The 70,992-nt window shown below is 48.8% G+C and overlaps 1 protein-coding gene across 10 annotated transcripts; it reads left to right on the forward strand.

Moving 5' to 3' along the window:
- Positions 1-6,484: 6,484 nt before the first annotated feature.
- STK35 (serine/threonine kinase 35) lies at positions 6,485-47,232 on the forward strand. Of its 10 annotated transcripts, none has more exons than XR_004984546.2 (5): positions 6,485-7,000; positions 7,594-8,212; positions 19,558-20,307; positions 42,841-43,794; positions 47,029-47,232. XR_004984546.2 is itself a non-coding variant. In XM_036419630.2 (4 exons), exons 1-3 carry the CDS (start codon positions 6,653-6,655, stop codon positions 20,268-20,270), a joined length of 1,680 nt encoding a protein of 559 aa, XP_036275523.1. In that variant the 5' UTR covers positions 6,485-6,652; the 3' UTR covers positions 20,271-20,307; positions 42,841-47,232. The 10 variants fall into 10 exon arrangements, 7 of the variants coding, with proteins under 7 accessions (XP_036275523.1, XP_036275524.1, XP_036275526.1 ...); XR_004984545.2 differs by having other exon boundaries at positions 42,841-43,701; XR_004984544.2 differs by having other exon boundaries at positions 42,841-42,931; positions 43,176-47,232.
- Positions 47,233-70,992: the final 23,760 nt, after the last annotated feature.

Raw genomic sequence — 70,992 nt, forward strand, 5'->3', positions numbered from 1 at the left:
CAGGAGGATCTCTCTGTGGAGTCACACTGGAGGCAGTGTCTCCAGCGCGGTGTTCCCGGGGTGTGATATGGGCACCGGCTACTGGTAACCCTCCAGAAGCTCATAGGTAATGCAGGACAACAGGTGACCGTCATGGCCAGAAGCTGAACAGCGCCACCAAGCTGACAGGCTGGTCCAGTGGTGGCCAAAGCCCACACCCACTGTTAATTTTAACCCTAGTAACAAATGTACGTGATGTTTAAGATTAGTTGCTCTTCAAGTTAAATATCACTGCAGGCTTATAACAGAAATCCTATCCTGTCCCTGAGTCTTATCCCATGAAGCAATTCCTAAATCTGTGATTGCTTCTTCAATCCTGCTTACAGGTGTCACCTCAAGATACTCTAATTTTACACGTTCCCATTAACGACAGCTAAAGAAAAAAAAAGAAGTTCTTTTCTTTTCTTTATTATCTACACACATACACACTCTCCAAGTTTCCACAAATAATTACACCATAATTTTTGGTTAAAACAATGTGTTGATTTTACATTTGTAATGACAATCTATGATTTCCAGCTGGGCACTATGGTTTATGATGATTGTTTTTCTTATATTTTTATTGTGTTGCCTGTAATTATCACCTCGTGTCTTATTTGCTCAGTTTTCTATGTAATAGCTCCACTTCCTCCCTAAGTTCTCTGCAGTCACCTCAGCTTTGTGCGCACTCTAAGGACAGTGTAGTGTAACGTTAATCTTGTCCGAGTGCAGCCCCTGGTCCAGCGACATCAGCACCTGGGACCTTGTGAGAAATGTGGATTATGGAGCGCTACCCATGCCTCCCCGATGAGCCGTTCTGGGGATGGGGCCCAGCAATCTGGGGAGGCCGATGGGCTCTCAAGCTTGTGAGCATCTGTATAATGGTTAAGAGCTTGGATACAAAACCCTAAGGCTGCCAGGATTCAAATCCCAGCCATTCCACTCACTTGTGGCTCAATCGTGCCATTCATAAAATGCAGACAAACCATCTCTCCCACATAGTAGTAAGCTGCATGGTGCTAGGCAGCATGACAAGCTCGTTGTTTTTTTTTCAGAGATGGCCTCAAGGCAGCCAGCTCCAGCTTCTGTCCTTTAGTACCCACAAGGCCCTCTGAAGCCCCCCTCCTAGACCCGTGTCAGCTTCTCTTCCCTTAACCCCCTCTGATCCTTGCCTCCCTCTGCTATACCTGCCATAAGCCCATGCCACCTCCAGCCCCCAGCTCTCCGCACTTCCTGCTAACCTTTCACTGCCCATGAGAGCAGTCAGCCCCCTCCCAGTTTCCATCCTCCCACAGTCTTCCCTTCCACCCAAACTTCCCTTCCCAGGCCAGGGCCCCCTGCTTTCCCATGGAACCACCCCCAAGGCTGGTTCTCACCCCCTGAAGTACAAGGATGGGAAGGGAGTCACCATTCTGCCTTCTCACTCTGGGACAGTCCTTAGCATAACGTCCTACCTGAGTGTCAACTCTCTCCAATGGCACTGTTGACCACGTGCTTGAAATACTGAGAATGCTTGACCAACCCAAAGTCTTCACCATGGTCCTCAGGTCCCTGCCTCATGACAGGCCCCCACTGCGGCTCCCTTCTCTCTCTCTGTCTCTCTGTCTCTCTCTCTCTCCCTCTCCCTCTCCCTCTCCCTTTCCATCTCCCTCTCCCTCATTTTCCATAGCTCCTCCCAGCGCCCACCATGCTCTCTTTCCTCTGACACGGAATGCTCTTCTAGTAAATCTGCATCTGGCTGATTCCTTTACTGCAGGCAGGTCTCTCTGCTCAAAGGTCACCTCCTTAGAGAGGTGTCCCAAACCATCCATCCTAAAGCAGCACCTATCCTGCAAACCCTTTCCCTGCTTTATTGTCCTCTGTAAAACTAAGGTGACTTGGAGTCTTGTAATTCCATTGTGCCTTATTTTCTGTCAGTCCCTCAAAGGCAGGGAGGGGCCTACTAAAAGGGCCTAAAACCTCACTGTTGCCTTTCCCTTCCTCCTCCATTTCTTCTGTCACTAAATATGGCGCTCCAGCCATGGTCTGACACGTCTAAGGCTCCAGGGGTACGGAGGTAGGCATGTTTGTTGAAAATGCTTAGCAGGGAGAGTTGAGCAGGGTCAGGTGGCGTGAAAAGCCTGGGGTCTCAGCTCAAATCCCAGCTGTGTGACTGCCTCCCTCAGTCTCTTCTGCAACATGGAGCTGATGACAGTAACCACATCACAGGATTGGCATGAGAATTCTTTGTTCATTCCTGTGCCTGACAGATAAAAAAAAACTTTAGTGAGAGTTGGCTATTAGCCATCCTAAGAATAGGTTACTGCTGGAACTCAAGAAAAATGAAGACAGAAGTGCTCAAGCCAGCAACCATTTTGCAAGTAGCTGGTTCTTCTCGCAGCATACAAAAGGATTTCACACCTTGTGTGCATCCTAGATCTTCAGACCCCGTCTCCCTTAAAAATCAGGTCAGCCCTGGCTGGTTTGGCTCAATGGATAGAGCATCAGTCTGTGAACTGATAGGTCCCAGGTACAATTCCAACCAAGGGCACATGCCTGGGTTGCAAGCCTGATGATCCCCAGTGGGGGATGTGCAAGAGGCAGCTGATCAATGATTCTCTCTCATCACTGATGTTTCTATCTCCCTCTCCCTTCCTCTCTAAAATCAATAAAATATATTTTTTTAAAAATCAGGTCAGCAAACTAACCAGAAGAGAGACTCCACTAGCCCACTCAACATACAGGGCTGGTGACTGCAGCAATGGGCAGCCTTTGGTCTTTCCAAGCTCTAAGTGAAGATATGGGTGTCCCTGGTGGCAGGGTTTTGTTTGTTCACCTTTTACATCAACTTTATTGCAGTATAATATGCACACAATAAAATGCTGTCACCCAGAAAATTGCCTTGTGGCCCTTAGTGGTCAATTCTCACCCCAAAGGTAACCACTGGTATAATTCCTGCCACCATCATTCAGCGTTGCTTGGCTTTACAATAACAGAATCATATATTTTCCCCCTCCATTTTTAGTAGCTTTATTAAGGTGGAGCTGTAAAATTAATGTACACAAACAGCACTTCTTAAAAGTATTGAAGTGTTTTAGCGTGTTTCCCTTGAAACTCTTAGCACACAAGAATTTCAAGATAACTAATCCATCACCCTGAAGTTTCCTACATCTCTGTATTCCACCCCTTCCTTCCCACCCCAACTACCGATGTGCTTTATGCCACTACAAACTAGTTTTGCATTTTCAAGAATTTTTTATTAGAATCATCCAGTATGTTCACTTTTGTGTCTGGCTTCTTTTTTCTCGGTGTAATTATTTTGATTCATTCATGATATTGTATCAATACTTCATTCCTTTCCCCCCCCCAAGCATCATTTCATAGGGTATTTTCCCAATGATTTTTAGAAAGGGTGGGAGGGCCGAAACCGATTTGGCTCAGCAGTAGTGCGTCGGTCTGTGGACTGAAAGGTCCCAGGTTTGATTCTGATCAAGGGCATGTACGTTGGTTGTGGGCACATCCCCAGTAGGGGGTGTGCAACAGGCAGCTGGTCGATGTTCTCTCATCCACCATTTCTAGCTCTCTCTCTCTCTCTCCCTTCCTCTCTGTAAAAAATCAATAAAATATTTATTTTTTAAAATTGTTTAAAAAATTAAAAAAAAAAAGGGTGGGAGGGAGGGGGAGAGCCAGACAGAAACATTGATGTGAGAGAGACACATCCATTGGTTGCTTCCCACATGCGCCCTAACTACCGTGTTTCCCCGAAAATAAGACCTAGCACATGGAAAGATAAGACATCCTCTGTAAATAAGACTTAGCACAACTTTGGGAGAAAAAATTAATATAAGACACTGTCTTATTTTCGGGGAAACAGGGTAGGACCAGAGATCAAGCCTGCAACCTGGGTACGTGCCCTTGATCAGAATTGAACCCAGGAACTTCCAGTCTACAGGCTGACACTATCCACACCCAGCTAGGGCTCCATTCATTTCTTGATAAACATCAGAGTCCAGTCTGGGATTTTTTGGGAAAAGCCACTATAAACATTCTTATACAGATGTTTTGTAAACATACATTTTCATTTCTCTTGGAATTGAAATAGGCATAGATTGCTGGGTCATAGGTAGACGAATAAAAAAACTGCCAGATTATTTTTCCCAAAGTGATTGTACAATTTTTACATTCTCACCAATTGGCTGAAGTTTAACATCAATTTTGTTCCTGTGTCATGGCTTCTGTACTTGTTCCCTCTTTCCTTAAATGCCTTTCCACTAGTTTTAGCATGGCTGGCTTCAGGTCTCAGCTCAGAGGTCATATTCCAAGGAGACTGTCATAGATTGAATTGTCTCACACCCAACTTCAACGCTACCCAACTTTGCATGTTAAATTCACAAGTCCCCGGTACCTCAGCATGTAACATAGTACTTGGAGATAAAGTAAAAATGAGCTCATTGGGCCCCTAATCCAATATAATTTATGTCCTAGAGCAGTGTTTCCCAAACCTCTCTCATGATGAGAATCACCTGGTGGAGTTGTTAAACTACAGATTCCTGAATCCCAACTAAGAAGTGCTAAACCTTTATGTTCCCAAAAATTCTAGTTTAGCACTTCTTAGTTGGGATTCAGGAATCTGTAGTTTAACAACTCCACCAGGTGGTTCTCATCATGAGAGGTTTGGGAAACACTGTCCTAGAGGAAAAGATATCCCAGAAAAGATTTTGTAAAGACACGGTCAGAAGGCAGGCCACCCCTGTAAACCAAGTAGAGATCTCAGGAGGAACCAAACCTACCAACACTTTGACCTTGAACTGCTAGCCCCCAGAACTGTGAGAAAACAAATTTCTGTTAAGCCACCAGTCTGTGGAATTTTATTATGGGCAGCCCTAACAGACCAATACAGAGGCCTTTCCACCCGCATCTTGCAACAACAACAACAACAATAAATCCACGTAAGAATCATCAATAAATGCTGAAAGTCTGGTGAAGAACAGGATCATCTCAAAATATCTTCCCATAAGATGCTTGATAGTTACAAAGGGAAAAATAGTTAACTTTTCTGTGGAGTATCTTGGCAGACATCACCTTAATCAAATGATCAAGTTAACATCACCAGCATTGGAACAAATCAATATCATGTGCCTCCCATTGTGATACATCGAGAACCCAACTTTCTGCGGTATTCCTGACAAAGTGCATAACCTGAATCTAATCATGAGAGAATGTCAGACAAATCTAAAGTTAGGGACATCTACAAAATAACTCTCCAATATTTAAAAAGCCAAGGTCATGGGAGATGAAGGGCTAAGTGATTGTCTTTCCAGATTAAAGGAAAGTAAAGAGACAGGACAACTAAATGCAATAAGTGATCCTCATTTGGATCCTTGGGAATACCTTAAAGGACATTATTGGGACAATTAGCAAAATTTAAATATGGAAGGTGTATTAAGTAAAAGAATCATATTATTAAAATCGCTGCTTTTGATAACTGTACTGAGATTATGCATGAGAATGTCCTTGTTCTCAGGAAATACACACAGAGCATGTGGTGATAAAAGCACATGATGTCTGAAACGTACTCTAAAATGATTAGGTCCTAAATTTTAGGAGAAAAACAAAATTCATGTTTTACACACATATATACACAAGAGAAATGCGATAGTGAGAACATAGCAAAATATAACAATGTTATTCTGATTGAAAAGTATGAGAATTCTTTACTAGTCTTGCAATTTACACATAATGTTGAAATTTTATATACAAAAGTCTTTAAGTGATCACACTATCACAATGGCCTGTCCCCAATCCTCAGGTACTCTTTAGCTTATTCTTTTTCTCCATTACACTTCTTGTCCAAAGCTATACTGTGTCTTTATTTTTTTATACTGTGTCTTTAATAGCTATTTTTGTGTGTGTGTGCAAGACCCTGTCCTGTTCTAAGTGCTTTACTAGGATAAGCTCAGTGAATCCTACCACTACTGTTCTTATCTTACAGATGAGGAATGGAGACACAAGAAAGCTATTAACTTGCCCAAGGTAACCTACTTGATTTGTCTCACATGGCACAGGACCTCAATTAAGGTACAAACTGTGGTTCGCTGCTCTTTAGCGACTGAGGAGGGAGCCTAGTACATTACAGAATTTGGTTAAGTATCTGCAGGTTCAGTTAACAAATATGGGGCATTTACTAAGGCATTGGGGTACAAAGCGGTGAACACAATATTTAAAAATCCATGCAACCCTGGAGGTAAGTCTCAGTCTACCCAATGTTGCAGGAAAGGAAAGTGAGGCTCCAATCCGAGAAAAGATTTACTCAAGATAAAGGGATTATTGGGAGGCCCGGTGTGAATCCCAACCCAGTCCGGGCGGTCCCCAGGAAGAAGCTATTATAAATCCAAAATCAAACCGAATAATCTCGTCAACCAATTAGCATTTATTACGCGCCTTCTAAGTGCAGACCATCCTCGCTCCGCACGGGCGAAGAGAGCGGAGGCGGCTGCGGGGACCAGGGGGCCGCGGCGGGTCGGGTCGCGGGAGTTTGGCGCCGACGTTTGGAGGCCGGCGGCGCTCGCCTGTGATTGGGCCGCGTCTGCGGCTGCTCCGTCGACCCCGGCGAGACACCGCTCGGCTCGCAGCTCGGCCGGCCGGGCTCCGGGGAATGGGCCACCAGGAGCCCCCGCCGGCCCGGGCGCCCGCCGGAGGAGGGGCTTCGGCCGCGAAGAGGTTATGTAAAGGGCTCAGCTGGCGCGAGCACGTGCAGCAGAGCCGCGGCGGCCCGGACGCCGGCGGTCTCTCCCCGCCGCGCGCCGCCGTCGTCTCCGGGGCAGCGCCCGGCTCCGGCGCACGCCCGGCGCGCTCCATCGGCTCCCGCGTGGCCCAGTACCGAAGGCAGCCCCGGCCGGGAGCGGACCATCCTCCCCAGCCCGAGACCCCCGGGGGGAAGCCGGCCGTGCGGAAGTGGAGGGGCTCCGGCCAGGTAAGGGCGGGCGCCGGGTGCGGAGGGAAAGGGAGCGCTAAGGCTGGCGCCGTCCCCGCCGCCTCGGGGGCTTGGGAAGGGCGCTGGGCCCTGGGCCTGGCGCAGTCGGGCGGCCGAAGTTTTTTTAAGCCGACGCCCGCCACCCTCTTGCCCTGGAGACGTGAGTTTGTGTGCGCCGCTCCGCTCGGACTTAATTCAATGGACGGTTTACATGCCGGAGAACACTGGGCGGGAAACGGGGGTTGGGGGGATCCCACAGGGAGGCGCGCAGGAAAAAAAGATTTCCGCAGTCTGAATTGCTTCTAAGGCGTTTGTAATAGCGTGTAAAGTCTGTGAGGACTTGTTTCTCCTACTCCTAGGCGATAAGTTAGCTGGGAAGGTGGTGGGGGTGCTCCTTTCCTCTCCGGTTCCCCTCCGCGCCTTGGCTTGTGGTTTCGTCTTTCCCGCTTTCCCCGCCCCTCCCTGGTCCCAGCAGCCGCGGCGGCTTCCGTCTTAAAGGGGCCGCAGCAGCGGCCGGAGGAGGGAGGTGGAGGAGGAGGAGGAGGTGGGGCGCCTTCTGGCCTGCGCTCCCAGCCTCCCTCCCCGCCTCGGCCTGGTCGTTGAACCGATTCTTTCGCCCACAGGTCCCAAGCCAAGCACCCGCTCCTCCGCGTCCCGGGGCCAGACGGAGGAGGGATGAGGCAGGGGGGGCCCGGGCAGCGCCGTTGCTGCTCCCCCCGCCGCCCGCAGCAGCCATGGAAACGGGGACGGCGGACGGCGCCCGCCGAGGTACACAAAGCCCCGAGAGGAAAAGGCGAAGCCCAGTGCCGCGGGCGCCCAGCGCGAAGCTGAGGCCAGCGGCTGCGGCCCAGGCCATGGATCCGGTGGCGGCCGAGACGCCCGGCGAGGCCTACCTGGCCCGGCGGCGGCGGCGGCGGCCGGAGGAGGGAGGCGGCGGGTCCGCGCAGCCGCGCTACAGCCTGTTGACCGAGATCGGGCGCGGCAGCTACGGCGTGGTGTACGAGGCAGTGGCCGGGCGCAGCGGGGCCCGGGTGGCGGTCAAGAAGATCCGCTGCGACGCCCCGGAGAACGTGGAGCTGGCGCTGGCCGAGTTCTGGGCCCTGACCAGCCTCAAGCGGCGCCACCAGAACGTGGTGCAGTTTGAGGAGTGCGTCCTGCAGCGCAACGGCCTGGCCCAGCGCATGAGCCACGGCAACAAGAACTCGCAGCTCTACCTGCGCCTGGTGGAGACCTCGCTCAAAGGTAGGAGCCCGGCAGGGCGGGGCGGGGCCCGGACCCGCTGCTGTGGGCGCCTGGGCCAGAAGTGACCCGGGGACCACTCACTAGGTGCTGTCACCCTGGACCCAGACACACCCTCCTCTCCGGGCCCTGCCATGGGGGCCCACGTCTGGGCCGTGGACCTAGAATAGTTAGTCCCTGGGACGGACGTTAACTGGTATTTTCATAACAAGCGCTCGCTAAGTTCTAATCATTGTCCTAATAAGTGCTCGGTATGTGCGAGCCATTCTTAGGAAACTTAAGATCAGGCGGGGAGTGGAGAGGGTTGGGCTCAGAGTTGGTGGAAGAAGTGTAGAAACCTCCCTCCCCCCTCATTCTCTAGGACCTCTCTTTTCCCCTCCCTGTCTGGTTCCACATAGCCTCACAGCCCTCTCCCCCAACTCCACCCCCCAAGCTCTTGCTTCCTAGTCTTCCTTTTCCTGTGAGACCACCAGCCCTCCTTCGTCCCAGGGCAGTCAAGCAAGCTGTCGGTTTCCTGGCCAAGTCCTCTGGGGCCAGTGGAATCATAACCCCCCAGGTGGGCCCAGAGCTCTCGCACAACAATATCTAACATCTTTCTCGCCTACTTTACAATATTAAAAGACTTCTTAATCCTCTGAGGCTGGCAGGGAAGTGGTTTTATTTATAGAAAAGACTGGGCTCAGTGAGGCAGAGGGCTTTGCCCTCCTAGGGAGGTAGATCACCCGGGTTCTCAGTGCTCACATGTCTTGCTGGTGCTAAGGGAAGTCAAGGGCCTGTTCAGAGAGGAGAGGGAGGGTCTGAGGTATAATCCAAGTACCAACTATGTCCTAATGGTCTTCCAGAAGGGACTTTAGGTAATAGTTCTAAAAGTCCTCCCTCTTTCTATAAATGTTGAAATTAATGATTAGACATGAACAATGATGGTTAATCAGTTTATAAGGGAAGTCACTATATTGTTGCTGGTTTCTTTACAAGCTTTTTCATAGTTCAAGTGTTGTGAATCCAGATTTGCCTTGATTCAAGGCCTAGATCCTTTCAAATTGGTGATGGTGCCCTCCATACCCCAGGATGAACCTTTAAGAATGGGAAGGATTTGGGGTGGGTGTGGATAGGGTATTTTGTTTGAAATTTTTGCCTGACTTTAAGATCTTACAAACTCATCCCAAGAGAACTCCTTGTCCCATTTCAAGTCATTGTTTGACTGTGGGTTGAGGGACATGATGAATATCACCAGGGGTCCTTTTTCATAATAGGCTTCGCTTTATATGCCCATCCATCCTGAAAAGCACACCTTTCCCCCAGGGTGAATATATTTATTTTGAAAGATTTTTCAGTAGATTCTTTTAGCTCACCTATATTTTATAAGCTCTTTACTTTCAGACCCCTTTCTCTGAAATGAGTGGTCTGGTCATTAGTCTCCGTTAACCAGAAGCCTTACTGATGTATTCTTTTCACTGGTGCGGTAGGTCAAACTCCCAGGTCAAGGGGGCAATTTGCATATTATGCTTTTATTATATAGGATGCTTACAATAGAGTAAACTAGGGGAAAAATGTTAAAATCATAAGGAAGAAAACGTTTACAGTATTAGTTGAAAAAAAATCAGCATATACAGTTCAAGCCCTTGTTCAAGAGTCAGCTGTACACTATTAAAAGTTTCTCCACCTGGATAATTTGTCACAGCTCCAGAGTAAACAGTGGTTGATGCCGTAGGCTTTGGAGTTAAACTCACTTTTACCATGGCTGTCTGAACTGATTGCATGGGACTTGGGACAAGTTGTTTCAAAGCTGTGGGGAGCATGCCTTCATCCCTAAGATGACATAGGGCTGCTGTGCAGCCTGAGAGTGTCACTAAATGTTCCGGATGAGGAGGATTTCATGGCCTCAATAAGTTTAGGCTATATTTTGAATCATCTGCCATCATCCCCTTTAAGATTGCCAGCGTTCTTGTTCAAGTCTCCCAAACTTGTTTGACCATGAACATACCCTATTTCCAAGTTGGCAGAAACACTGCTGTTTTCTTTTGCGAACTAAACAGCTATGGAAATGAAGTATTGTTTTAGGTCACTTACTACTGTGTTCCTTTCAGCATTTGGAGTGTTGATATAGGAGCTTCTATCATGGGTCAGGTAATGTTCTTGACTCAGACATGGAGCACTGAAGTTAACATTGCCTCGACTTAATGAAGCTCACATTGAAATTTAGATGTCAAGTGTTAATTTAGAAAGCAGTAAATAGGCACCCAGGGTTTTTTGTTTATTTGTCCTTTGCTATTAATATTAAAGTGGAGAACAATTTTTTGCTATAAATATTTAAAGTGGAAAACAAATACTCAGATTACTCCCTTTTCCTGGCTTCAGCTTCCAAAGTTTAGCAGTCTTACAGTGCCTTACTCTGCCAGTGGTGCAGACTTTACAACATCCTGATATTCAGGAATGTTAGAGCTGGAAGGAATCTTAGAGATAATCTGGTTCAGCTGTCATTTAAGTAGAAAATCCTTTGTAGCCACCTTTTCCCAGTCTTTAGCAATTTAGGATAATTTTGAAACAGAACAAAAAGGGTTAATCTGCCTTAAGGTCTCAATTGAACCAAATCTGCTTCCAGGCATACCTCCTCCAATAGGTGTGGTTCCACATCCTCACAATGTGACCACTCATAATCTATTTGCTGGTGGAAGGTCTTCAGTTGGTTAAAAAAACAAAAAACAAAGGAGGGGTGAGGGGAGAGACACACACACAATAAACGGGGTACGCCTTAAATTTATACTTTTAATCTCTCTAGTTATTTAGTTCACTGTATTTTACAAGCTCTTCACTTCATTTTCAGACTGTCTTCTCCTTCACTATGGTTAAGGAAGGCCTGAACTTGTCCTAGAGGAGCTTAATTTGGGAAGTTTGAGTACCTGTAGAAGACCTCAATTCTAATCAGGTCACAGGAGGAAAAAGCAGGCTGGCTCATTAACAAGGGCTTCCTACAAATTGTAAAGCATCAACAGGAACGAGAATCAGAAGTTGCTAGAGCCGGGACCGGTTTGGCTCAATGGATAGAGCGTCGGCTTGGGGACTGAAGGGTCCCGGGTTCGATTCTGGTCAAGGGCATGTACCTTGGTTGCGGGCATATCCCCAGTAGGGGGTGTGCAAGAGGCAGCTGATCAATGACTCTCTCTCATCGATGTTTCTGGCTCTCTCTCTCCCTTCCTCTCTGTACAAAATCAATAAAATATATTTAAAAAAAAAAAAAGTTGCTAGAGAAGGTGGGCTTGAAAGGAGGGAGCCTAGGACCATGTGGGTAGGTAGTGAAGAGAAGGGGAATCCTTTTTTTCACGGTTGGGCCAAAGAGAATAGTGTTTCCCCAGCATTAGGATCAGCTCTCTAGTGAATGCTCTGAGGCATTTCTGTAGTCTGAACCAATTATTTTGCCATATAAATAACCCAGTATCCAAAAGGAGAGGGCAACTTTTAAATTCACTTCTTGGTCTTTTCCAGTCTTGTTTAATAAACTTCTGTGCCTGTCCTTTTCTCTCTGATCACACGGAACAAGTCCTACCCAGAACATTACTTAGATAACAGGCCCGCAGTCCATCGTGGTTTTAGGTGTCCACTGGCCTCTGTTTCACAGGGAGGGAAACTGAAGCCCATAAAAGCACAGGATTCACCCCAAAGGAGTTAGTGGTGACATTTGGGCCAGCCTCCAGGCTTTTAAACACCAGATTAGCAATCCTGTAAATTATTTGGTTAATGAATTGGTATCTTTATTTAACTTTTAAATACTTTTTACAAAAAGGAGTTAAGGCATCAACGGTTCATTTTTATGTCCTTGTTTCCTTTGCTAAAGCACCTAAAGCTAAATTCACGATTACTGCCATTTGGAAGACAGCAGGCAAGCCTCGAGAGTGTAAAACTCGGAAATTTCTCTTAAAGTGCACATTGATCCTAAGAGCAAAACGAACAAACAAAAATACAGGACAAACTCTCAAGGCTCATAAACCAAATTAGAAAGCTAGGAACCCAGCTTATCCAAACTTGGTAAACAGTAGCTCTGCTTTTCCAGTTATTTGATGTTTGTTGCTCTTGGGATACCTTTAGGTCCATGGTCGGCAAACCGTAGCTCGCGAGCCACATGCGGCTCTTTGGCCCCTTGAGTGTGGCTCTTCCACAAAATACCACAGCCTGGGTGAGTCTATTTTGAAGAAGTGATGTTAGGAGAAATTTAAGTTTAAAAAATTTGGCTCTCAAAAGAAATGTCAATCGTTGTACTGTTGATATTTGGCTCTGTGGACTAATGAGTTTGCCGACCACTGCTTTAGGTGGCTTGACATGGGTGGGAATCTCAGCCCTTGGGAGACAGCCTTGTCTGTGCACTGATGCCCCGTGAGAGCTGTGAGCCAGGCACTGTATTAGTAGAGGCAACACAGTTTCCTCTTTTGGACAGAAGACATATGCCCACATGATCCCAGCGGAAGGTCTGGTGATGGGTATCCCAGAAAACAGTAGAGGTCCCCTATGGGAGTATAGAGGCAAGGGGAAACGGGGAAGGGAGTGGGCTTTAGTAAGCTGTGGGGGAGGGGGGTGCAGCGAGGGGAGGGAGACCAGGGTCTTAGCAGTGGATTGGTTGTCAGCCTGCAAACTCCCCCCAGCCTGTTGATTGGGGAAACCTTAGGCTCAGTACCAGGCACCAGTGCCCAGGCCTCTAGAACAGTGGTGGCTAACCTCAAGGAGTGGTCCGTGGACCACTGGCTGGGGACCACTGCTCTAGAAAGCAGCTCTGAATTCTCTCCTGTGCTTGGGGTCTCAGAGTTTAGAAAGTCCTCCAGGGAAGGCAGAGAGCTGAATGGTGGTCTTTGGCTTTCATGACAGTGACTTTATGACAGTGACATAGATAAAAGGCAGCATTAGGGGCCTTGGAAATTAATGGGATACAGTAGAACACTAGTGTTTACTTGGAGTCAGGAGGTGTTGGTCCCAGTTTCACACTGTTAACAAGAGCTAAAACTTACTGATTGCAGTGTGCCAGGTCTGTTCTAAAGGTTTTACACCTGTTAACTGATTCATTCCTCAACACCACCCTTTGAAGTCAATACTATGATTATCCCTGCTTCACAGGTGAGACAACTGAGGTTTTAACAGCTGTGTTGCACTCTTGGGACAGGTGGCTTGAGTTCTTAGTGGTTCTGTTCTGGATCGTTAAAATGGGCATAAGCATATTTCACACAGAAACCAATGGCTACTATTTGTTTTTAATTATATATTAGTATTTCTGGCACTGCGGATTTCTGTGCCTTCTCTAAATGTCTCAGCTGCCAGGCACCCTTTACCTCCTTTCTGGTCTATTCTTGAATATCTTGGGACAACCAGGCAGACTTCTCTCCTGCTACCAACCAGCTGCCTTCCTTTTGTGTGCATTGGGGATTTTAGATCCCAGCCCCAGGAGATAGAAACAACACTTACTTGGGAGCTTTGGTTAATTGGGGTTGCATTGGGTAGGGCTTTTTATAGTATGTAAAAACTCAAGGAGAGCTTAGCTTCCTAATAGAACATCAGTTTATTTTTACTCCAATACGATATGGCCTTTGGGGTCCTTATTGCCAGGAGCCCTAGTTAGTGATTCTCAAATTCTGGATGTCTTTTAAGTTACATAGCTGCATACCCTATTCATAGGCTCTTAGACATTTGCCCAGGGTCACATGGCCATGGAGGTGGAAGAGTGGGGATGGTGCTGACTGCAGACCTAGCTGTCTCTTTGATTTTTCAGATTCTGTGGGTTCATGAATTGCTTCTGTGAAACACTGTTTGTCCAGCAGCCACCCTACGGGGTCCATTCTCTAGTGCACAATGACATTTGGCTAATCTTAAAAAGTATTTTGAACACACCCTGCTGTGTTGACACTGGATCTCCCCACCCTCAATGTCTTACAGTAACAGTAACAGCCCAAGGTCATTGACACTGGGACTAGAGGTTGGTCTATATGCTCATCTTTTCCTTGGGAAGACGTGCTGAACTGGGTCCTTGTCTTCAGCAGCTTCTCAGAACGAGGTCTTTAGCTCTGCCACTTCTGTAACATGTTAATGTGTAATTCTTAACTAATCAAGAACAGGGATAGCTGTAGTCAACAAATTCAAACTACATTTTTCTAGTGTCCTTTCTAATCCTTTTTCTTCAATATTATAATTTTACATATTTTTTTAACTTGGCATTAAACTTATGACAATTTTTTATTTAAGTAAATCTTGTTGAAATATAACTGGCCTTTTAAAGCATTCAAGGAAGTGATAATCACAAAATTAGCTGTTAATTACTCTTGGATAGTTATTTCCAATGCTTCCCTTTTACTGTGCTGTATGGAATACCAGTTCTGGTTGTTTTTGGTACTTGGTGTATCTTTTTTGTTACTGTTGATGGTAGGGGATTTTGTTTTTTTGTCTTTTTGGTACTCTTCACTTAGAATAAATTGCTTGAATGGGATTTTTATGTCAAATGGATTGAGCATTTTTAAGATCTGTGACACATATTCTGATCTAGCATCTCAGCATACTTGGTGTATCTTTTTTGTTACTGTTGATGGTAGGGGATTTTGTTTTTTTGTCTTTTTGGTACTCTTCACTTAGAATAAATTGCTTGAATGGGATTTTTATGTCAAATGGATTGAGCATTTTTAAGATCTGTGACACATATTCTGATCTAGCATCTCAGCATATTTAAAATCATAATTAGCTTTTTATTGAAAAATGAACCTGGATCGGATTGGATGAATAATCCTTAAACTCCTTGGCAGCATCCTGTACATAAGAGTCTACTTAACAAGGAGCTTGGGTCAAAGTGGAAATAAAACATGTAGGTGTTAAATTGTGCTACTGGCACTAAGAGGCATAGTGGAGCTCACAATTAGAATACAGGCTAGCTGGCTATGAAACCATAGGCAAGTTATTTAATCTTTTAAGGCTTAATTTCCTCATCTGTTACAGGGGATGTAATTATCTTCTAAGTAGGTAGGGGTTTGGAGTAAGAAGTAGAGGATTGGCTAGAGTCCTCTCTGAATTCTTCCTGTCCATCAAAAAACCTTCAAGACCTCATTCTCCCATCCCGTTTTCAACCCTCCCTTGGCAGTCATCACTTCTTTGGCTTTCAAAACCTCCTGATGAGTATTTCAACTCTTAACTCCTTATACTTCCAGAGGGAACTGTTTCATCAATTCTCAGACATGCTCTTTCACGTGTTAACATCTCTGAAGTCAGAACTCAGCTTTGTCAATGGCCTACCATGATGTTGTCAGCAGCCTGTCGATCTTACTTAAATGGCATGTCTTAAAATCAATGATTTCTTAGGTTCAATAAGCAGTATCTTTTCTAAAATCAAGAACTTTTAGTTACTTCCCATGTCTTCCAGTTGAACTTCTAATCCTTTTGTCTGCCAGATACCATTTCTCTGACCTGACTCCAGCTTCATCTCCAGGCTCATTTGTGACTACTGGTATCTCCTACTGCAGCTCTCCTGATTACCCCAGATTTCTTGGGTCCTTCTGCAAACTCACACCCCACTGTGCTCTGCTCACTCTCTTCATCCTGGGAGACACAGCTCAAGGACTCTGCAATGATTCTCATCCTGCCTCTCCTCCCACCTTTCCCTGCTCCTTGGGCAGAATGACACCCTATTTCATGTTCTCAGGCTTACTACCTCTAAACAGTGTCCAATGAGATGAGACAACTTACATAATGAACCTTTAAAATAGTGCCTGCAACCCAGTGGACTCTCAAAGGTTAACTTATCTTGAATCCTTACAGCCTCCAAATAACACTCTTGCTATTTTCTTTCCCTCTGGGAAGCTAAATTTTTTTTAACTCTCATTCATCTTATAGAACTGTCTGATTATACCAAACAAGGGAATTATAAAACTTAAGTCAAGTTCATTTTCTTTCTATCAGTTCAAAAAAACCTAAATTTCGTTTGGGGATTCTGCTAGTTGCTGCATGTGCTATTCCAATTACACATCCTGAAACTGGGGAAATCACCACAGGCTGGCTCGGGGACCCACTGGGACCACTGTGAGATGGACCTGTGCTAAAAGCTCCATGGATCACCTGACCTCTGTAAGCCCGACTGGTGAACCCCAGTGACATTTTGGGGCCCAGGAATTTCAGAACAAGTGTTTGGTAATTCCACAAAAGATTCCCTTCTTCCAAATCAATCACTTTGGTAAATTAAAAGACTAGGGCCTTGGCTGCTCAGAAGAGGAAAGTTACTTGGGAGATCAAGCAAGTGTAAGGTTGGTATTCAGGCTAGTCCCATAAAGTACATGCAGATTTAGGGAGAGGATGCTTTTTAAATAGAGATCACTTAACAAAAATTGTGGTCTGGTCTAGCTCTGGGTTTGGCCATAGGCCTGTGAAGTGTGATATGGAATCATGGACTTTCATTTTCTGATCTGTTTCATCTTTTGCCTAACACATGGCCTGCAGCACCAGGATTGTTGAAATCAGTGACTTCCTAGGATTAGGCTGAGATCTGGTAGGAATAGTGATGCTAGTGGTAGGCAGGATGTGATGCCCCAAAGTATCTTACACTTGGAAAAATGTATTTCATGCCTGTGACTAAACTCACAGTAATATGTGGAGCAGGTGTCATTTCCATTTGGTAGATTACAAGATTGAGGCTCAGAGAGGTTCAGGGACTTGCCCAGAGTTGTAGCCATCATGCCTCAGTCTCTCCATGTTTTCCTTTGAACCAAGAAACCACTCAGTAAACCCATGGGACTCCTTGCCTTCTGGTCTGTGCTCTTCCTGCTACTTTAGCTTGGCCTGCTTCTGGAGAGAAATAAATGAATGGAGTGCCACCTCCCCTCCCTCCACCTTGCTGTGAGGTAACAGAGAGGCACAGGTAGGCAATCTGCCTGAAGGAAAGGACTGGAAGTCTGACCAGTCTCTTCATTTTTATTTATTTTTTAGTGGGCTGCTGGGGACTCCACCTGAAAACATCTTCAGCTTCTCCTGTGAAATAAGCCTGTGCAAAGAAGTACTTTTTGTCTCTAGGACAAGTAGTTGCGTTCCCCAGTTTTCCATTCTGTCATGCTCATGGATGCTGTGTCTGATTCTAAAAATGTTTCTTCCTCTCCAGTGCTTTCCTCTCAATAAACAGTCCCCACCCCCACCCCGAAGCCTCTCCTAAGCTTAGCTCACTTCCGAGTCTCTTCAGTCCTGGGTCCCATCTGCCCCACCCATTCACTCACTTAGGGTACTTTTTTCTTTCCCTGGATTCTCATAACTTGGACTTACATTGTAGTCTGTTTTGCAGACTTGTTTTCTTTTTACTTCAGTTGCCATAGTTCCCAGCTTTGTATATAAAATAATCACTCCCCACCCTTTCTTTCCCCACTGTTTCATTGAAAAAATTGCACTATTTTCTGCAATTTGATGGTTTTTAAAATATTTTCCTTTCTGGCTCTACCACCAGCAGACATTTCTTGCCCCTCGTTATGAGTTTTTATTCTGGAGTCTAGTTTGATTCAGGATTCAGAGCACCACTTTATTATAGTGTTTCTAGATAAAGAACCTCAGCCCACTATAGCCGATGACCTAGAAAGAGGATTATGTGATGGGAAAGAACTGATTAAAAAAAAAAGAAGAAAAACCCATCTGCCCTACACAGGTTCTACCTGTATTACTTTGATTGCGAGTGATTAAACAAACAAATTATATAATTACAGGGGAAATAAGTCCTGTCAGATCATGGTCAGAAACCTAAGGGTTTTGCCTTTTCAATTTTATTGCTTTAACCTAGAACTCCTAAACCATTGGCTTTGGTAAACTGTGCTCTGGTACTTTGGGTGCCATTTGGATTAGAAGGGGGCAGGATATCCTGGATCACTATTTCTCTTTATAATGAAGCAGAGTAAATAACTAGTAAAAAGAAACCTTGCAGGAGAGGCTGTGTATAGCCCTCGTTTTTAGTAGAATGGAGATACCATACTGGGGATCATGGGACTTGTCCTCAGGCCCTGACATAGTCATGAATGACCCATGTGGCCACCTTGGGCAGGCCCAGCCTCATCAGCTAGGTAAGACATCTGTCTACTTGAGGCTTAACTTCTGGGGCACTAGTAGTTACCATATAACTTCACATAAGGGCACCGTGGGTGGAGGTGGAAGACTACAGAGGGAGTAAATGATGATGGAAAAAATAAAAAGATAGTAACTTAAAAAAAAAAAGAATATTAGGATTTGTGTGGAGATGCCAGTCACCAGCTTTTATGGTTCAAAAGGAAAGATGGAAAGAAAAGAGCTGGAGTTTAAAGCTAACACACTCCACCTATACATCTACTTCAGTCTCCACTGTTTCCACCAGACTTCCTATTTATACCTCTAGTTCATTTGTTTTTGTTCTGTTAATCCATTCCATCTCTCAGCCTAGAATTCCCTTCTTTCTTCTCCCTGCTGATGTACAGCCTGTCCTTTAGGGATAACTTAAGTCTTGTCCCTTCTCATTTCTTTAGATCTGGCAACTCCTACCCACCTTTGAAATAGTGGTAATCTTCTTTAAATCAAACTTCATTGGAGATGGGAGTGTTGTGTACTCACTGTGATAGGCACATGGTGGGCTAGCAGAAAACTGATGAATTGGAGTGTGCCTCTGGAACAAACAGAATTGTATGCAGTTCTAGATGTATTGTCAAGAATCAATATACGTTAATAAAGAAGGGAGGGAAGGTCATTTGCTTGGCATGGAGTAACGAACATTTGACAATCTTCTCACATGCTTTGCCTTATCTCACCAGCAGCCCTGGGAAGTATGGGTGGTATGATGCTGCCTTGTTGGAGACAGTATAAAGAAATGGAATGGTTTTACAGTCAACTGGACTTGAGTATGAATTCTAAGTCTCTGAGCCACAGGTTCTTCATTTTATAAGATGAAGCTGTTTCCTTCTACCTCCTTAGGTAGTGGTAAACATTAAGTTGAATGTGAGGTGCCAGTGTAGGCACTCTGTAAGTGGTTACATGTGGCCATTTACAGGTGAAGAAGCAGAAGTAGAAACATGGAAAGGTAAACTGCATTGCCTCCTGGCTGTTCACGCAGTCAGCAGTAAACCAGAGTTACAACTCAGGCACCCTTAACTCCAAATCCAGGTGCTTGATGCCAGTCCCTGCAGCCTGTGTCATGGTTTGTCCCTTCACTCATCCTGTGTGAGTAGAGATGGGCTGGCTGTGTAGAGTTGGCTCATGCCAATTTTACTAGTCCTCCTGGATTGGAGCAGTTGTCACCACTGTCACTCTTAACTGTAATAGACTGCATTCCTGTAGCCTAAAGGTGGTGTGAATGTGCCCATCTCACTCAAGCTCTTTCCGGTCTTCCTTTGATTTAGGAGAAAGGATCCTGGGTTATGCTGAGGAGCCCTGTTATCTCTGGTTTGTCATGGAGTTCTGTGAAGGTGGAGACCTGAATCAGTACGTCCTGTCCCGGAGGCCGGACCCAGCCACCAACAAAAGCTTCATGCTACAGCTCACAAGCGCCATTGCCTTCCTGCACAAAAACCACATCGTGCACAGGGACCTAAAGCCAGACAACATCCTTATCACGGAGAGGTCTGGCACCCCCATCCTCAAGGTGGCAGACTTTGGACTAAGCAAGGTCTGTGCTGGGCTAGCCCCCCGAGGCAAAGAGGGTAATCAGAACAACAAAAATGTGAATGTGAATAAGTACTGGCTGTCCTCAGCCTGCGGCTCAGACTTCTACATGGCCCCTGAAGTCTGGGAGGGACACTACACAGCCAAGGCTGACATCTTTGCCCTGGGCATTATCATCTGGGCAATGATAGAAAGAATCACTTTCATTGACTCTGAGACCAAGAAGGAGCTCCTGGGGACCTATATCAAACAGGGGACTGAGATCGTCCCTGTTGGTGAGGCGCTGCTAGAAAATCCAAAGATGGAGTTGCACATCCCCCAGAAACGCAGGACTTCCATGTCTGAGGGGATCAAGCAGCTCTTGAAAGATATGTTAGCTGCTAACCCACAGGACCGGCCTGATGCCTTTGAACTTGAAACCAGAATGGACCAGGTCACATGTGCTGCTTAAAATTCAGGGCAAAGCATCTTGGTTGTTTTTAAACTAGGTGAGTGTACTCTTTTTGTTGTGCATGCAGTCTTCCTGGACTGGATTTTCACCCCGGGCTCTGGGGCGGGGCCCTTATGGATTTGGGAAATGCAGGATCGAAGAGATCTAAGGCTTGTTATCAAAGATCCCCAAAGTCTTGATGAGAGGAGATAAGTGGGATTATTTGAGTGTGAGTTGGAATGTCTAGTGGAGTTGCATTGGAGTTGAGTTCTTACATTTCCTAGAAACATTTTCTCATTAATTAATAAAGGCTTACTGTAGAAAATGTACAAAAAGGTAACGGGCAATTTTTTTCAGGGGATAAATGCCATCCCTAATTGTATCCCTCCTACTTGCACATCCACTTCTACAGAGTTTAGACCATGCTGGGGTTAGTTAACAGTTTTGTCTCCTGCTCTTTCATTCCATGCTCATCTGAGCATTTTCCCAGGTCATACTTTGAAAATATGGCTTTCATCATATGTACCATAATATAGCCATTTTCCTACTCTAGATATCAGATGGTTTTTCCATTTTATACACTATAAAGACAGTGTATTCTTACCTGGAAGGCTTTGCTTAGGCAAATTATTGCCCACATTCATTGTGAGCTTTCCCTTGTCAAGTATTGTGCTAGGCTCTGGGGTAACAGTGGTAAGCAACACCAGAAATTTGCCCCATCCTCAGGAAATTTGCAGCTTAGTTGGGGAGAGAAACACTACTCTATTTATCATAGTTTTCTCTGCAACAAAGGAGAAGAGTTAAGGAAAACTGACCTTTCAGGGGATGGTGGCCAGAGGCAAGAGTAGGAAATTGGGGGCAAGGAGGAGCATTCCAAATAGAAGATCTAGCCCCTCAGCAAAGAACCTGAAGCCAGAGGGCCCTTAGCACATTTGAGAGACTCCACCAATTTGGGTGAGTGGAGACCAATTGGATCAGTTTTAATCACCCTAGTAAGGGATGTTGTTGAACCTGCAATTGGGTACCACTGAGGATAAAGGAGTGCCTTGATCTCCAAGGCAGAGAATTGGCAAGACAACTGGCCAGATGTGGAAGTAGAAGAAAGTAATAGATGTCGGAGATTAATGGCAGTATATGCAAATGCTAGCTAGTGTTCTGGTCAGAATTCTTTTCCTTAGAAATCTCCTTGTGGGAAGGGAATAAAAGAACATTGACCCATATTTGCTAGGTATTTTTCATATGTACCATTTTGTTTCTCCTTTGCAACTCTATATCCTACTAAATTAAAGGCAGGTATGTCTTACTCATGCCGCTCCTTTTTTTTGCCTTTTTTCTTAATATTAATATGGCAAACTGGAAGTAAACTACTCTTATATTTCTCTGAAGCCTTGAAATGAGGTGATGGAGATGGGGCTAGTCCCAGTGGTTGATCAGAAGGAGGGGGCCTCAGCACATAAGACACAGAGCCCTCTGTCATCTGGGTGGGTTTTTAAGTCACCCTCCTTTCCTTTTATCATCCTCATATTTCTAGTTGGGCTTGGTAAATACTGTGTTGAGCTGGTTACATCTATAGTGTTCTCACTGAATGTATTTCTAGAGTCACTTGGTTTAATTGTTCCATTCCATGAACGTTTATGAGTGAGTACCTTCCAGATGCCAGACTAGTCCTGTCCAATGAGGAAGAGAATCATGTTCCCTAAAGCTAGATTTGGGCTAATACTATATTAAAACCCCCAAAAGGGTTGCCTAGAGAGTGTTTTAATTGTATTTCATGCTGTCACTTCCCATTTCCATCTCATCTTTTACACTTTAAAAAAACCCTTAGAATTCAAGTTTGCCCTGCAATAGGAAGAAGGTTGTCATTGGAAGAGGGACCCGGGCTTGGGTTAGGATTATGGGATTGTCACAACTAATTGAGATCATGGCTTGCATTTGGACATCCACACTTGAGATTTGTGCTGTTGTAGCTAAGTAGGAGTGGTACCTGCAAGAAAGAGAAATAGGTGACCTTGAGAGGAGAAAAAGTTACTAGGTACGGTACATAGTGTCCCAGGCTGACAGCTAATAAAGACAGTACAATAGCTGGTCTTCTGGTTCCTATTTGAGTGTAGCCTATCCTGCCCCAGCTGGGCACTTAGAATTATGGGCCTGGGCCCCGGTCTGTGTGACCAGATGCTGAGCCTTATGTTAAAAGATGCAAATCAGTTATGCCCTGGCCAGTTTGGCCCAGTTGCTAGAACTTTGGTCCACAGAATGAAGGGTGGCCTGGGTTTGATTCCCCCGGTCAAGGCTATGTACCTGGTTGCAGGCCTGATAATGGCCTGGATCAAAGGTGTTTCAGAGACAAACCATCGATGTGTCTCTTGCATTGGTGTTTCTCTTTCTTACCTCGCTTTCCCTTCCATTCTCTAAAATCAGTGGGGGAAAATACCTCCAGTGAGGATTAACCAAAAGCTTCAAATGAATTATCATTTGAGCTCTATCTGACTGGCTAAAATTGGGAAGGTCTATTGAGTCCAAATACCTTTTTCTCCCAATAGGCTTTATAGATGGAGAAGCTGATTCCATATATTGATTTATTGGGAAACTATTTGACAGGGATGATTTTAGGCACAGAATATACATTAGTGAACAAAACAAATTCTTGCAGTTGTGGAAACAGATAAGCGTAGGTGATATGTTAGAAAGTACTAAGTGCTGGGGGTGGTGTGGGCGTAGAACAGGATAAGGGAGATCAGAATGCTGGGAGGTCAGGTGGGGCTGGAGGTGTGTTTTGAAGTAGAAAAGATCAGGGTGGATCTCTTGAAACAGTGACATTTGAGCAATGAAGGTTAGGAGTTTAGAGAGTGAGTCATGAGGAATTCTGGCAAAAGAGCATTCCAGAGGAAACAGCAAGCCTAAAGGCTTTCCAGTATAGTAAAGGAAGAAGTAAGTGTAGGAAGAAAACCCAGAGAGACAACTGGGAGTCAATTAGAATAGACCTTCTAGGCCACATGTGTCAAAACAAGGCCCTCGGGCCAAATCCGTCCCGCCAGGCCTTGCAATGTGGCCCGCACCGCGCTGTCATCACTGCACTCCACTGCGTTTCCATCACAATGACAGTTTATGACTGTTCAGTAAACCATTCGGCCCGCGATTTAGGCTGGATTTTAGATTTTGGCCCCTTCTCTGATTGAGTTCGACACCCCTATTCTTTTAGTCTTGGGTAAAATAGAAACACATTGGTAAGTATTCAGTTATCTAATCTTTTAACAGTCACTATGACTTCTGTGCTAAAAATAAGCTACAGGGTTGACAAGTGAGGGGATGGGATGGGGGCTACTGTAATAACCCAGTGAGAGGTAACAGAGGAGCAGGGGAGGTGATTATTGGATTTGGGGTGAGTGTTTGAAGTTAGCCAACAGGATTTCTTGTTGCATTGAATGTAAGAAAGGAATTGAGGATGACTTCAAGGTTTTGGCCTTGGAAGCCATTGGAAGGATAAAGTTATCATCATCTTCGGCTGAAATTGGGAAGACATTAGGAGGAACAGGTTTGGCTGGAGAGTTAGGTTTTAGTCATCTGAAAGTTTGGAATGCCTATTAGAGATACAAATTTAGAGATGGCCATGGTACTACAGTGAGTATAGAGGAGATTCCAAGGAACAACTGAGCTCTGAGCCATCCAACATTAAGATTGGGGAGAAAAGAAACCACAGATCGGAGACCTGGATAAGGTCTCCTGGAAGCCAGGTGAAGAAAATACCGAAGGAGGAAGAAATAATCAGCCATGGCATATATGCTGTTAGATTGAGTGAGATGAGGACTGGATGGACCAATGGATTTAACAACTGGGAAATCCTTAGTGCTCATGAACAATTTTGGTGGCACGTAATGGGGAAAACCATTAATTAGAATTGGTTTGAGAGGGAATGAAAGAATAATTGGAGGCAAGTGAGAGAATAGAGCAATGACTCTTAGTTTTTGGTCTGTTACACTTGAAACTGAGGACTCCAGAGAGCTTTTGTTTTAGGTTTTGTGCTAAACTATGGCTATTTGTGATACTAGCCAAATTTAAATGTTCCTTTCAAGTGAATATAAATATTGGTTAGATTGACTGCATGTTGACATAAGTATCATAATTTATGAAAAAAAACTTTTCACATGAAACAGAATGGGGCACTGTTTTATAGTTTTGCAAATCTCTTTAGTATCTTCCTTAATAGTCAGCTGGATTCTCATATATGCTTCTGCATTATAATCATGTCTCTCATCATGAAACTTCTAGAAAACTCTACTGTACACTTAAAAGAGAATGGAAGGGAAAAGGCAAATAATGTCTGAGTGTTATGAAAAGGTTTATTAGTTTCATGGATTCCCAAACTGCATACCACACTGTGAGAATCAATGATGGTACTGATGACTGTTACTGAGGACTTTTACTGGGAAGGGGAGCTGAGAAGTAGGGGCAGCTGGAGACCAATGAAGACACTGAGTTGGGGTGTCCTGATTCTTAGCCTGCTTTTCTATTAGACCTGTTGTTGTGGCTCGGACTCTAGCTGCATATAGGAGACATACTTATCTCCAGTACCCGCACCAATCTAGGATTGTAGACTTCAGAGTAATATTTAAGTCAGGGTTACATGATTTTAGTGTTTTACAACAATGAATGGAAATGTACTTTGGGTTGGAAACAAAAGTTTTCTCTGAATGGTATATTGCCTAGTGGATTATTTAAGATTGAGTCCCATTACAGGCTATGACCTGAGGCAAGTTATTTTATCTCTCTGGGTTTTATTACCCATAAAATAGAGTGGATCATACTTATCTTATTGAAGTTGTTGGGAATCACAAGAAGTTGTGAAAGTGCCTTATAAAAACTGCCTAAATGAAATGTTAAATGGTAGAATTTTAGATATATACACTCTGACTTGAAGTGTAAGTGTTCTTTTTTTTTTCCTTAAAGGCAGTGGTCTTGAGTAGTGGCCTTGCCTCTGATGATTACCAAATATATATTAAATGTGAGAAAAAGAATATATATATATATATATATATATATATATATATATATATACACACACACACACACACACACACACACACACACACACACATTTAATCACCTTTACTTATTTTTATTTTTGTTAATCCTCACCTGAGGATATTTTTCCATTGATTTTTAGAGAGAATGAAGAGGGGAGGGAGAGATAGAGAGAAATTGGTTGTCTCCTGCTGGAGCCCTGACAAGGGCCCCAGGACAGGGAGGAACCTGCAACCAAGGTACATGTCCTTGACCAGAATCGAACCCGGGACCTTTTGGTCCGATGCGATATCCACTGAGCCAAACCAGCTAGGGCAGATTTTTTTTTTTTTTTTTTTTTTTAAGCAAAGCTTTACTCAGCAACTGTTCAATCATTTGTTTCAGAAAAATTATATATTTTTAAAGATTGCTCAGTGATGGATTATATCTTTTATTTGTCATTTTTTGATGATACTTAATGTTTTCTACTAGCCAGCCACAAGCCTTACCCAAAGTGAGAGGCAGCCAAATTCATGTTTCAGGTGCCACCACCCACTTGTTACCAGAGAAGTTATGGGATGAGGGAGTCTGCATTCATGGCCAAGTTTGCTGTCTGATATACAAATCTTGGTTACTAGGGCTTTTTGAAGCCAGAGCCTTTGAATGCTGTTTATTTGGAGCAGGCAGCTCAAGCCTGCTGAAGGAAATCAGATGGTGTGACATGACGGGTCATAGAACATATTCTTTACTCCATGTGATTTTGGTAGCTGCTATCATTTCAATAAGAAATTGGGCCTCATTTCTTTCTCTGATGTTAAGCAGCTGAAGTGGTAAGCGATATATTTATCCTTGGCCTGGGCTTAAAGATATGGTTCTGGGGCTAACAAGCTGGTACCTAGGTTAGCCCCTTCAGATTTTGCCCCTGTATTACAAGAGTTAAGGTGCTTTTAATGTGAGGTCCCCAAACCTCTACTTGGGTTCCTAATGGTCTTTTGGGGATTCATGATCTTTTCAGTTCATCTGAGATCAAGCAGAGCAAGTTTACTCACATTGAAGCTGTGGGAGCCAGTCAGATCTACTTCCTTTTTGTCTGGAATTATACCCCAAACTGTGTCACGTTATAGGTATCAAGTTAATCAGAAGTGACACTAAAAATGGACAAGAAATGTTTAAACTTATGTGGTTTCTTGCAGTTTTTTTTTGTTTGTTTGGTTGGTTTTTTTTAAGATTTTGTTTTCAACAGCAAAGTCTTCAAAACAGAATCACTGGGGAATAAATTTAAAAGGGAGTTTTAGGTAAGAAATTGGGAGCCCAGGACTAGATAGGTCTCCAGATCCCTTCTCTGTTGACTGTGACTTCCTGGCCCAGCTATCAGAACAGCCATGAACTACCCCAGGAGCACCCAAGACACGCCCACTTCCCTCAGAGGACCGCCCTCCCTGGGGAGGTGGCGGATGAGGGGTCAGGCTCCAAAGGAGGAAGGTGACCGTACTGAAGATGACCAGAGATTATGATAATTATTGGTCATCTCTGGGCTAAGTGCTTTATGCCTGTTATTTCATTAACTTCTTAAGTAATAACTTCCCGAAGGTCACAGAGCTAATAAGGCATAAAGCAAATGGGTGACTTGACCCAATATGGTATATTACCTCATTGAATTATCTTTAAAACTCATGTTTTTATGACTGACTTCAACAAACAACTGAGCACCAAGTACCGGCTCTTTCTGAGATGGGTAAAGCCCTCCTAGCACCTGCTCATTTTAAGATGAGTAAAGTGGGTGGGAGGTGTCTGGCACTGGTAGGTTTCCAGTCGGGAGGTCATCTCTTCTCTGAAAAAGCTCAGTTGTGCTGGTGAACAACTCGGTAGGTAGAATAAAGGAGAGTGTAAGCAAGGATAGCTCTATGGGAAAGATGTAACTGCCAAAGGGGCCAAAAGCAGAGATTTGATTCTTATACCCCAGAGGCTCATCCACTTAGTCCCTGGTGAAGCCTTGAACAAAGGGAGGGTAGGAAGAGGGAAATGCCACCCTCACCCTAGAATGGATGATTAGATCATTAAACAATGGGGTTTTAGTTAAAGTAGAGAGAACATTGGGGGAGAAGCACATGTATTTGCCAATGATGGCAAATTCTTTTGTCCAAGCAGACCTGGAACCTCTGGCCCACTTGAGCCCCCTGTCTAGAAAGTGGGAGTCCCAGCCTTGCCTTTCTCACTAGACTTCATGACGCTGTGTGTGAATGGAGGTGTTGTGAGTGAAGATCAGAGGGCTTGAAAGCTCAACCTTCACTGTAAAGACCTGCCATCCTTAGGAACTAGCATCTGAGATGTTTTCGGGGGCCTGATCTGCCTACTGGTGCTTTCTGGGTGTCATCCCTGCTCCCCCTCTCTCCTCCCCCCCCCCCCCCCCCCACACACACACACACACACGGGGAAGGTGTTTGCAAGGTCAGTCAGCTTCCCTGAGCAGCTTTTGTGCCTTGTCTGCTCCTCCTATGAACAGGAGGAAGCTGAGCTGTAGGTTATGTAATGTGGCTGGTGGCCCCCAAGGGTAATCTGTCCCTTGAAGCTCAGCAGGACATCAGAGCATCTGCGAAAGGGACCGGCCTGCCCCGGCTGTTGCTGCTCACATTCTCCTCCTCCCTCCCTGGCATCCCGGGCTGCTCCTAGACAGCGTCCCTCTGGGCAAATCAGAATCACTCTCATAATCTTCCATCTGTGAGGAAAGCTGCCTTGACGGTTGGGGTCCTTCCAACTCCCATTTCCTCTTACCCCAGGGACACTCAGAAGCTTCACAAACAACAGCTCCTGGTTATAAAAACCTGCTTTGAGGGGCCACCTGACTTCTTAAAAATTATATATATATATATATTTTTTATATATATATTTTTTTTTCCACAGAGAGGAAGGGAGATGGATAGAGTTAGAAACATCGATGAGAGAAGCATTGATTCAGCTGCCTCCTGCACACTCCCCACTGGGGATGTGCCCACAACCAAGGTACATGCCCTTGACCGAAATCGAACCTAGTACCCTTGAGTCCGCAGTCCGACACTCTTGTCCACTGAGCAAAATCAGTTAGGGCAAGGAGCCACCTGACTTGATTGTCCTTTTATCTCTGACCCTGAATTAAGTACTTTAAATGTATTATCATATAGCATCTGCATAAGTGTTCTGTTTTCTGCCTTCTTTCTGCTGATGGGCAAGCAGAGAATCACTTTCCTAAGGTTTTGAGAGTCAGGATTTGAAGCAAGGTACTTAACTGGAAATTCCACTGTTCTATTCTGCCTCTTGCAGTCTCTTTAAAAGTAGTTTTTGATTGGTTTATATTTTGAGGCAGACTGCGATTTCCCCTTTAAATAGCATCATAGGTGGTCTTTTAGGTGTTAATGGGCAATGCCACCTGGTGCATCCTTCAGAGTCTGACAAGTACACTGCAACAGGGCCACCATCTGATCCTTCAGGCGAGGTCACCTGTGTGGATTCCTCTTATGTCACACTGATACCGCCTCAAACATGGTTAGGTGATGCATGGCTGGGATAACCAAGGGTCCGGCAACAGTAGGCAGAAGTCACGTAAGAAAGGAGACATCAAAATTACCAAAAGATTGGGAAGTGGGAGACCCAAAGCACACCCACGTGATGGCAGCCAGGAGAGCACGGGCACTGAGGGAGTGCTGGCAGGACAGTCTGTGGCATGTGTACAAGGACCCGTTGTCTCTGTTCCCTAGTGCCCTCGCCAAAGTCCTTTCCAAGTGAACTTAGCCTGGGCATTGGAGGGTGATGAGAACTCAAAGCAAAATGGCAGGGTTGCTGGGTTCTCCCGACACACTTATTAGCTCATTGAATCTTGAGTAAAGCAAGGGATTTTGTCATGTATGCCTGTCATTGGTGTTGCTGCTTGCATCCCTGTGTTGAAAGGTTGTGGCCAAGGCAGATCTAATGAGCAAGAGCCCTCCTGGATAAGGCAGGCACTTGCCCAGTGGAGGTGTGGAGAGTGTTGACGCAATGTTGCCCTCTTGGGGCTTGGGTTAGCAGTGGGGATAACATATGGACACCTGGTTATAGTAGGTGTGACTTGGGAAACATATAGGAAGCCTGGAGAGAGTGGAGGGAAAGCTTTCCGGAGGAGGTGGTGCCTTGAGCTGGTTCTGGAAGGTAGGTTTAGGGGCACCTTGTCAGCCAGATAATAGGAGAAGAGGTCACATCTCAGGATTCATCAAACTCTCCTGGGCGTAGTGAGGCTTTGCTGGGTGCAGGACTGAGCTGGCAGGGAGAAAGGGTACTGTTCTAGTGAAAATCCTAACCAGAGAGGCATTCTAGGCCCAGAACCTGGGGAAACTCCCCAAGGTTCTGATTTGATAAATAAGGGCAGCTGTAGATAAGCTCCCAGCCCCTCGTTTCATTTCCCCTAGTGAGTCCTCTGTGGTATTACAGAATCAGAGGAAATGGAGACCTCCTGCAGCATTTCTAGGATTCAGAGGCATGGCAGGCCTTAAAACTGCCAGCCAAGTTTAAAATAAATCAATACCATAAAGTACTGCAATGAATTTCCCAACGTAAAGGGATTTCACTTTCAGTTAGAGGTGTTAGGGGAAAGCTATAACTCAGCCTGCATTGTGCACAGGTCAGAATTCAGTATTTTGTTTCTTTGTAAAAGAAAGTGATGTCTCGGGACTCGGAGGAATGGATTAGAGCCACCTAGGCACACTGTAGGGCGCAGTGAGGAAGCTGACAATGCTTCTGTGTCCCCTGGTTGCACCAAGGAGCTGATGTGGGCCTGGGCAGCTAATCTTGTAAATCTTGATGTTGATATTTCATAATTACAAGGCATGAGCTATTAGCAGGAATGGAAGGCAGGTTGGCTTGGGTGTATCATATGGGGTCTCAGTATTGATCATCTGTTCCAGTGGGAAAGTCACATGATGTAAGCCAGTTGACTCATTCTGTATTTACATCCATCCTTTTGGAAAAAGGAACCCCGGAAATGTCATGTACAACACCCTCATATTTTTTCCTTCTGCGTTTTTAGACATGCCTAAGACATGTCTCCCCAGACAGCTCCAGTGTGGGGCAAATGTAAGGCAGGGACTGGGAAGTAGTGTTGTCAGATCTTGGCAGAGTACATGGGCCTTTCGAGCACCGCCCAGCCTTGTATCAGACGCGGGAGAGCTGGAAGTCACTGTGAAAACTCATTTGTTGTTAGTAACCAGATTTGCCTGCTTTGTGTTTGATGAATGTTTGGAAGGAACTGCATAGAGCAGCAGAAATGGGTGTGAATATACCACACCCCCAGACAAACAACAGAGTGACTTTTACCTTTAAAAAAATTATTTGGGAGTTTAGGCCAATTGCCTAAACTGAAATCCGGATGTCACCACTGACACTGTCCGGAGATCTTCCTCCCTCGCCTGCCCTGAACCTCAGGGCATTGGCGTCAGGCAGGTGTAGCACGGAGAGCAGTCACTCCAGCCCAGTGTTTGGCAGTCCTGTAGCAGGGACACCGCTGTCCCTAGAACTCCAGTTTCCCACCTACTCTTAGGATTTTATTGAGTTGGGCGTAACATAGTGATGCTATAGGCAGACCCAGAGGTGAGTCTTCAGGACCTGCAGCCTAATGACATGGGCCTAACCATGGTTAGAAAGACTGTTTCCCTTTTATCAATGGAAGGAACTGAGGATGTTATGGGTAAGATGGAGATTAAATCCTGTGAACTTGAAGATATTGACAAGCTATTGCCACACTCTCCTCTTAACTCCAACCCCTCAACATACAGTGCCAGTGACAAACCTTAGCACATTGGTTCTCAGTGGTGGACCCCACACTGGCAGCATGCCGAGGGCACTTGTTAGAAAGGCATATTTCTCACCTCGGACCTGCAGGCTCCAGTGATGCTGCTGCATACTTGGTCTGAAACTGGCAGAGAGGGTAAAGGCACCATCCATCACCTTATCTGTTAAACAGGAGCCAACTGCCTGCCTCTTACACCTTCACCCTCAGAAAGCTAGGTTCAGGCCTAAGAGCTGGGAGGGCCTGCCAGGGTCTAATCCTGGCTCTGTCTTCTCTAATTACCTTGCACCGGGACTTTGGGCAAGTCACTCCTAATGGCTTAGCTTCCTCATCCAGAAAACCAGACTACCCAAAGGACCACTCTTGGCCTTCTTCCCTACTCTCTTAGCCCTGGCACATTCACAGTTCCACAGTGGATGTGGTTCTAGGACCAGGCATTTATACCTTCGTTCACATGTCATAGAGGGAAACTGCAGAGACAGTTTCCCTCTATGTATGTGGACAAAGGAAATAGAAAATAGGGACCTGCCCAAGACAGAAAGTCTTTCTAAGGAGGTGACATTGAAGCTAAGACCTGAAAGGATGAGGCCTCTGCCAAGCAGAGGGCAAGGAACTGGCAGGAGCACAGGAACCCGAGAATGCCAAGTTTTGTCGATTATGGGAAGTCATAGAACGGTGGCTTTCTCCATCTGATTTACATGTTAACAGGATCACTCCAGTTCTATGGCCAGCGGGATTAGAGAGAGGCAGGCATGGAAGCTGGGGCCAAAATTGGCAAGTTACAGTTCTCCAAGTTGGGTGACTGGTAGGTACAGCATATGGAGAAGGGTGAGGAGAATTCCAGGTATGTTTTGGAGGGCTGTAAAGAGCTCACAGGTAGATTGTATTAAGGTTAAGGAAGGGGTAACTCCATTATCTGTGGGTCACCAGGCAGAGCCACTTAAGAGATGTGAATGCTGCAGGAGAGGGTCTTGAAGGGAGTAAGGGATATACAGATGTCTTGGATATACGGACATCAACTCCTCTCCTCTCCTCCAGTGGGTGTTTGGTGAGTTGTGAGTTGTGATTGTCTGGGTCTTCTTGAAGGGCCGTTGAGTCCCAGATTTGGGGCTGAACATAGGGTATCTTCACGGGCACCAAGTGACCTCGAGACCCAGGACTGCATTCACAGCCTTCATTTGATAGCTGGATCTTCCTGTGTTTTGTGCTTCCCCTTGTAATCAGCTTCTCATTAGGTGACTGATGTGTCTAGCTCTTCTGTGTCTTCATTTGCATGGGCTATAATTATGTCTCAAGAACATAGCATTTTCTTATTTGGGTATTTACTCTTGCTTTTTAGAGCTGAAAGTCTGCAGTGTCCTGTCACGTGGACAGGCTGGGTTCTGCCACAGAGCAGCTTTCTAGCACCCGCATCTCACTCTTTTGTTCTTTCTAATAGTTCTATAACAAAATCGCAATTGCTGGTTATAAAATTGATTTTGAGAGCCACTTTAATTTGTAAATTGAGAAATACTTTCTATTTTGGATTAAGGAAAGGAGGTGAGGGAGCAGACCTGGTTTCAGTTACCTTCAGATTTCTAAGTGCAAGTACCAAGGGCGGTCCTCTGGCCATAGCTTGACATCCAGCTAGTGGAGTAGGGATTTCAAAGTTAGTCCTTCAGCTATCCTTGAACCCAGGAGAGTCCCGGTCATTTTGTCCTGATTTAGCAGATGCTTACTGGGAGTTTCTGTGGCTTGCTGGTAGTCCTATATTCACTCTTTTTGCTTCAGGACAGGAATACATTTGTGCAGCCTGGAATCTTATCATATGGCATGTGGGTGGGGGAGGGACAGACACCTCTCTCTGGACACCTGGAGGACAGACACCTGAAGTTACTGAGCTCTTGCCCTTTTCCAGACCTCATACTCCTGTTTATTGTGAATCTTTACGTGTCCTGGTACGGTGTCCTCCCACTCCAGAGAGGAAGTGGGTTGCCCCACTGATGATGTGGCTGGAGCTCTCTGGCGCCATGGTCTTTTGCCTGAGCTTCTGAGGCTAGGTCACAATAGCAAGTCTGGTGGCACAGGACCGACTCAGCGCTCCCGGGAGCTCAGAGGAGGGAGTGCGGGCTTTTTGTTGGAGAAAGAAGTGGTGGCAGCATGTAGGACCTGTGGTTTGCCATGGCCCTGAAGAAAGGGCAAATGAGGGGAACCTCAGCAGGGGACAGTGAGCAAAGGCAGACACTGGGAATTTGTGGGAAGAGCCCATCTTTGGGCTGGTTCTAAAGAGGGAGAGCAAAAGTGCCAAGAACCTAAGGGGGAGAACTCCATTCTGTAAAAAGGTGAGGGTGGTGGCCGAAGCTGTCAGTCCCTGTGGGGGGAGAACTGTCAGCTGCACCTGACACACCCGTCTTCAGGAGGTGTGAGACCGCAGAGCCACCTTCCCCAGCACGAAGGGAGAAAGGGCAGTGAGGAGCCTTAGGCTTCCCTATGGCGCTTTGGGACCTGATTTGCTGGTAAACCTAGGTTTAAATCACAGCTCTACCACTGACTAGCCGGGTCACTTTGGACGAGTCGCCTGACTTCGGTCCCATTTCCTTGTCCATTAAATGATACTCATTTAACGCTGATGCTCGCGGTACTCGTGGTAAAAGACTAAGGATACAAGAAATGCAAAGGATCCACCGCAATTCCTTCACAGTGAGAGTTCAGTGGTGGCTGCTCTCTGTGCCACCCTCGTCCTGTTTGTCTTTGCCAAATCCTCGTAGGCTAATCATTTTCACTTCAGTTCTCATGAACAGTTGCTGTGCCCTGTTTTCTCTGAGAGCTCCAAACCCCCTAGCAAGTGCCCCCAGTGAGTTCCCCGTGGCACCAGGGACTTGGGCTGGTGCTGTCGCCAGAAGTCCATATGGTCTCCGTTTGCCCAGACCACTCTGGGCATGACCTTGTTTTGATTTTTCCTTTTGTAACCACAAATTGTCCTGTCCCCATATTGAGTGACCTCTCCCCTTTAGCTGTTACTGCACCTCAGACATTTCCTCCTGGCAAAGGGCGCACAGGAGAACTCTCAGCCCATCCCCTGCTGATCATAGCAGCCACAGCTGAACCTCAATCTCTTTGGGGGCCAATTGAGGCAGTTTGCAGCTTTCATCTCATCCCCACACTTAATAAGTTGGGGAAGGGAATTAGTTAAGGTGGCCCCTAGCCTACTGCTAATTACTAGTGTTGTTTCTGGAGACAAAAAGTTCCCCCTTAGTTTGCTTTGAGTGTGTTCCACCCAGGGCCTGTTTACCAGCCTAGGTGCTAGGGGAGATCACCAACCCAGGGCCCTAAGAGCTTGGCTTCCACGTGTGAGGACTCAGCGTGCATCCTGATGATTGCTGGCCACCAAACAGCCCTGCAGATCTAAGAGTCTTAGGTCTTGCACAGTGATTCTTATTTTTGTGCATTTGGCAAACTTCTAAATACTAGCATTTTGGCAGCAACATACTCCCAGGAATCGAAAAGTTGAAAACAATATTAAGCAAGTCAACAATGGTGACAACATGATCACTGCCATGACATGACCAAGTCTCTGTGTCTAAGCTTCCACAGTAACTGCTTGCTACAGTTCAAGTAGAACCATTCACCGCCCTGGCCGAACTTTCTGGCACACTTGAGATAAAGCTGACATCTGTTTGTGTGGCTTTAAGCTCTGCTCATTGCCTTTCTCTCAGTAAGCCAGTCACTGCTGTCTGTGGGGCCTGCCAGTTGTTTTTACAGAGTGTGTGTCCTCATTGTGGTAAGTGGATCAAGCTCAGCTGACACACGGCATAGAGCCCATTTCCTCTCAGTGGCATTTGTCTGCTGTAAGGGAGTCGAAGGGAGAGGAATGTCACCCTCCTGCTGTTAGGAAGGGCTCTGGTACAAGGAGCTGAAGTCCGCCTCCCCTCCCCACAACACTCCCCTCACACACTGACCGAGCGACACGGTAGCACCACCACCTTTGTTGTGGGAAGCTCATGGTGCCTTCCTGTGCAGTTTCTGGTTGGAATTCTTGCCTTAACAGATAAGGAGCCACCAAAGATCCTTAGTTCTCAATATTCCTTATGTCACGAAACCCTTTCTTCTTAGAATCTGAACGTTGGGGATATTCTCTCAGCAGAATGCACATGACTTACACTCTTACTTCATGTGCCTTCAGGGGGTTTGCAGACCTGTGCGTCCTTGGAGGTAGTAGGACCCCAGGTTGAGAACCCCTGCCCTGGTCCTAAGCCTCTCATTGGCACGTGGAGAAATGATGTCCCCAGAGAGAAGTTGAGAGAGTTAGATGAGACCAGAAGCCTGGCCTCACACTCCTGCTGTCACCACTAGGCAAGACCCTCTATCATTTACCTGCATTTTACTTCAGTGTCTCCTAGTAAGTTGATACCGAGGAGAAAGAACATTTCTATCCTTGTATTTGTGGACTGGGCGACAGTCCACCTGTCTGAGAACTCCCAGGGCTGCTTCCTCTGCAGGCACATAAGTAGGTGAAGAGGGTGTGGAAGATAGAGAGGTGGCTTCTTAGGCAAAAGGTGGACCTCTGGCTGCCTAGGGCTGGAGCTAGGTTCCTCATAGGGCTGCCCTGCCCCCAATGCCTATTTCAACAACCTTTGTGTTTTGAATGCGGAGTAGGGGATTCCGCCTTACCTGACAGCACCCGGGCCAGGTTTCCACCCCAGCCTGTTGAGCTAAGGAGGGTCATTGGGCATTTTACCAACTTGCAGGTGGTTGGGCCTAGCAAGAGGCCACTATACTGGGTCTTTACGATCTGGGCAAGTCCACAGAATTGAGGCCAAACCTATGTCTTCCAGTCCTAACTGCCCTTTCCTTGAACCTCTTACCCTGATTGACAGTCTCAGGGTCATACTCTGAAGCCAGGCCAGCTCCAAGTAGCCACACCAGTATTTCAGGCTCCATCTCTAGATCAGGCAGACAGCTCTGTGAAGAAAGGAGTAGCGGAGAGAGCTGGAATGGAGACAGGAGCTTCCAGGTACTCTTACTGGTGGGCTGTGTCACCCTTGTGACCCTCATTTCTCCCACCCAGCTCTGACGGGGTTGGAGGAGAATGGCATGCTGTTGGGCAGAAGGGTAGCACAGGCAGAATCCCAGCTCCTCTTCTGCTGCTGGAGCAGCCTTCGCTGCCCCGGCTGGTTGGGAAGTTCCGTGGAAACTGGAGCAAAAGCAGGGATTTTCATCACCATAGCTTTATATAAAATCCTGTCACACTTAATGAGTGATTCTATGTAGTCTGTAAATTTTTTATTGCCGTGTATGCACACCCAGTTTCTATCAATTACCCAGTATTTGAGCTCCTGTGTTTGGCCACCTGAAGCCCGAGAGAAGCAAGAGACTGTCCCTGTCCTTAAGCAAGCTTGTAGTTAGGGTGGTAAGAGTGGCACCCACAGTATGGTTAGGTGGGGGTGGGGGTCTATGTCCATTCTGGGCCTGCTCACTAGAGGAAGTGTGAGGGTGTCTCGAAGGGTGGATATGAAGGGACAGGTTTAGGGACTGGGACAATGGGGGTGTGCAACCAGACCCGCAGGGACAGGCTCCTTCTCTCAGGAGGCTTCAGGTTGCCAAGCACAGGAACTCAAAATACTGGGTGACTATAGAAACTGGGTGGCAATAAAAAAATTAATTTACTGACTGCACAGCATCATTCATTCAGCCTGAGGCCAAAGCAGAAAGGCTGTCACCTCCAGAGAAGACTGACTTGGGCTTAGTCGCCTTGTCTGAAATTTTTGCCTGAGCTGGTGACGATTGTGAGGTTTTGTTTTGGGTTTCGGGGTGTGATTTTATGCTGCCATCACAACTATTAAGTACCTCCTGTGTGCCTATTACAAACGCTGTCACTGGACTTCACATCCTGCAAGGTCAACATTCCCATATTTGTAGTTGGGAAAAGAGACTTGGGGGCCTTGACTTAGTAAAGGTCCAAGCTAGTGATTGGGATGGCTGGGATATGGAGTTTAGGTCTTCCTACTCCAAAGTTCATGCGCTTGACAGAGCACCGTTCTCTGCCATTCTAGCACACTCTCTGAAAGATGTTCCCCCTTTGGGACCTGCTTCTAGATTTCTACCTGCTCCGGGCTCGGGCCCATGAAGTGCCTGGTGGGTTTGCCTTGATAATCTCTAGGCTTTTGTTCCCTATTCCCCTCTGTAGACCTGAAGACGGAAAACACTGTTACCACATTTGTCATCTCACCCCCATTTTTCTTACCCTGACCACGGGACCCCTGTGTACTGTGCAGGGGGCTGCATACACCTAGCTCTACTGTGCTAGCCACGCCTGAGGGGAATGGTGCATCAGAAAGCTTGGCTTTAACAGGTTAGAATTGACAGTAGTGCTGGGCCACCGAACCCCCCTAGGCTGGCATGAAACTGAGTATGAAAGTCAGCTGCTTTGTTTGGTGTATTAAATAAGTGAGGAATGACTCATTTTGAAGCTAATCCTATTTAAATGAGAGGCCTACCCTCTGTGACCCAGAGATGACCTTACCTCTGTGCCTCCACGGCATGATGTGCTGAAAATTAACACTCGAGCCTCAGTTTGCTCATCTGTGAAATGGGAAAATTCCTACGTGGCCCTTTGTTTGGACAAAGGAAGCATTGCACATTAATCTTGCATGGTATCTAGCATATCAAATGTGTCATTAGCTACAGTGATAGCACCACACAGGACTACAGGGAGAACTCGGGTAAGAGTGAATTCTTGGCCACCACCCAGTAGTACCACAATTTGAGTTTATACTGTGCTGTGGTCTCTGAGCAGCCAGCCAGATGGTTTTCTTTGCAGTGTGCGAGCCCATTCCTTCCCCAGTCCCAGTCCCATCATTGCTTGCTCCCACCACAGCTCTCCCAACTTCAGAAAGTCTCCACACTACTAGTGTCCTTGTGGGAACAGTTTGGTTCCCTAGTGTCTTTTCCTCGTCTCTAACCTGGAGTAACTGCAGCTCCTACCTCGGTTGTCAGTGCAGTGAGGCGGTAGGTGTAAAACACTTGAAGACTGTCATAGTGGAAATACTAGTAGGGGAGGGGCTGCAAAATTTGAACTAAATGGTGGTTCTACTGCTCATTAGCTCTGTGACGTGGGCCAACTCGCTCCATCTCTCTGGGCCTACTTCCTTCTTAAAATGGGCAAATCCATTCTCACACATCGGGACAGTGGAAGAGTGTGCTACAGGTGTCATCCACAGGTGTTTCACACCACCGTTTTTGCTCAGTGCCTTTGCCCTCTGGGCAGGGGTAGGGGTTCCCCTGAAAGGGACAAGGTAAACCCTGTAGAAGCTGGTAACTGAGCAGTTAAGCCCAGCCTGGTAGTCAGGGGGTTGAGGCCTAGACTCTCTGAATGGGAGTGCCTGGGAGGGTCTGCTGCTGTTCCCACCCAGATCTGCGGCTGGGCCGTCACCCTGAGCCTCCCTCTCAAGAAAGGACTCCTCTGTCTTCAGTGCAGCTTCTGCCATTGGCTCCCAGGAAAGCCGCCCCTTCTCTAACGGGGAGAGACTCACTCAGTCCAGGTCCTCTGCACAGAAGAGAAGACCTTCTCATTTCCCGTCCCTGCCCAGAGTGAAGCCAATACACCTACCAGGAGGGCCAAAGCCGGGGCCGAGGGAGGGTGGAGGAGCCTGTGGAAAATGTCAGCCTTGATTCCTGGCAAGGGACCCAGTGATTCAGCGGTCATTGCGTGCCGGTGTCGCAGGAACTCTTACAGAGTGCAGGACGAGTGAGTCGACCTTCTGCAGTCACACTCTGTTCCACCCGTTTATTATGGAAAAGGGACTCTGGCTCCAGATCCTCTGCCTCCTTGACCACACTGCTTTTCAGCTGTCAGGGGCCAGCTTCCTGCTGATGATCACCCTTTGGAGGAAGTTGTCTTCGATTGGGTCCTACCAGGAAGGAAGGAAAGTGGTGTTGAAAAGGTCATAACTGGTCCCAGAGATCATTTTAGCAGATCACACGTGACTGTACAATTTATCAGGCTTTTCTTGTCCTACTTCATGAGGATTTAGTGTCTCTCGGTTGGTGAGGTCCTCTCCAAGCCACCCCTTTCCTGTCTCCTGATTACTCTGCTTTGTCTGCTAAAGGCAGTAGGCATGCTGACTAACACTGGATATGAACGGCTGCTGGATCATCACAGGGCATGGATTTGATGGTTTTATTTTTACAAACCAAAAATTGAGATGCGAGGCCCATCACTGGGTTTTTGTTGAAAGGACTTAACAGGCAGGGAAACAGAAGCAGCAGAGGAAAGGGCCTGGGATTCTAGTATTTTCTTTCCACATCAGATAGCTTTCCAGTACCTTTATCACCTACTAATGGCCTGGTGCATGAAATTCATGCACTTTAAGAGGGGATTAATTAGAAGAAATATTTTAATATTGCTATTTGCCCTTTTTCTATAATAGAAGTGTCAGAGATGAAAAAATAAATTAGTAAAATGTATATGAAAATCTTCCTCCTGTTAGAGTCTGGGGCTCACCTCAGGACCCAGAGTCACCTCCGCCCACCCACGTGTGCCCAAAATCACTCAAGACAGACCTGGTTGCATATCCCCCCCCCCCCACACACACACACACATTGGACTGGGTGGGGGGCACAGGTCCCCTGGCCCAGTGGGGTGGGGGCGTGGAGCACCTTGAGGTCCCCTGTCAAGCCCCACCAGGCGGGGGGCATGACCTGAGGTCCCCCGTCAAGATCTGCTGGACAGGAGATGCAGCCTGAGGTCCCCCAGTCTGGTGCCAGGAGTGGGGGGGAGGGTGTAGCCTCCGGTCCCTGCTGATTGTGTTAGGCCCGTTAGGGGAACTCTGGGTGCAGCCATCTTGTGTTATGGAAACCCTTGCCTTTGCTGTGGGCACCGTCATGTGTGCAGCGGAGTGATGGTCAGTTTGCATATTCCCTCTTTATTATATAGGATTCCTTCTGTACTCCACCAATGGACACTGGGTCCCCTCACCTGGGAGACAGAAGGGAATCCATCTCACCTCTTGGAGGTCTAACAGATGTGGGGAATTCTCCATGTCCACTGTATGCGGAAGAGTCCAGAAAAGACGTGGGTCTGGTTTCTTGGGCTGCTTGCTGCTGCATGGACCTCTTCGTCAGAGCTGCCAGCTTTTCCTGTTGATTAGAGTACACTGTTTCCATTACAGACCAGAGCATGACAGTGTGATGTCACTCAGTACTAAAAATACAGGAAAAGTGGAAGAAGGCACACCCGTGACAAGTACAACATGGTGCTGTATTTTTTTTCGCCAGATTTTCCTGTTTAAAAGTTAGTGTTTTCAGTTAAAGGCACATTCTGTGCTGTGGAACTTGTAGCCTGCTTCTCCCCACTTAACCCAGGGAAGTGCTTTGGCTGTGATATGTTCAAAATGCCACACAGCCGCCTCATTTCCTCCACAGAGACCATTGCATGGATGCATCATTTGCTTAAATCTCTTCTGTGTGACTTGCTGCCTCATAATTTAAATATACTTTAGTGAACATCTTTATTCATCAAGTCCTTTTCATGTTTAGGATTATCAGTTAAGATACATTTGCCGCAGTGGAACTATAGGATCTATAGGTCTAAACACGGCAGAAGCTCTGAAAACACGTGGCCAGGTTGCTCTCCAAAAGGCTGTGTTCCCTCCTCCCACGGTGTGTCCTTTGCATGCACTCTCACCCAGCCCCAAGAGGCGTTGCTGGTTCAGTGACTGAGGACCGAGGTGTTTAAATCTCGTACATTCATCATTTCTGGTGGGGACAGATGGCTGGAAGAGAATGGGCTCATCAAGTATGCCAGTTCCTGCCGTGGCCAGGTATATGTTAGTTATTCCCTTCAGACCTCAAAATAGAGCCCTCCCCATTTCTCAGAGGAGGACACAGGCTGACAGGAAGTAAACCGCTCCTTATCACTGCACTCCACTGCCTCTTGAGGACCAGCCAGGTTTCTTCCCGTGACCTGAGGACGATGGCCAGTTTGTGAGACAGCTCAGGGCCAGTAATGTGGGAAGGTAACTCTCGGCTGCACAGAGCTTACAGAGTACGGAAGCCAGTGGGGAATTTAGCACACTATGAAAGGTTTGTCTGATTCCAACGTTCAGGCTGCAGCATTGCTGCCCTGAGTGCCACCCTGCCTAGATTAGGGCTGCACTTAGCTCTGATCAGGCTCAAGCTGGGTTGGGTGAGGGCTAGCCCAAGGCTGACCTCTGTAGGTGCTTGTGCTGGAGGCTCCACTAGAACAGGTCCCTGAAGGGCAGATGGCTTGTCTTGTTCCTGAAGCCCCAAAGCCATTCTCAAATAATCTATAATAATAAAAGTAATATGCTAATTAGACCAGACAGCCAAACAACCTTCAGAACGACCAGCGGCTGAGGCTCCGCCAGGCCAGCCATGGTAGTCCCCACAGCCCCCCTTCCGCAGAGGTGATACTGCAGTGCCTCAACCTCCCACAGCCCCTGCCCCAGCTGGCCTGGCCCCAGATTGCCCCCACCACCAGTGCTGAGAAGCAGTGAGCCCGGCTTCTGGTTGAGCCACACACACACACCCCTCCCTTCCCCCCCTCCTCTCGCCCCTTCCCCAGCTCAGCCAGAAGCAGGGCTCATGGCTGGCGAGCACATCAGAGGTGGTGAGAGCCTCTTCCACCTCCACAGCAGGCGGTGGTAAGGAGCAAGGGGACCTGGACTGTGAGAGCCCCAGACTGCAAGAGGGAATTCCCGGGGGATCCTGAACCATGAGAGGGCGCAGGCCAGGATGAGGTGCCCCCAGTGCATGAATTTTGTGCACCGGGCCTCTAGTAGCTAATAATAATAGAGCTAGGCAATGCTCTAAGTTTTAAGTGTGTTAGTTCATTTGGTCCTCAGAACAATCTGTGATTTAGGTACTGGTGACAAGATCAAGAAACCGAGGACTTAACCCTTTGTACTCCGCTGTCCCCTCTCAGGGGACATCGGAATTCTAGCATATCACTCGGATGTCCCCTCTCAGGGGGGACATTGCAGTTTATTAGTGATTACGGGGAATTGAGTTAATTCAATGCACGTGTCCACCGCAAAGTAGCGTCAAGTAGCTGGTAGCCAAAGTCCAGAATGGTTCGGAGTGCAAAGGGTTAAATTTGTCCACAGTGAAGTGGTAGGGCCTGTCGAGTCTGCCACAGGCTCTGGCTCCAGAACTTGGTCCCTGACCCCTGCAATGCACAACTGTGCAGGACCAGCACCTGGCTCGGGGGCCCCCCGCCCCGTGTGGGATTCTGGCCTCTCCTAAGACAGAAGAACCCTGGCTACCTAGTAGTTAGTTTCTGTTCTCAGAGGCCTGAGTCTCACTTTTCTTGTCTCTTAAAATCGGATCAGTGAACTCGAGAGTTGTTTTGATGTTTTATGGCAGCACAATTAGACAGATGAGGAAGTATGCGGGGAACCAGGGCTGCCAAGGCCTGCGGGACAGGTGCCTAGGGTCCGGCAGCCTTTCTGTAAACACTGAAGGAAGCCATCAGCGAGGCTCAGGATTCACGATGGACCGGATTTGTGTGCCTGGACTCCCGCCAGGGTCTGCCCCTCAGGCCCCGTGAGCTCGGGCATGTCACTTCACCTGCACCTCAGTTTCTTTACCTGAATAGTAAGCAGGTGTGTCTGGGGCAGGGTAGGAATAATGAAGCTAAATTCCCTTCAGATAAAGTATTTAGAAACCTTCTCCCCTGGCCCCCAGCACATCACAGCCCTGAGGTCATAGGGTGGGTGCTGGCACCTCGTGGGAGATCTGGAACTTGGAGGCACTCCGAGCCCACTGACCAGTGTCCACCGTGCCTTGCCTTCTGTCTTCCAGGTTGATCCCCGGGACCCACAGTCTCACAGAGGACGGCAGAGTACAGGTGCCCGGCCGGCAGCCATCTCCCGACAGCTGGAGCTCCAGCAATGTGAAGCTTTGTTTGCGTTTTCTCCCTTCAGTTTCGCTTAATTTTTTTTTTTTTTTTTTTTTTTTTTTTTTTTTAATTTAAACAATTTAAGACTTCAAAAGAGCAGAAGCTCTGCTATGGACAGGCACCAGTTTCTTTAAAGAAATTTAATATGGACAAAGCATTTGTGTAAATTTCATCTTTAATTTTCATAAGGGGTTAGGGCTCTATTTCGTTTTTGTCCTTGCTTTTACCCATTTCTCAGTTCTGCTCATAACGCCTCACTTCTCCCAGAGAAAGGCCCTCTCCGAGGTGATGGGGGCATTTCTCCCAGAACGGAATGGAGACAGGAGGAGGCCCCTGGGCCACCTTCCCACCAGGTGCAGGACCTGTCGACCCCTCGCTGCTCCCGGCCAGCTCTTGGCCTCGGGTCAAGATCCACCTGGAGGAGGAAGACCAGCGTCTGTCTGCCCAGGAGAAGTCAGGAAAGCAGTGCTCACCCGGGGTGTGTTCTCTTTAAGCTGTGGAAGCCCTCGGCCACTCCAAGACTTCTCACAGTGGTGGGACTCCATTCCCCGCTGCCCTTCATGACAGACCTCAAGGGGCAGGGGGACGGGGCAGACGTGATCATCTCCCACTTCCTGGTGGTTGAGCAGTCAGCCATCCCAGCTCTACAGGCCTACGTTTCTGTTGGTGATCTTCCTCCCAGCAGGAGACCCCAGGAAGAAACTGTCGTGCCAAACCTCTGCCCAGGTTGTCACGGAGACCGCCTGAGCTCCTGCGATCCAGTCGTGACCATTGCCATACAACAGGGTGCCCTGGACTGGCTGTTGGCTGCACTGAAGGGTGTGCCCTCTGTGCCGGGTCCCCTGGTATCACTTATGGTAACAGTGTCCTGCCATCTCCCTCCCCCCCAGGGCACACTGTTAGTTGTAAATGTGTGTGACCGGAAGAGGATGGAACAGCCCGGAGTAGGGGGGTGACTGGGCAGGCCCCTGCAGCTTTTAGGTGCCTGATTGTGGGTTTGCCACCTAGAGCTTCCCCAGTGGTGGAACCCACCAGGAGGGTCAGTGTACCTGCTATTCTGCTCTCAACAGCCCCTTGTCACAGGCTTCTGAGCCTGGCTTCGTCCCGTCCCCCCCGTGTCCTCCCCCTGCCAGCTCCCGGGCAGGACAGGAACCCTCGGTGCTGGCCCCCTGTGTCACCTGGGCTCTGTGTTAGCTATTCCAGGACTTTCCATCCTGTGACAGCCAAGCCGGAAAGGGTCTTTGGGGAGGGGGAAGGAATTCCTCTTTCGTGTTTGTGTTTGTTTTTGCTTCTCTAAGCCGGCAGTGGATCAGTAGGGGAGATCGCTGGAGGGCCTTTCAGTTCTGTATGACAGGGGGCCTTCCCCACAGCAGCTCCGGTCCTACGCTCTGGGCGTTTGGGAGAGGCTAGCACAGTGTCAGCTCAAACTTGACAATATGTTTGCTCGAATTCTTTCAGCCGTTTCTCAAGCTCCTCAGATACCAAGTCTCCTTCCTCCTGGGCAGACAGCTGGCGGTGGTAGCAGGACCAACAGGGCTGCAGGTGGTAACCAGGCCCATCCATTCCTAGGCTGAAATACTTTGTGATCGCCTGTCTCTTATCGCTTCTTCTAGGGCGACCTGTGTGTGCTCTGAGCTGCACCTGGGCTGTGGGGAGCCCAGCATCCCCTAATTGCAGTGCACTCACCTGCCCTACCTCCTGTCTTCCCTGCGGCCAGCTGTCTGCACATGAGCGAATGGGAAAACAGTCCCCAAACTCGCAGCTCCCTCTCCCTGCTGCAGCTTGGGTTCTGGAGTCCTCAGTGAGGGCTCAAGCCTAACAAGTTATTTGCCTTTTGCTTATTATTTTTTCCTTCTGCCCTCCCCAGCCTCTTAGCTCTGAGTAGGTCTTGGAGCTGCAGTGCACCCCCTTGATTATTTTTCCTGGTGCCAGGGTATCCCCTATAGATGACAGGATGTCCATAACTTCCGGGTGAGGTGGGGAGCCTAAGGAGCCAGCTTCCGTGCACCCTTACCTGGTAGGGCTCCCAGCCTCCTGGGTGGATGTGACCTTCCCCAGCTCTTGAGGGCCAGCTCGTTAGCCCAAGTGCCTGTCTCCTTTCCCCCACTTCCCCCGCTCTCTCACTGTGTCCACTTGAAGTTGGGCGCCGGTCCTGAGTCAGTCCAATCTGTGGACTAGCCTGGGGTGAGGGGGTGGCCCCTGTCCTCTTTCTCAGCCACTTGCCACCTGTTCCCACCATGGTCGGCTTCCTCGCCTCTTCCTGCCTTTTCACCCTCTCCACCCGTCTCAGGCCTGGCAGCAGCTTGGTGGTGCAGCACCTCAGTGCCACCAAGTTTGTTAAGCATGTCCAGGTTCCAGAAGTTTCCAAACCTTAAAATAGCAGTCCGTTATTCTCTTCTCCAGTCTGAAAAGGAGAGCCTGTTGGAGGAGAGTCTGGGCCTGGTTGCCCCCTAAGTGAGAGGAGTCAGCAAGACAGGTCATACATAGTGCCTTATTCCATTGTCTTCCCTGGCCAGACCCCGCTGCCTCGGAGTCTGTCTTCCTCCTTGTTTGGGTCCATCTGTCTCTTAAACTCTCCCTCCCATTCACCCATAGCCACATGGGGTTCCCCCATCCCTTCCTGAGGGCTGCAGCCAGGTACACATCTCCCCGCCCACCACTAGCAGCTTTAGCTGAGGATGGAAAATGCTTTAGGCAGCTGCACTCTGCCTCTTACTATCCAGCGCGTCCCTGCCTTTTACCTCTAGCCAGGAGGATGCCATGGTTATTCATACAAGACTGGCTCCATCTGAGCCCTCTGGGCACTGGGGACTAAGTCGCAGGCCTCAGCCTCATCTCCAGGAGGCACTGGGAAGGAGGACAGGACCTCTCCTGCCCGGATGTGGTTGCCCCTCGTGGCTGCCTTTCTGAGGGCGTGTATATGTTTACTTGAGAAATACCCTGTTTACAGCCAGAGGGGAAGGGTGCCCAACACTAGGTGGAGAGTGACTCGGGACAGGGCCTGGCCTCTGGCACTGCCGGCGGTGGCTCCAGCATGAACGAAGCCAGAGGTGCCAGGGGCACTTCCTGCGCTCCCTCTTCTCCCCGACCCTGCGGTGCTATGACCACTGGCCACCTTCCTCAGCCTCCTGGCCCGGGACATTCCCCACCTGCATTCCTTCCTCCAAGATCCTCAGCTCCTTAACATATCAGTTGCCTCCTAGAAACCAGTGTGTGGAGCAATAAGATTTTTCTTTTTTCTTCAGTCTTTTTCTAAGAAAAGGAAAAGAGTTGACATTGTGGAACTCTCCTTTTTATGCTGTTGACTGTTTGCCTTCTTAGAAGACAGGCGAACATCTAGGTTCTGACTTTGGGGTATCTTGGAAACTTGGAAAAGCAAGTTAGTCTTTTGCCCCTAAGAAGGGGATCCTGACCGTTCTCACCATGCTCCATGTCACCTGGGCTTCCAGCCTTTCCCTCCAAGTGTGCCTCCCACCCTTGATCCTGCTGGTGCCCCCACACACATCTGGGGCACTGGTGGCCTGACTCTTCAGTGGGGCTCTTGGGTTATTGCTTCCTGTAGCACCTTTACCCTTGTAGGTCTGTCTGGTGGTCCCCAGATAGGCAGCTGCTGAGTCTCCTGGGAAGACAATAGCTAAACTTGAACTATTCGATTCTGGCCACCAGGCTTGGGGCTGAGGCCCAGAGACACTGCCTCAGCCATCATCCCACACTGGGCTGAGCCACGGCCTTCAGGACAACATAGGCCCAGGACCATCTCTGATCCTGTCCACCTGAGAGCATGGAGAGATGCCATAGGAGGGGAAGCAGGAGGTGTGATGTCCAAGTTGACTGTCACTGGCTGCCCGGAGCGGCCCTAGGATTGCAGGGGTCACCGGAGGGAGGCCACAGGAGGAAGGGAGTTTATTTAGTGACATTTTAAAAGACCACTTTCGTGCCCCAGGACCTCTTTCCATCAGAGCAGAGGAATATGTTGTGATGATGAACAGTTGTGTGGGGCCATTTCAGTGAGGGAAGATTTACCCAGGCTCAAAGTTTGTTTCAAATACTAGTTAATAAACCTATTTTCCTTATTTTCTTTTTTTGCACAGAAGCTGGTAATCTAGGACCTACGTGTGAACAACTTTATATGAATATTTTTTGTACTTGGTTTACTTGGGTTGGTATGATACATTATATTTAAGTTCCTTGAACACTGTGGAGCCCCTATTGTGTATGAATGACTGAGGCTTTGTAAATTAAGGGACGTTTGTGTGAATAAAGTTATTTGATGGGGTCAAAGAAGCCATATGTGATTTGAAAATGTGTGTGTGGTTTTGTCAACGCCTATGTGGGGAGGAGGAGAAGCCAGCCCTTGTGACAGCTCCCCAGTCCCATATCCCGTCCCTGGGCCCCGTGGGTGAAAGCAGGAGAGAAAAGGACAGTCAGTCACTTGATGAAGGACTGACAGCAGATGGTTTTCTCAACTGGTCTCCCACCCCACACCTGGGAACATGTGCAGACTCAAGGAACCTGCACTTGGGAGCAGGGATCCACCAAACATAAAGTAATAGAACATTTTAACAAAAATTAATACTTTTTCTTGAACATTAACTTACCAGACACTGAATAACTGCATAAATTAATAAGCGTAACACAAACCTATTTTTCTTGTTTGAAAGAATATTTCCTGTGGCACACACCAAACAAGTCAATACAAGACTAATGACATCTCAATTGACTGCTAAAATATCAGCTGCTGGTATTAGTGGAGAAAAATGGTGTGCCTGCGCGTAAGGTGCTAAGGGAAATGAATGCAACAGGATTATAGTAATCAGTCATTAGCAAACGTAGTTAATAGCTAGAGGCCTGGAGCATGGGGTTGCTTGCCTGATCACCTCTAACTGCTCACCTGCCTGCCTGATTGCCCCTAACTGCCTCTGCGTTGTCCTTCGCCGCTGCAGCTTTGTCCAGAAGGACATTCAGAATGATGTCCAGAAGGTGGTTTGTCTGGTCAGCCTATTATACTTTTAATATAGACTAAGGGCCCAGTGCATGAAATTTGTGCAAGGGGGAGGGGTGCTGTCCCTCAGCCCAGCCTGATTGAAGCCTAACTGCTCCCCTGCCAGCCTGTTTGCCCCTAACTGCCCTCCCCTGCAAGCCTGGTCCCCTCAACTGCTCTCCCCTACAAGCCTGGGTCCCCCCTCCCAACTGCCCTTTCTTGAAGGCCCAGTTGCCCCCAACTTCTCTCCTCTGCTATCCTGGTCACCCTTAACTGCCCTCTCCTGCAGGCTTGATCGCCCCAACTTCCCTCCCTTGCAGGCCTGTTCCCCCCCAAACTGCCCTCCCTTGCAGGCCTGGTCCCTCCCAATTGCCCTCCCCTACTGGCCATCTTGTGGCAGCCATCTTGTGTTTTCATGGGGGCAGTCATCTTTGACCACATGGGGGCAGCCATCTTTGTGTGTTGGAGTGCTGTCCAATTTGCATATTTTACATAGGGTAGAGGCTTGGTGCATGGGTGGGGGCCAGCTGGTTTGCCCTGAAGGGTGTCCAGGATCAGGGTGAGTGTTCCTTGGGGCTTGGGGTGGCCTGTGGTTTGCAGGCCAGCCCCACACCCCAGCAACCCAAGCAGAGGCCAAGGCAGGCCAGGACAGGTGGAACGCTTGGCTTCCTCCATTGCCGGGGAAACCCAAGCCCCCTGCTTTCTCCGTGATTGCAGCTATCTTGGTTGGGCTAATCTGCATAGTTGACTCTGATTGGCTGGTGGGTGTGGTTTGTGAGTATAGTGGAGGTATGGTCAATTTGCATATTACTCTTTTATTAGGATTATGTATAACAGGAATTGTAAAAATTAAGTTACGACATTTTTATTAAATCGTTTCTTATATGCCATTATATTGGCTGGGCCACAAAAAAGTATTCGTTGTGGGCCATGAGTTTGTCATGCTTGCATCAAACCTAGTCCGCCCTTCACAGGGATCCAGGACCATAGCCAGCATGAGTCTCCTCCAGACATCTCAGTCCCTTCAGCCCCAGCACTGCTTCTGCAAGTTCCACCCTCAAGGGTATTTAATGTATTCAGAGATAAGGAGGATCCCCAAACCGCAGCAGGAAGGGGCTCCCAGAGGAACAGGGCCTGGAGAGCAGAGGCTCTAAGTGAGACCATCCATTGGGTCTGGGGGTGGAAGAAAGTATCTACAGCCCATCTACCCCTGCCTAGCCAACAAAAGCCACATTCCTTGAGTAATCACTGCCACTCAACTAAAAGCCAGGCACTCTGATCCTCCACTGGCCTGCATGGTAGGTGTGTGAGCCCCTCTGCCGGTGAGAAAACTAAAGCCCAGGGAAATGCAGGCCACCGGGTGAATGAATGCGAGGTGCTCTGGGAAGGACCGGAACTGCGCCACTTGCCACTGGGCAGGTGATTATCTCGCCGTCTCCCCCACGTGCAGTGGAGGTGATCACTACCTCCAGAGCAGCTGGAGGTTCAATAAGAACCTCATTGGCCCAGCACTTAGTAGACTCTCAACAGATGATTTAGTTGTCTGTTTGGGATGCTCTCAGTCTGCAAATGCTGAGCCCCTCAGGAATGCTCATCAATCCAGTAAGGCTGGTGTTTGACATGGGACCCACTACTTGGGCCTTTTCTCAGGAGACCTGGTGAATATGGGAATCAAAACTGCAGAAGGACAGAGTCACGACTTTGGAATGTGTGTTAGAGGAAGAGAGAAGACAGGCTTCCTGCCTAATCGGAGGGAACAAGCTGCATTCAGACCCAGGCTTTGGTGTCCAGCCATTGGGATGGGGCTTCTTGCAAAGGATGCTTCTGTGCTCAGCCTGGACAGCGGCCTGGAGCTTGGAGAAGGACAGCCAGAGTTGAGCCATCATAAATTGGGAACTATCTCTATTTAAATAATCTCTATGGCCTTGCACAGTGCCTGAGGTGGCTCATAGTAGGCATTCAATACACCGTTAGTATGTGGATGGGTGAGAGCACATGTCAGGAGCATGGCCCAGTGGAAGGAACGTGCTCAGCAGCCTATGGCGGGAGCAGCCCTAAGACATGAACCTGGTTCCTGGGCCCCTGCCCACCTTCGTGGGTTGGCCTGCAACTTCTCTCCATTCCTGAGGTTTAGCCACAGTTTATTTCCTCCCCATCAACCCCTGAGGCAGGGATGAAACCAGCTACTTGAGAAGGAATCACCAGATGTGGATGAAGATACTATTGAGCTTTGATTTTCAGCTGGAACAGGAGTCAGCAAACTTTCGGACCAGGGCAAAAAGTAAATACTGCAGGCTTTGCAGGCCATGGACCCTTCAACTCCACCATTATAACACTAAACAGACAATATATAAACAGATGAGCATGGTTGTGTGCCAGTAAAGTTTTATTTATGGACAGAAATTTGGATTTCATATAACTTTCACCGAAGTGTCACACACTATTATTTTTCTTAGACCATTAAAAAATGTAAAAAACACACAGAGCAGTCTAGAGTTGGCTTCTGTGAGCTGGGTCTGTGGTGGACAGCATGGCCCGTAACTGGTGGGTCCAGTTCAGGGGGATGTGCCTGCGTCACATGTCAGGTCTTAAAGGTGAATGAGAGGACATTGCAGAATGGTGCTGACCAGAGGCCAGGTGGCCTCTTGGTCACAGCTCTGGGTGGCAGGGAAGTGCCGTGTAGGGAGACGGACGTCACCAACTGACACATGTTCATGAATCCAGATGCAGCAAAGTATGAAAAAAAAAATCGTAACAGAAGTCAAGAGACTTAAGTCCAAATCCAGCATGGCCTCATGCCCACTGCGAGGAATGTGGCAAATTCTCTCCTCTCTGGGCCAAAGAGTATGGTGTCTTCTGGAACCAGACCGAAGGGTTTGGATTGCTGCTTTATCACTTACAATCTTGTGACCTTGGCGTGTTACTCTCTGAGCCTCCGTTTTCTTACCTATAAAATGTCAACAAAACCAGTTTCCACTTCATAGATTGTTTTTCCCCCTGAGAATTAATGAGATAGTATATATAATCTATAGCACAGTGCCTGGCATGCAGTAAACTATGCATAAATGGTATCTATTGATAACTTTTTTTAAAGGGGAAAAACATCATCTGAGATACTCCTCCCCCCAAAAAGGACTCAAAATTTAATACTGTAAAGCACATGTGTCAAACACAAGGCCCGCGGGCCAAATCCGTCCCGCCAGGCCTTGCAATGTGGCCCGCACCGCGCTGTCATCACTGCACTCCGCTGCGTTTCCATCACAATGACAGTTTATGACTGTTCAGTAAACCATTCGGCCCGCGATTTAGGCTGGATTTTAGATTTTGGCCCCTTCTCTGATTGAGTTTGACACCCCTACTGTAAAGGAATGTTATATATTTCATTCCCCTCCAGGAGTGTCCCAGTGCATGCACAGTTCTGAGAAGTCCTGTAATAAGTCCTATATGTTCAAGCTTCTTGGGTCACCGATGCTTCCACATTGCACACCTGTTCTCGGCTCCTGGTACCAGTGTTCTGTGGCAAATGGGCAGATGCTGAACGAGATCCTTTTTGCAGCCCTCAGACCCTAATTCCCTGTCCAGGGACTCTGGCCACTCCTTCCTGTTTCACATGGGGCTGGAATCACTTTCCCCTGGCGAAAGCCTCCCGTAATTGCCTCTGCTTGGTCGCTGGTTCCTTGAGGGCAGATCGGGATATGAGGAATTTCATAACCGTGGTCTGGGGCTCCCGCCAGAATGCTGTAGGGCCCTGGCCCAGACAACTCCGATGTGGTGAGAACACAGAGAGCAGCTGCCCCGCGGGCAGACCAAGGCCACTGCCAAGGCCATGCATTCCTGGTTCCCACGTCGGCAGAGCCCAGACACCCTCCAGCTAGTGTTTACCCCGCGCAACGCGCAATTACTGTTCTGCCGGGAAGCACCTGTGGGTTAGTGGTTCTGCACACAGGCCCACTGTGAGGCCGTCTGGGATCGAGTCGGTTTTGTCATATGCACTAGGAAAACGAGGATAATCACCGCACCTGTGTCTGTGGCAATTAGGTATGGCTGCCTACACAGGAGACCCCAAATAGCAGCAGCTGAAACCAGAGAGAAGTAGGTTTCTCTCTCACCTCACAGAGCAGTCGGGGCTGTTGTGCTGGTTCCACGAGGTCACCTGGGATCCCATCTCCTTCTGTCTTCCGGCCCCAACATCTTCGGCAAGCAGCTTCCATCGTCAGGGTCGCCTCCCAGTCCAGGGTGGCTGCTGGAGCTTCAGGCCTGTTCTCATCCAGGCAACAGCACAAAGGGGGAGGAAGAAAGAGCTGGTCTCCCTCCCCCTTTTATGGAACCTTCTCTGAAGGCCCACACTGCCCTTCCACTTACATCTCCCTGGCTAGAACTTGGCACATGGCCACATCTGATGCCAAGGAGACTGGGAAACAAGGTGGGCGGTTGTCCTGTTACTATAGTAAAGGGGAGACTTGGTGTTGGATAAGGCAAGTAGCCACTCTGCCCCACAATTGTGCTTTTGGCTCATTCTAACAAAGGTTCGGTGTTATCATTATTAGTAACTAGAGACTCTGTGCACAAGATTCATGTACTTGGGGTGGGAGGGTCCCTCAGCCCAGCCTGCGCCCTCTTGCAGTCTGGGAACCCTGTGATCCAACACCCTTCAGAGGAAGACTCCACCCATCCACCACAGCCCACCGCTTGGTGGCCTGAGCCTCCCTCTGTGGGGTGATTGCAGAGCCCCCAGATTGATCTCCCGACCAGCCAATGGCCTGGGCCTCCCTCTGTGGGGCAATCATGGGATGATGGTGGAGCGCCCCAACCAATCACATCACACCCACCTTGGCTGGCCTGGTGCCAGTGGGTGTCATAGCGTGGTCGTCCAGATGGTTGTTCTACAGTTTGGTCCGTTTGGTTGATTTGCATATTATCTTTTTATTCATAGTTCAACAGACTTGGGAAGGAAGGAAGGAAGGAAGGAAGGAAGGAAGGAAGGAAGGAAGGAAGGAAGGAAGGGGAAGGGAATTATCGAGAGAGGATCCAGGGCACCTTATTCAGAGCTGGGACAACTCCACCTATGTGGTACAACCAGCGGAGCTACCTGGCACTGGGAGAACTGTGGGCTTGGGCTCTTTTCTGTTGGCATGTCATTTGCTCAATAAACACGTATTGAATGCCATCTACGTGTCCCACTCTTCTACGGCTGCAGATACAGAAGAGTTATTTTGCAGGTTATTTTGTGGTGATTGAGTGGGATCTAAAATACAGTTCTGCCACTTGCTGTGTGATCCTGGCAATTTACTTAACCTCTCTGGGTTTCTTTTTCTTCATCCCTTACTTACATCATCACGGGATTGTTCTTTTTTAAAAAATATTTTTTAAATTGATTTCAGAGAGGAAGGGAGAGAGAGAGAGATAGAAACATCAGTGATGAGAGAGAATCATTGATTGGCTGCCTTCTGCAAATTCCCCAATGGGGATCAAGCTCACAACTCGGGCATGTGCCCTTGACTGGAATTGAACCCGGGACTCTTCAGTCTGAGGGCTGATGCTCTATCCACTGAGCCAAACCAGCTAGGGCCATCACAGGATTTTTCTGAGGATTCAGTGAATTAATAGAAATAAAGTTCTTTGAACACTGAAAAAAAATAGCCCTGGTCTCTTCCATGGACTGTGGAGCCCTTGATACCTACTTTGCTTTCTTCCTGCCTGTCGTGAGCCTTCACTGAGCACCTACTGTGCTGGGCACTGGAGAATCAGAGATGAAATACATCTATACATGATTCCCTCATCTCAGGGATTTTTCCTGAGCCCCTACTGTGTGCCACGCTCGTGTCACAAGCTGACAGTCCTGAAGGAGACCAGGTGGAGGGGTGGAGTCAGAAGTGGAACACACAGAGGACATACCCTGAGCGCTTTGGCTCGGGCAAGATGAGGCTAAGGGGCTAAGAGAATGAGGCCTGGTCCCAGCTCTGCGGGCGAGATGCAGCCTGTGAGCATTAGTTACATAATTCTAGCCAGGCAGCCAGGCCAGGCCTATGCGCAGGCCGGGAGAGGAGGCCACCCAATCCCTGCACAGGAAAATAGGCCTTTATTCTCCCGGGTCAGCAGATGGACAGTAATCTGCTAACAAAGGACGATTAGCCACGGCTGCCTGTGAAGCCAAGCCAGTGGCCCTCACTCCGGAGCCCAGCCGGTTTTCTGCTCTCAGGACCCCAAACTTGTGTCCCAGGACTGACCCTTGGACCCCTTCCCCAGCCCTGCCCTGTCCTGGAGACCCTCACACTCCGTCTGTGGAGAGAGGTTAAATGGTAAGTTCTACCCACCTGTCATTCACTGATTGCCTCAGTTCCAGGTGCTTCAATATGTGCTCTATGATAAGCAACAGAATTCCTAAAACATTTCTCCGCAAGTGAGCATGATTTTAAGCTCTCAGCAGAGGACTCTGGAGGGACATCGCAGGAGAAAAAGGCTTCCTGCCATTTCCAGCTCTGGTGAGGGGTTTGCAGTGGGTTCCCACCCCAGCCACAGGCCCAGGACACACTGGTCTGCGACCTCGCAGCTCAGCCCAGCCATTGCCTCTCCACGGCCCTCCTGACGCCAGCCCCTTCATGCGGCACAGTTGCCTGAGCCCTGGAGTCTCACACAGCCAGCACTTCTCCCTCCACAAGCCCGTGTGTGACTCTGGTAGTCTGAAGGCTACCCCTCCTTCCCACCCCCTCCGCCCCAATGCCCAGTCTCCCACTGCCCCCAACACTGTTTGCTGAGAGCCTGCTGCCCTCATATACACACTTTGGATTTCTTGTCCAGAAACTCCAGACCAGCTCCATCCTGAACCATCAAACTTCTGAAATTAATAAAAAATATATTTAAAAAGACAAAAAAACAGAACAAAACAAAAAAAACTCCTCTGCTATCCAGTGACTAAACTGTACCCTTTCCAAGGGGTTTACTAGTAGATCCCTTCCAAATCTGTCCTTCCTTGGGAATTTATTAAAAACTACAGCTGGCATCATATTTAATAGCAAATTAAACTTTCTCTTAACATCAGGAACTCTTACCACTCAACATAGTACTGGAGTTTCTAGCCCCAGCAAAGAGTAAGATATAAAATTAAAGAGATTAAAGGCATGAGATTAGAAAAGTAAAAATGGTCTTTATTTGCAGATGGCATGATTATCTGTTTAGAAAAATCCAATGGAATCTACAAAGAAAAACTACTAGAATCAATTGAGGTTAGCAAAGTTGCTGGATACAAGCAAGATCAAAATACAATTGTGGTTCTATTTGCTAGCAATGAATAATTGAAATAGAGGAAAAAATACCCTTTAAGGTATCAACTATTTAGTAATAAATCTCACAAAAGTTATGAAAATTTTGTACAATGAAAACTACTAAGTATTGCTGAGAGAAAACCTAAAAAACAAACCCAGAGATATAAAGTTGACCCTCATCATTTGTGGATTCTGCATTTTGGAATTCACGTACTAGCTAACATGTATTTGTGCCTCAAAGTCAATGATGGCAGTGCTGTTGCAGTCACACACACACACACACACACACACACACACACACACACACACACGGCAGTCAAACATTAGAGGAGCCTGATGCACACATCCCCGCTGAAGCCACACAAGGTGATGCCCTCCCTGCCTTCCTGTTTGAGTTCTCATACTGTAAGCACATGTCCTTTCTGCAGTCTCTTCAGCCACATTTCTCACCTTTCTGTTTTTGTTGGTGATTTTAAAATGGCCCCAAGCATTGTGTCGGAGTGCTTCATGGTGTCCCTGTGGGCAAGAAGGCTGTGATGTACTTCACTGAGAAGATTGTGTTAGATAAGCTTCATTCAGGCATGCGTTGTAGTGCTGTTGGCCATGAGTTCAATGTCAATAAATCACCAATTGTTACTGCATATGGCAGCTTTAAACAGAAACACATCTAAAATGAAATTACGTCTGATTAATTGATGAAACTGCTGTAACTAGAGGCGCACAGGAATCTAACCCTGTATTTGCCCCTAGGAGCAATGGTTCAGTATTCATTAATTCAGTGTTCATGAAGACTATACAGAACATAGCAGCCAGGAATAATAAGAACTGACTGTACTTTGTTCATGGGCCAGAAAACTCAGTATTGTTAAGATGGCATTCTCCCCAAAGTGATCTATAGATTCAATACAACCCCCCCCCCAAAAAAAAAAAAAAAAATCCAGCAGGCCATTTTTGTATTGAATAGAAATGAACAAGTCAATTTTAAAATTCACATAGAAATATAAAGAACCTAAAATGGTGAAAACAGCTTTGAAAAAGAATAAAGTTAGAGGGCTAAATACTAATTGATTTCAATAATTATCATGAAGCCATAGTCATAAAAACAGTATGGCATAATGGTCTACACATAGATCAATAGAATAGAGTCCAAAAAAATAGAGTACACATATTTAAACAATTTATTTTTTACAAAGTTATAAAGACAATGCAATGAACAAAGATTAGCTTTTTAAAAATGGTGATGGAACAACTGGATAAGCATATGAAAGAATACAAAAAACTTCAATTTATGCCTCATATTGTATAGAAAAATTAGCATGGATCATAGGCCTAAGTATTAAACCTAAAACAAAAAAACTACTAGAAGAAAACATAGGAGAAAGTCTTTGTGGCCTAGAGTTAGGCAAATACCTTTTAGATATGCCACCCAAAGTACAGTCCATAAAAAAACAGGTGAATAAGTTGAAATACATCAAAATGTAAAATTTCTGGACTTCAAGAGACACTTAAGAAAATAAAAAGACAAAACAGACTGGAAGAAAATCTTTGCAAAGTATGTATTTAATAACGGACTTGTACCCAGAATATTTAAAGCACTCACAAAACTGAACAATAATAAAAAAAAAAAAATGGCAACAGATTTGACTAGACATGTCACCAGAGAAGATAAACATCTGGCAAATAGCGTATGAAAAGTTGCTCAACATCATTTGTCACTAAGAAAAAACTTAGAATTTTAATGTGTTAACTTAAATTAAAAAATTAAATTACCAATGATACATATCTAAAATACCAATACCACACACCTAATAGAATGGCTACAATTTAAAAGACTGGCCGGGACCATCCTGGTGAGTGTGTGGAGGAAATGGAACTCTTCTATGATGCTGGTAGGAATGGAAAATGGTAGAACCACCATGGAAATACTTAGACAGTTTCTTAAAAGTTTTAAGTTTCTTAAAAATTACATACACCTCCCATATGACCCATCTGAATCCATTCCTAGAATTTTACCCAAGAGAAAAAGAAATATGTCTATACAAAGACGTCCACGAATGTTCATAGCAGCTTTATTTGTAATAGCTCTTTAAACTAGAGATAATCTAGATGTCCATCAACATACCAACACGTGGATAAACAAATTGAGAAATATCCATACAAGGAAATGCCACTCAGCAACAAAAATGAATGATCTTCACACAGTAACTTGGATGAATCTCAAAATAATTCTGCAGAGTGAAAGGAACAAGACATAAAAGAGTACAAAAGCATGATTCTATTTATATGGAGCTCGAGAAAATGCAAGTTAATCTACAGTAACTGGAAGCAGATCAGTGGTTGCCTAGAGACAGTGAAGGGCCAGCAAGTGAGAGACATAAAGAAAGTGATAGTCGGCAAGGAGGCGTCTGTGCACTCTGGTGAATGCGGTGATGGTTTCATGGGTCTATATGTACATCAAAAATTACTAAACCATACACTTCACATATGTGCACTTTATTCTCTGTCAACTAAGCCTCAATAAAACTGGAACATCAAAAAAAGTGGGGGACAAAAGAGTAAGTTTGAAAGGACTCTCACAGGCCAAACTTGGAACAATTTGGACACCAGAAATAACAATGATGACGATGGAATTTTCACATTGAAGAATAATAATAATAAAAGAATCCACAGAGGGAGCGGGGGAAAAAATCCTCTTTCCAGAAGAATGTAGACAGGAATAATAGAAAAACTGGGAAATTCTCTATTTTGCAATTCCCGGATGAAATAATTCGGAAAAGGTATCAATGGCTGCCGGAATTCCCGAGTGAAAACTGGTGAGGGAACGAATTTATACAGGACAGTCATGCAGGCTCGGACACATCCCTCATTACACAGATGAACTGGCCTTGACAAAGGGGAAGCTTAACCGCGATGGAGAGGTCTGCTGGGTCCACCTTCCTCAGATGTGACGTTAGCATCAGGGACAATAGGATGAGCTGGCACGATGCCCTCCTTACATAACGAGGACATGACCTCGCCTCTGCAGTGTTATTGCCCAAAATGCTCCACCCGAATCTAACCACAAGGAAACAAGCAGATACGCCCAGGTGGAGGGACACTCAACAACACAGCGGGGCTGTCTCAGCAATGTCCATGTCGCGAAAGAAAAAGCCGTGTGTGCGTGGCACCGCGGCCGCTGCGCATTCTGGATCAGACCCTGCAGCCAGGCACCAGCCGGAGAAGTCTCTGATGCTCGATGTAATCAAGGGTTGACAAGAAGTGAAAATCAAACAGCTGTGGAAGGGTATTATCATACATTCGGGGAAACTCAGAGTCGGGGCATATGATGACAGACTGTATGCTGATTGTAGTACAACACCGTTAACCGTTTTGGCTATTTTAGAGTCCAGTGTTTTTGTTGTATGGAAGAATGCCCTTGTAAATGATGATGTGGAAATTTTTTAAATTAAAAATAAAAAGAAACATGTCCTAATCGGTTTGGCTCAGTGGATAGAGCGTCAGCCTGTGGACTCAAGGGTCCCAGGTTTGATTCCGGTCAGGGGCATGTACCTTGTTTGTGGGCACACCCCCAGTAGGGGGCGTGATTGATGTTTCTTTGTCATGGATGTTCTAACTCTCACTCTCCCTTTCTCTCTATAAAAAAATCAATGAAACATTTAAAAAAAAAAAAAGAAATAAAAATGCTGTCAATGAAACTAAAATATAGAAGAAAGAAAGAAGAATGCCCTTGCTTGGGGAGGATAATGAGTATGGGCTGAAGTATTTAGGGTGCGATGGCCTGATAGCTAAGCCTCTATCCTCTCTGTCTGTCTCTCCCTCTTTCCGGAAGAGGCCAGGAGGGAGAGAGGAAGGGAGCGATAGGGGAAGGGTATGCAGGGGGTTCATTGCAGGATTCCTTTCATTTTCCTGTTGGTATAAAAGTACTCCCGTTACACGTTAGAGGAGAATGGTGTGGGTCGCTGGCCCAGAGGGCCTCTCCAGCTTAGACCATCAGCTTCAGACTCAGACCTTGGACGGCCAGGCAGCACCTGGGCCCTCCTGGCCTGCCGCCTGCCCAGCAGCTTCTCTCCCCTCATGAGGCAGCCACAGCCCGGTCTGGGCTCCTGCCTGGCCCTCCCCCTCCAGCTTCCCTCGCAGAGCCCCCGAGTGGAGCTCAGAAGACAGCAGGGGCCCATTGCCGGGACGGAGCAGACATGGAGCAGCAGAGAAGTGGCGGCTGAGGTGTTCTTTCTGCTGCCGCCGAGGCCTCAGAGGCACGAGGCCACCGTGTGCAGATGAGGGATGTGGTGTGCTCACCGGGCAGGTTCGCCCTGCGGTGGCCTCCCTCTCGTGGAGCGCGACAACTCAAACCTACGGTGGCATGCAGGCCCTTCGTCGGCCACTGCCCCCTCCCTGACCCCGCTACTCTCCCTGCCTCCCTCACACTGCTCCTGCCCACCAGCGGGTGTGTTTGGGGGGACACACATGGCGGCACGCTTGCCTCAGTGCTTTGCACTCATCTCTCTCCTGAAACGCATCCGCCCTTCACCCCTCCCCGCCCCTCCTGATAGCTACCCAGCTCCGTCCCTCTCCTCCTGTCTTCCTTGCCGGCTTTACTTTAGGTTTCCTCCTGAGCACACATCACCACCTCCTGCATCGTCTGTTTGTCCCGTTTGTTGTCCACAGCGCCCACCGGAATGCCAGTTCCCTGAGGGCAGTCATGCTCGTCCATCCTGTTCACAGCTGTGCGAGCGCCTGGCACACAGTAGGTGCTCATAAAGAGTTCTGAGTGACTGATGCCAAGTTTCTGTTTTCCTTCGGACAGTGGTGTGCGAGCCTGTGAGTGAGCGTGTGCGTGTGTGTGTGTGTGTGTGTGTGTGTTGGGCAGGCTGGGGCACCGGGAGGTGAGCACCGGACCATCCTCCCGAGACTCATTTCCTGGGCTGGAGGCAGAGTTCTCAGGGAGTCAGTGGGTGCCACTGGCAGCACCAGCCCGTTACATAACTCGGCACCGGGCAGGGGGGAGAGGGCTGGTAGGCCCTTGACTCTGGGTTTACCCAGAGCAGCGGCGCAGACCACATGCCAAGCTGCCATCACTAATGGAGCGTGGAGCTCCCTCATCGCCCTGACAGGACCCACTGCCCATTCACTCTGCCCACTGGCCCTGAGGAAGTTGCATGCTTGGCGCCCGGGCCTGGGAGGGGCTCAGGCGCTGCTGGGCCGGGGGCAGGGGGTGGGGGGTCCTAGCAGGGGCGGGGCCTCGGCCCCACCCGGACCCGGGCCTTGGTGACCAGGAGGTTCCGCTCGCCTGTCACGGCCCACACGTGCGGGGCACCGGGCATCGCCTCTGCCCTCTGCCCTTTCCTGTGCCTGGACTCATGGCCTGAGCTGCCCGGAGGGGTCCCATCTGGTGCCTCAGACCTCCTCCTCCCCACAGAGGGGCCCTGGCCGGGCACGGGCTCTGCCAGCCTCGGCTCCTCCCCTGTCTACCAGGGAGTCACACAGTGATGAGAGGAACAGTCAGAGGCATGGCGCCCTCGCAGGGTCAGCAAGCCTAGGAAGCTCACTTACGGTCCCAGCCACGGAGGGGCCACCCCAAGGCAGGCCCAGGCCGACAGCTGGGGATCGGGAGGCACCCACACACGGCACCCCAGGTTCCTGGCCCTTAGAGCTCAGTGCAGGGAGACAGACAGAAGTAACAGCTAAAGCAGGCAGCGCGTGCTTCGACGGGAGGAATCGGGGCAACGTGGCCAGGGTGGCGGGCGGGCTTCCCGGCAGAGGTGGCATTTGAGCAGAGGCCAGACTGAGAGAGCGGGAGCCAGGGGAGAGGGCGCAGCAAGTGCACAAGCCCTGAGGGGGGTCTCGATGGGTCGGAGGCAGGTGAGGAGGGGAGGGAGGAGCTGGGAGGCATCCGTCACGCAGGGCCTGCCTGCCGATCCTCGGTCTTCGGAGGGCGTGAGCCCGGTGACAGGACCGGCTCCCATTGTCCAAGGGTCCCTGGGCTTCCGTGTGGGGAACAGATGTGGGTGGTGAAGCAGGAAGGGGGCCAGCACACACCGTGGGAGAGGGGGCCACCGGCCGGCTGGCCGAGGCGGAGGTGAGACGGATGCAGCAGTAACAACCACGGGCTGTGACACCTTCTCTGGCGGCCTCTGGGGGCCACAGCGCCCTCATTGTAAAGCCGGAGGAGCTGGGGCCCGAGGGGAGGGAGTGGCCTGGCCCAGGGGCTGTCTGGCTCGGCCCGGTGGGGACTCACAGGATCACAGGATGGGCGCTGCCTCTCTCAGTGACTCTCCTCAGAGGCTGTGGCTCACGCCAGGCTCGCCCACCACCGGGGGCTCCTCTCTTCCCTGGACGCACACGGCACTCTCCTGAGGGCTCACTGTCAGACCCCACACCCGCCTCATCGAGGGGCCTCTGGCACCTCCGTGCCTTCTCGCCGTCTGTGCCACAGCCCCCGGCCCGGCTTCCACCTCACCCAGTGCGCCCCTCTCTCCCATCGCCAGTCAGGGCCACCTCCGAGTCATCTGCCGAAGGTGGACCGACTCCCTCCACTCCAGCCTCCTTCATTCTCTGCCTCCCGTATCCGAGACCAGGACGCCACAGGCTCCCCCAGCCCCGGGCAGGTTCCGCTCTGCGGGGCCGGCGCCATGGATGGGTGAGAGCCCCTTGTACAGATGAGAAAACCAAGGCACAAAGACGTGGAAGTGACTGGCCCAAGACAGCCTGATAGTGAGTGGCGGGGCTGAGGTTTGAACCCAGGCAACCCTTCTCCTGAGCCAGACCCTCCCCTTGGCTGCCCACCGGGCAGGGCTGTGGGAGGCCGAGGCCCGAGGAGCCTGGAAAGTACCCAGCAAACACCCACCCCTGCACCTCCACCACCACACGGGGTACTGCCCCTGGAACGACCCTGTTGTACCCGGCTCTGGGACATCCTGTTCTTGTGTCCATTTCACAGATGAGAAAACCAAGGTCAGGAGCTGGGGCACCGTGAACCAATTCCGCACAATTTCAAAGCAGCATAAAGGGGTCGAACGTGAGTGTGACAGCGGAGCTCACGCCAGCCAGAGGAAGGCAGGCGATTTCTCCCGGCCTCTTCCACCAGGTGCCTGCCCGCGGAGCGGACACGGGTGGGAAACGGCGTGGGCGGCAGGCAGGCCAGGTGGCGGGAGGAGAAACGGAGTCGGAGGGTCGTGTCACCCTTTGGGATTTTCTTCTGGATGGAAACCAGTTCCTTCCTGAGATGGCACCGCGCTCCGCCTGGCACGTCCGTGGCCGAGGAAATCGGGGCTTCTGTCTGGCGGCTCAGGCCCTGGCAGGAATTTCCAGGTGGATGTCAGCTGGGAGCCCTGCGTTCTGCTTAAAATGTAAAGTGCGTGTGCGAGGAGTTTTCTCTGAAGCGGGAACAGGTAATTGATTTTTTAAAGAAGGCGACCTCTCCGAGCGCCAGAAATGCGTCCGGGTCCCTTCCTTATTTTTCCGCGCATAAAGGCAATTAGCCCGGGTCAGCGCCGCACGCAGGCAACGGGCCTGCTAATTCCACACAACAAAGGTTTCTCGGCAGCTTTTTCTGGTTGCAAAAAGGATTATTGTGTCGGCTTGATTCCCATCAGAGAGAGAAGTGGGCCCTGCCTTCACCTCTCCGCAGCGCTGGACAATAGAGGTCCTCTCAGACCCTCCTCGAAAAACACCCACTGTATGCCGAAACCGGTGTGGCTCAGTGGATAGAGCGTCGGCCTGCGGACTGAAAGGTCCCAGGTTCGATTCAGGTCCAGGGCATGTACCTTGGTTGCGGGCACATCCTCAGTAGGGGATGTGCAGGAGGCAGCTGATTGATGTTTCTCTCTCATCTATGTTTCTAACTTTCTCTCTGTAAAAAATCAATAAAATATATTTAAAAAAAAAAAAAAAAACCACCGTGGGGGGTGTGGATGGTGAAAAGGCCGCACACCATCCCCTCCCTCCATCCGTGCTCTTTGGGGGTCCCCCCTCATCCTGACTCCAGGCCTGGCCATGCAACTTGCTTTGGCCAATAGGACAATAGCAAGTGGGACCCATGCAGAGGCTTGCAAAGCACTGGCTGCTCTGTGGGACTCTGAGAAGCCATGTGAGCGAGCCAGAGCCAGCCCACTGGAGGCTGGGACGCCACATGAGACCAGCCAGCCTGCCCACTGTCAGCCAGGTGTGTGAGGCCATCCTAGACCATCCAGTCCACAAGAACTTCCCAGTAGACTGACGGGACTGTGAGGAAGAATGCCTCGTTGTCATTCAGTAATTTTCTGGTGGCCTTTTGTTCCTCAGCAGCAGCTAACGGAAACATCCCCTCTTCTCCGCGTACCCATGAGGCTCTTTGGCATTTTAGGCAAAGGAGAGTTTATTGGGAGATGATTGGGGATCATAGAATGGAGGCAAAAGCTGGAGAGCCAGGAGACAGGCAGGCATCGGGACAATAGCTCCCAGACTGTCAGGGCCCTGCCTGGGGAATGAGCAGCTCCGAGCGCCCGGACGTGGTCCTTGTACCAGAGCTGAAGTCCCTCCTGGACACACAGGGGCACGTGCCCTGCCTCCCTGGTGTCAGCGTGCTCAGAAGCAAGCCCGGACGGAAAGACACTGCGGGGCAGGGAGAAAGCGTAGTGCCTCCGGAGCTGGCCTCTCTCGCTCAGATCCCAGCCTGCTGCTGCCAGCGAGGCCGCCTCCAAGCTGGCTTTGCCCCTGGGAACTAGCTGGGAGCTGAGTTCACTGAGTTCTGGGTTTCCCACGAAGAGGAATGAAGCGGCACGGGCAGAGCACCGAGCAGTCCCTGGCATGCCATTCCTGTTCGCTGGTTGTTGTTGTTGTTATCACCGTTATGCAATGTGGGAAGGCAATGCCCCCAGAGGAAGGCAGGGTTAGAGAGGAGAGGACGGATCCTACAGGACCAAGACGGCCACTGTCTCGAAGGTGTTGGGAAGGTGAGGCTTTGTCACGCCTGTTACTGAGCCAAGACTCGCGCAGAGAGACAGACACAACTGCTGAGGTGGACCTCGTCCCTGCTTCCAGGCGGGCCCCCTCGCAGGGGGAGGCGGCACGGAATGAGTGGGTCCGTGAATTGCACGGTGATTCCGCCAGCACCGCGGCGGAGACAGGTGGACAGGGAAGGGACAGGCTCCCGTTGGCTGGTGTGATGGGACGAAGGAAATGTCTGTGGTGCTGGTGAACACAAAAAGTGGTTTAGCTGCTAGACGTAAAGGCCTCTTTACTCAATTCCGTTATCCCCCTCTCCCCTTTCCCTGGAGGAAGTCCCTGAGTGGAGATCAGATGCCCCGTCGCCTAGTCCTCGCTGCGCTCCTTGGACCAGTCCCTTCCTCGCTGTGAGCCTCATTGATGCAATGAAGGTGCTGATGGGTCAGCAATTTCTCAAAAACATTGTAGCCTCGCCTTGTTCCTTGTGAGGCCCAAATACCACGGATGAGATGGGGGAGGAGTATCAGAGCCCCCCCTGTGAGCTCAGCTTCTGTCACCCCCTCCGAGGCCCTTGAGACACTTCTGCACACACCTGAGACTCGAAGGAGTGCCCCCGGCAAATCACAAGCATAAAGGATGGAACAGACAGATGTGGCTGGGATCCTCACTCTGCCTCTTACTTGCTGTGTGATCTTGGGTCAGTCACTTGACCTCTCTGTCCCATCTGCATCCTCTCTAGTTGGGGACGGCAATGAGGAGATAGATCTGGGTTCTAGAGCCCTCGTTCCACTACTGCTTGGCTCCGTCTTGGCAAGTCCCTGTCCTTCACTGGGCCCTGAAATGGGTAACAGACCAGGATTCCTTGTCACAGCCTCTCCCGTCTGCCTCTGGAGAGCCATGGCACCTCACGGAGTCCCCAGCACACAGCTGCCCCTTCCTCCCTCCCAGACTATGGAGGAGAGAAATCTAGGAGGCCACTGGCAGCCGGTAGGCAGCTGACTTCGGGGGCTCAGGGCCGGAGTGGAAGTCTGTTGCCTAGCAACAGGCAGCATCACACTCTATGGGTGGCCAAGGGTGCCGGTGCCACATCCCCAGCCCCGAGCGGATGTGCTGGGGTGCCGGGGCGGGCAGGCAGCGTCTCCCAGAGGCTGGGAAGAAAGCACCCTTGTTCCTGGGGAAGCACGTGGTCCTCCTGGCCTCCAGCCTTCCAGCAGCCCCTAGGCTAGGCGTACCCAGGGCCTCCTGGTCGTTATCTGTAGTCCCGGCAGGAACTCACCAGCAGGGACCGTCATCCCCCCGGGCAGGGAAGGAAGCTGAAACTCAGGCTGGGCCCGTGTCTTGTTCAGGATCTGGCGGTGGGTCAGTGGACAGCCAGCCCTTCAACCACGGCCTGCAGAGAGGAAGGGTCCTGGGTGGGATGTGGAGTGGATTTGGTGGGAGAGATGGAAGACGAGAAGGGGAAGAGAGAGGAGCTGCTACCTCCCACGTCCTGGTGACATGAGGTCCAGGGGACAACGGCAGGGGAGGTGGCAGTCCCAGGGGTGAAGTGGCCAAGGCTCCATGAGCTGCTTGGGGCAGAGCCAGCCTGCCCGGCACCTGGGCCACGGCTCCCAGAGGCAGTCCCTCCGTGGGCACACTCAGGATCGTGGCCCTAGAAGCACGAGCCTCTGGATACCAGCCCATAACTTCCTCCCATCCGTGTCCAACCCAGCCTGGATCATTGGGGATGCTTCAGGCTTGGGGACAAAGCCTCCCGAGGCACCCCATACACAAGCTAGGGTCCAGCTTCCAGGTCTCTGCCTGCTGTCTGGGTGATCCTTCACAAATGAGTGCACCCTCTGGGTGTTAGGAGACTTTCCCCTGAGCATCCCTCATCATGGGTACCGTTATCCTTCGTCCACAGTTAAAGACACTGAGACTCAGAGAGGTTAAGCAACTTACTCAAGCTCACACAGCTGATTGAAAGTTGTTCCAGTTATCTATTAGTGCCTAACCCCACAACGCGATGACTCAATCGGCAAGCCTCACTGAGTGTGTGCCGTGCCATTTGGGCAGGGCTGGGCGGAGACCTCTCACCTCTGCTCCTGCTGGCATAAGCTGGGGCTGGAATCTTCCGAGGCTTCTTCCCCTGCCTGATGGGTGGTTGGCACTGCTGTCTGCTGAGACTCCAGCTGCTGAGCGGCTGGCTCTGCATGGGACCCGAGCTTCCTCACAACACGAGCCAGCGTCCCGGAGAGCCTGTCTCCCATGCCCGTGCCGTCCACCGGGAAGGATGAGAGGACAGAGAAGAAAGCTTTGCTGCAAGGGAGCTGCCTGGAGGTGACAGGTCCGGTGGGACCCGAACAAAGGGTTCTGTCCTTGAGCCCCAGGGAAGCCTGGAGGGCAGGCTGAAGCCGCTGCCCCAGAACCTCTCTCACAAAGGCCGACCAGGGAGCAGGCCTGGCCCTCAGGGGTCTGGGCTGGTCAGACAGGTCGGGGAGCTGAGGCCGAGAGGCTGCAGGCAGGGACTGGCTTTTACAATGCAAAGCCGCCCGACACAGCTGCTTCCACTTGGAAGTGCAGCCCCTTTCGGGTCAAGTACCCAGGAGGGCCCTTGCTTCCTCCTCTCGCCCCGAGGTCAGGGCCGGCTCCACAATGCAGGAGCCTGCCGCTCAGCTCGGCACTCCCAGCTGGGGCTCTGGCCCAGGCAGCGCAGTGGCCGCCTCGCTGTCCAGGCTGCCCAATTCCAGATCGTTTCCCACTCAGCAGCCAGGGAGGTTTTCAAACGGTAAACCAAGCTTCCTGTCCTAGACTGACATTAAACTCTTCACACTGCAGCTCCAGCAGGCAGCACCGTCAGCCCGTCTCCCCTCCGCCCCCTCTGCCGGGAAGGGTCTCCCACATCTTTGTCTTGTTCCTTTTTGCCTTTCTGGTCTCAGCTCCAATGCCTCCTCCTTCGATGCCCTCTGACCACCCGGTCTAAAAGAGTCCCACCCCTCACTGAGGCCATCCTTCTCACCCTGCAATGCCGCTCTCCCTCTCCCAGCTCTGGTCTCATGAGAGTCGGGACCACGTCCATCAGGTTCACTGCTGTGTCCTAAGCCTCTAAAGTAGGATTTGTGTAGAGTAGACATTTAATAAACACTGTGAGTGAACAAGAGAGTTGAACGAATAAATGCACATTTATGCAGAAACACACGTTGTCAGCCCGAGCGCTCCATCACACGCTCAGACCTCTCTCCTCCCACACTTGCAAACACCCTCATCCATGTCTGGCTCACAGGTCCATACACTTCCATACTCCTAGATGCTGCCGCCCCCTCCTGGACAAGTAGAGGAAATGAAGTCAAGGTCTGGCCTAATCCTAGCTCTCCTTCCTTTCAGATTCCAGGGAATTCCTGCCGCTGTTTGCTCCCAGACAGAGGTGTCCTTGGCCTTCATGGAGCACGGTGTGGGGTAATGTGTATGGGAGTGGGGTGTGGACACAGGGGGTCATCACCCCAGTTCTGGGCATGGGGAGTCCTCCGCCCCCTCTCCAGCTGGCCTGACTCAAGAGCTCATCAGTTTACTCGCCCTCCCCCTTCCAGTCGAATAAATGAAAATATATACAAGAGACCCTGACTCGGGGTATGGTAAAGACGTGCATTATGGTCTGCCTGCTGCAATCATAGTCAAACTCGGAAGCACTTAGGATGTAACAGATGGGAATACTGAACTGATTCTAGTATCAGACAGCATAGCCACTTCAGAGACAAGATAAGGCAAAGGCTCAGAGACCCCGACACACCATGTGGGAGATGGTAGAAGATTCACTGTGCTCAGGAGGCGAGAAAGGGGGGGATGAATTCCTCCAGTCCTGGAGCTTCAGACCTTCCTTTGCAGGGACATGAATGAAGAGTTAGACGTCCTGGGTACCAGTCCAGCCTGGGCCACCCAGTGGCTCTGTAACTCCCAAGTACTCACTTCCCCAATGTGTTTTCTTATCTCTACAATGGGTACCTGACAGGGAAGCACAAATGAGACCACAGAAGGTACCTTAGGGTGGAGTTCCCAGTAGTTGACCCTGAAACAAGGATTACTGTGAAAGTAAAGAAAGGATTCTTAATCATTTCATCATATCATATCATACCATATCATGTCATGTCATATCATATCATACCATATCATGTCATATATCATATCATACATTGTAATAGCTTGCTGTGGAGCATTCCAGGAAGCTGGTAGAAGATGGGAAGCAGAACAGGCAATGAACAGAAAGAAGCTAAGCAAGGCTGTGTCATCGCAAAGCCCCACGTCGGATGAAGCCTGCAGCAGTGCCCGGGAGATAGCAGAGGTCCCGCTTGGGGGCGTGGGCTCGGGTATTTATCCTCCCACATCATCAGGGATTGGAGGAAGTAAATTCCCCTCTGGACACACACTCGCAGGCACTTCCAGCTCCTTAAACGCAGGCACAGCGTCCTCTGGAAGGCAAGTCTGGCTGCCAGGGGAAGCCCCTGGGAACTGGCATCTGAGGGATCGTCTGCCACCCCAGGGAAGTGCTGTGAACTGTGAAGTGGCGCCCCAGGCTTGGGAAGGGTCCCATGCCGGTCTCCTCTCTGAGCCCACCAGGACCCCAGATAAGTCATCTCACCTGTCAGGGTCTATTTCCTCCTGGGCAAATGACAGTAACAACACACCTGGATGGCCACGGGGCTGGAGGAGTTGGGGAAGGTAACTGTTTTGGTGGGTGAGGCACCTCAGATGTGGCCATGGGGTGTAAATTGGTGGGACAGCTCTGGACAGCTATCCATCAAATTACAAATACCCAAACCCTCAACCCAGCAATTTTATTTCTAGGATGTTGTCCTACATATATAGTCACACACTTGAAACAACATTATCTGTAAGTTTACGCAGGGGGGCACTGTAATAGCAAAGAAATTAAAATAACTTAATTGTTAAATAAATTATATACCCTCATATAATAGAATATTCTGAAACCAAAAGGGGGGGGGGGTGAGGAAGTGTTCTCTGTACTGTTATTGGATGATCCTCAGTCCTGTAAGTTAAGTTATAAAAAAGGCAAGATAAATAAATTAATTAAAATAAATTAAAAATCCTGATTAAAAACAATGTGTATATTTATTTAGGAAACTCTTACATAGCCAAGTATTGTCTTAGGTACTCTACAAATATGAATTTCCTTAGTCCTTATAATAACAGTGTTATTATTATGTCCATTTTGCAGATTAGAGAACTGAGGCACAGAGAGGTCAAGTATATTAACCAAGGTCATGAAATGAGCAAATGCAGGGCTCAGATCTGAATGATGGAGGAGGGGCTGTAGAATCTGTGCTCTTTCTGTCATTATGCTATACAGTTCCTCTCTGTAGTGGAGATTATTCCAAACCAATCATAATAACTCAATTTTCCTGGCCAGTGATTGGTCAGAAAAAAGAGCACATGCCCCACTTCTGGCCAATGAGATGTGAGGGGTGTCTGCTGGGGGAGCTCTAGGAAGGGTTTTCTCTTTGATTAAAAGAGGCGTCCAGAAAACATACACACACACACACACACACACACACACACACACACACACAGAGTCTCCTCTCTTCCTGGCGTTTTCATGGTGACACTGTCAATAGACACAGAAGGGCCACGCCTAAAGTCAGGAGTCCAGGCGAGGAGGATAGAGCCTGGAAAGCCAGGGGCCTTATAAAGCTGTCAGCCACTGAAATAACCAGCCCTGCAGCCTCCTGTTCTGTCAGATAAACATGTTTACTGCTCGGGCACTGGTTCTCAAGCCTGAGCCAGCATTAACATCACCTGATAAAACACAGGTGGCTGCAGCCCACCCCATGCAGGGGTCCTCAAACTTTTTAAAGTGGGGGCCAGATCATGGTCCCTCAGAGAGCTGGAGGGCCGGACTATATGAACTACTAATTCCTACTGTAACACCTCGGCTGCGCTCATTGCCCAAAAAACCTGGCGAGCCGGATCAGACTCCTCTGCGGGCCGCAGTTTGAAGATGTAGTTTGAAACTCTGGCATAGAGTTTCCGATTTAGCAGGCGAAGCCTAGAATTCACAATTTTAACAAGTTCCCAGGTGATGCTGATGCTGGCTGGCCTGGGACCACACTTTGAGAACTGCTATGTAGAGAATTTGGGGTTAAGGTTTTTGTTCCTTGAAGCTGAAAGCATCTTGAGGCTGTGTTGGAGGAAAACTGACCCACAAGGATGCACTGGAACTATGTCATCTCTCAGCAGTCCCAACCCTATGGCCTGGAGCTGTGTGCCTCTCAGACCCTCTGGGGTAAGGGAGGTCAGGGGCCAGGGGTCAAGAGGGCAACACCGCGTGGTGGAATAAGCTGCAGAATGCGAGTCAGAAGCCAAAATGCTCCATCCGTCCCTTGTGACCTTGAGCAATTCGTCTCTTCCCTGCAGGATCTGTTTCTCCGTCCGTAAAGTGGGATGGGATGACGGCTAACTTTCCTGCTGGCTTCGTCATTTATTATTCTAGGACTCACCCAATGGAGCGGACTCAGGTGGTGTCCAGCAGCCCCTTCATCGTGCCATCAGCTTCCTCTTCCTCTCTCATACCCCTGGAGGCTCCAGCTTCTGCAGCACCAGGTGCTGGGAGGCCGGGGCAGGCTGCACAGTCATTTTTAACACAGTAAAGCTCTGGGCAGAAGCTCATTTGGAACTTGTGTTTGAGTAAAGAGACTGGAAACCCCCCGCAGGGGTTTTGTCTCCCCCAGCTTAAGCTGGGAGGTGTCACAAGCCAGCATCTGAGGGGCACGATGCCCAGGTCTGTGGGAGCCACTCCCAGGGGTTCTGAATTAAAGGTAAACACAGACTTTGGCACAATTTCCCGGCCCCCCTCCCAATATTCACTTAATCACTGATTACTGGCTTCCTAAATGTCATTC

Source organism: Pipistrellus kuhlii, unplaced genomic scaffold (assembly GCF_014108245.1).
Source record: "Pipistrellus kuhlii isolate mPipKuh1 unplaced genomic scaffold, mPipKuh1.p scaffold_m20_p_6, whole genome shotgun sequence".
Taxonomy (NCBI): domain Eukaryota; kingdom Metazoa; phylum Chordata; class Mammalia; order Chiroptera; family Vespertilionidae; genus Pipistrellus; species Pipistrellus kuhlii.

Coding starts and splice junctions, on each gene's coding strand:
- STK35 (XM_036419630.2), top strand. CDS start 6,653: ATGGGCCACCAGGAGCCCCCGCCGGCCCGGGCGCCCGCCGGAGGAGGG. Junction 7,001..7,593: donor GCGCCGGGTGCGGAGGGAAA/GGGAGCGCTAAG, acceptor TTTCGCCCACAG/GTCCCAAGCCAAGCACCCGC. Junction 8,213..19,557: donor GGTGGAGACCTCGCTCAAAG/GTAGGAGCCCGG, acceptor CCTTTGATTTAG/GAGAAAGGATCCTGGGTTAT.